A 68,508-nucleotide genomic window follows, 5' to 3' on the forward strand; every position below is an offset into this window, starting at 1 on the left:
TGACACCGCAAGGCCCAAGAGACCATGTCATAAGCCGGGGGTAGCTTGATGAGTTTTAGGTGTTTTGGTTCAAGATTCAACTTGCAAGTAGCTCTGTACAGGTGCAGAAACCCTATGCATTTTTTGATTAGTATTTGACCTATCAGAATAGCTGTATGGAATTGCTGCCAGGACCCATCCGACCAGTCGCGACCTTCATCTGCGCCATTCTTGACAGACCCGCTTCAATCTCTGCTGTCTGTACCTTGTACGGGAATTTTTGCATATCTATAGCTTCTAAACTGGTTTGCAGACATTCCAGCCAGCTTTAGAGCATTTGGTTTGGCCTTGGGTCACATTGGTTCTGATTTGCAGTGAGATTGCTTGGTACAGTTGAAATTTGGGCTTTTGGGTCACATTTGCTCACATTGTAGACACATTGCGTGGTATAACTGCATTTTGGGGTTTGTCCTAGTGGCAGAACTTTGTATAAATGGATGCTCAAGTATGTGTGGGACCTGGGTGTGTGGAGTTGTATATGTGAGAGCATATGTTTATACTATGGTCTACACCCACTGTTGGGTGCTGATGACGTCAATGGGGATGTCATAGTAGCTAGTCCCTGCTACAGATGATGACTGAAGCTCAGAGGAGCACACAACCTAAGGAGTGCAAGGACAGAGGAAGACGCATTCTTGTCCTCACCATAGAGCATTCAGGGCAGCGGGTTGCTGCATGTTTTGTGATCTCTGTGGTAGCGGACTGTAAGGAGTGTTTGGCTCAGTTTTGGAATTATACTCGGAGATACTTTGGATTGTTCTTCTCTCTTATGAACAAATAAAAGTTCGAAGTTTGATTAAAGCATTCCCTCGTGTGCTGTTAAGTTTCGTCCGTTGCATAAACCATACCCATTTCTATTTTCCCTGCGTGGAGAAGCTAGCCACGAGTCTAGGTTTTTCCAACAGGTTGGTACCATGATTCAGCAAGATTAGTTGGCCCAGGTGGATAGTCAACTGATTAACTGACCTACTTGCAACAGTCTGGTTGCAAAGTTCAAGTGATCCTTTTAACAAATGAGGATCAGGCATTTCTGTATTTTTTAAAACCTGGTGTACTTTGCTGTAAACATTCTGCTTGTCATGCATATGCCAAATATTAGTCTGGAGATATAACTAGCCTCTATATCGATCCCTGTAACCATAGACTTTCTGCATCTTTTCATCACATACTTTCAGCATACTTCAAGCATCATTTGAAGGTATCATTTTTCGTGGGCCCTTGATTTTGAAAGAAATCGTAAGCATTAGGTATAAAAGGGATCTCGTCACTTGCTACCAACCGCCTGTTTTGTCTTACCTTTTTGCTCCTGATCATGTCTCTTTGTCATGTGTCCTTTTCTACCTTTCAGCATAAAATACCGGTGTTCTGTCCAGCATTAACAGATGGCTCCCTTGGTGATATGCTATATTTTCACTCGTTCCGGAACCCAGGGCTTGTGATTGACATTATCCAAGGTAAGCAATTCCCTTCTTTTTGCAATCTTCTAAGTTTACATGTGTGGCCAGACTTCCAGAAGGATCCCTGCTTTTGGAGCTATACAGCGCCATTGCATGTAGAGCATTTATGAAGACATTGTTTTTTTCCTTTTTCCATATGGGAACTGATGTTTGTTTCTCATAGTCATTTACATTGCATGTTCTAATATGCACAGTGCTAAGAAACCCTGATACATGCAGCATTAGCCAAGAAATGCTAGATCATATTAGTGATTATTGTGCATGGCTTGCTATGTAAAGAGACCATTTTATTTTCAGATGTAAGAGCTATGAATGGGGAGGCTGTCCATGCTGCTCCACGGAAGACCGGCATATTAGTTCTTGGAGGTGGGCTGCCAAAGCACCACATTTGCAATGCCAACATGATGCGAAATGGTGCTGATTTTGCTGTGTTCGTGAACACTGCCCAAGAGTTTGATGGAAGCGACTCGGGGGCTCAACCTGATGAAGCTGTTTCATGGGGGAAAATTCGGGGGAGTGCAACCCCTGTCAAGGTTCAAATACGGCTATGCATATTTTTTATTTTCTGGATCTAGATTGTATCTTTTAATTCTTGCATATTTTTTATTTTCTGGATCTAGATTGTATCTTTTAATTCTTGATGTCTGTCGAAAACATGAGTAATCGGGTGTCATTTGTTGTCATTTCAGGTGCATTGTGACGCAACAATTGCCTTCCCTTTATTAGTGGCTCAGACTTTTGCACCGCGGGTGAAGCAATACAAGACTATATCATAATAAGTTCTACTTTGAGATTCTCCACTCATCTATGTCTCTTTTCAATTCTTTCTTTGCATTTTACATTGTTTTTTAAAAGTACTCGATTTAGTACAGAAGCAATTACACAAGGAATCTCAAAGTTATACTTGAGGCGACTTCATCTGGCATCCATTATTATCATTGACTATCCAATTGATGGCTAAGTGCGTTTGATAGCCCTCTTTCATGGATGGAGATTATACTTTGTTTTTGCACAGCAATCAATGGCAGCGTGTGCGAGCATCCTCCATGAATTTGGATGGATTGACATGTACATAGAAGACACTCTCCTAGAGATAATATCATATTGTCAAATATAAAACAAGAATATGCACTAATTGATCACCTTTACTTGTCATGTAAAGAAAGAAAGTGTTCTGAACTGTTGATTTTCTGTAAGAAAATAATACGTCTGTGCTCAACAGATAATAGGATCTCGTACGCAAGAGAAAAAACAAGATAGTATGGAGAATCAAAAATTTAATTACTGTAGAACTGATACAATAGATGGCGTTGCCTCCCAATCGTGCGCTCTTGTGAAAGAAGCTTCGATAGCGTGCTAGAAACAGTAGAAGACGGAGGTTGGATGCTAAGGAATCAGGGTTGCTGTAGCCAGTGATGAAACAGGCTTCACGGACTTGCTCTTATATAGTCACCAGTCGTAGTCGGTTAGGCTCAATTGGGTGATCGATCCAGTCCGTTCAAAACGGTCGAGTGGGAGTCGGTCTTGAAATAAGCCACTAATCATACGATAGAACGAGTGCGCAAAACAGAGCAACTAATTTACGGCTGTCGTTCGGTCTAGAGTCATCCGGGATCATCTGAGGCTTCAAACGAGTCCTGCAACTCGAGTGGTCTGCCTCAGGAAATACTCCGTCTACCCTCAGTACGGTCAGTCAAGGGATGCTTTCTCGCACTTGCATGTAGCCTAGTTGGCGGTGTGTCAACTCTATCTGAAGCCGTTTAGCCATCAGGTCACACATGGTCTCCATCTGGTGTCCAAACGAGGACTTACTGAATAATCGAGCTACTCAAATGCCTTCTTCTCATATGGGGGGCTTACAAGGAGAGTAAGCTAGTTCTTGCGCAGTTACACGAGAGTGGAGCATTGATATCTAACATTTTCATCCCTCTTTAAGAAAGGGATAGATTTCAAAATTATCCCAAGAACATAAGTGGAATTACTTCATTTCAATGGTGCAAGGAATGACACAATATTAAAAAATTGGTAATAAGTAATTCGTCCTAATTGTTGCAACCTGAAGAATTACATATTAGTTTTGGATGAAATAATATTGTATGTTGAGTGGCTTTAGTCTATCAAAGCATATCTAAGGCTAACAGCTTATTATTTGGATCCAATTGTGGCAAGGACTTAAGGGAGTGCTATCTAATGATGTCTTAAAGTAGCTTGAAAATTTGATAATACTGCCTTTTGATTGCATGGTATAATGTGTAACTCCATATGAAGCATTTGTTTGATTCTTAGCTCATTCAAATGGTATAATAGGCATCTTCATTGTCTCTGGCTATCTAGTGTCACCCTCCATTGGGCTTTTATTGGTCCTAAGTACCATGATGATATAATGTGGCTATGTAGAGTAAGGCAAATTAGTAGGACTAGAGACTTCTTTCCCATGTGAGAGGGAGTCCATGTCATGGCCATGTACTTGTAAAAGATATTTATTGATCAAATGGTTTATGTAATGTGTGGAGGCCTTTATAGGCCTTGGGTTATTGAGTTTGTATTGACAAAGCAACTTATTTGATAATGAATAACCCAAAGCTTTAAACAAGGTGATGATTTCAAAACGCCAACATTGAGACATTCCCTCTTTTGTGAAGAGCATGCATGCTATCGGATGGTCCTAAGGTGAGAACCATCCAAAATCACATTGTGTGGCCCAAAGTGCTTGCTTTTAATTTGTGTTTTCAATGTCATGCCATAAGGCATCTATCATATCATAGGTGATCGAGTAAACTTGGTCTAAATGTGACATGAAATTTAAGTAATGGTAAACTCAAGGTGGTCTATTCTATCAAGGATGGTTACAAAATTACACTTGGTGGTATTTTGGGCTTTATTGGTGCCCTAAATATAGCACTTTCTTTTTGTGTTTGGATGGGGGAGGAAAGGGTATTTCTCATGAATGTTTTCTTTTGTGAATGTGTGTTTTGCATTGATAGGGGTTCCGTTTTGGGGAGAGGTGAGAGAATGAGAGAGAGAGAGAGAGGTCGGGGCGGGGGGGGGGGGGGGGGGGGGGGGGGGATGTGTGTTGGTGGTAGTCCTTGAATTGAGGGTGGGGGGGAATAAGCATTGTGCTTAACCCCTCTTTGATTTTGGATCAGGATTGGGGTAGGTAGACATTGTGTATCGTCTTTCTAGAGTCTTGGCTCAATGGGGGAAATCTAGGATTTTAGGTGAGATGGATGAGTGAGGGAAAAAGTAAGGGCTTGGAGGCGCGAGACTAACACAAGCACTATTTGAGAGCAACTCTTATATGGTTAACACAAGCTCTATTTTCGCTAGAAGGAATAGATGAAAAGGATAGCAATATGCCTTGGCACCCTATGGGCCCAAGAGCCTTTTAATGTAAAGAAAGGGAGAGTGCTAAAAGGAAAAGGGTTGGCCCTTCCTTTCAAAGGTGACATGTATAAAAGGCCAAATGGTTGACTTTGATCTTCATTGTTGTACGCACAAGTTTGGATTACAAGCTCCCTCTTCTCTCCTAAGAGTGTCTTTGGCTGTTATCTTGTCTTCTTCATAGTGCCCTTGTGTTTGCCACTCTCTTCATTCTCCCCTTCCCTTCTCCTTCTCCCTCCCGTCTCCCCTCTCTTCTTCCCTCTCCCCCTTTCCCTCTTTCTCTCGTGGAAACACATTGCGAGAATCCAGAAGCCGTGTGAGTGACACATGCGGACGGCTCGTGCCTTGCATTGCTCTCATAAGGAGTAGCTTGGAGTGGAGGCTCCATTGGCATCTCTTCAACATCCCCACGACATGTGAGTCACCATTGAGACCACATTTTTTATGCCGCTGCTGGGGAATGGAGGTATGCTTTTGCATTGCACTTGCCTTCTTTCGTAATCTACCCATTGCACAAGGCTTCAAACTTCACTTGGAGCTTTGTTAGTGGAGTTGTAGGAGAGGAAAGAGTGAACAAGTATGAGTTTGAATGGAAAAGTAAGAAAAACTCTCATTTTCTGTTGGAGAGTCTCTTTGATCATTTGAAGCTTGTTTTTTATGTTTTTTAGTGTTTTGAGTTGGTAGGAAGATAGTTTAAAAAATTGATAAGGAGTGTATGATGTCAAAACTCACAAAAAACAACCAAGAATGAGGAATCATGCTGAATTTCAAAGTTGGTTTGTGTGGTAACACTCACCCCTCAGGAAATCTTGCATTTTGGCATTCAAAAGTTATTTTTCTTTCAAGTTTTTTTCATTGAGTAGGTAGACTAGGTAGTATAGCATCCCCCTAGCACAGAAAAACTTAAATAGAAACTCAAAATCCTTCAAAACTAGTCGGCAACATAGCGCTTTTATATCCCCATGGGTCGGTAGCTTAGTGCTATCCCATCGACCATTGCCATAGTTGTATCTCGTTGGTCAAACTTCGTTGACCCATCGCCATAACGCTATCCCCTTGATCTAAATTCTGACCACGATCTAACCCGTCGCCCTAATTAAATGCATGTGAGAGTTAATAATCCCGTCGGTCTGACAGCCATTGACTTGTGGCCATAGCATCTATCCCCACGACCATCACTATAACATTATCCCTCCGATCGATGGCTTAAGTTATCCCCACGTCCGTCGCCATATTCGTATCCTACCGATCCATAAATTTCGCAGATCTTCCGGCATGGTAAGCTCATCCCCGCGATTGTTGCCGTCTTGCTATCCCCACGCCCATCACTATAATTATTCCGTCGACCAACACATTAGGCATTATCCCTCCGACTGTTGTCATAAGCTCATCCCTACATCCACAGGGATACCACCTACGTCCTATCCTGTCAAACACATGGCACTACCTATCCCATCGACCGGCGCATTACATCCTATCCCACTGCCCATTGCTTTATTGGTGTCTCACCGACCGATGTGATAACCTATCCCTATGATCATCACCATAGAGCTATCCCTATGACCGTGGGGGTATCTATGTGTGGTAGTCTAGAATAAATTATAGAACTACAGTTCAGCTTGAGTGTGCCTAGTTAGAGGTCTCATCCATGCACTTGTGGTTCGGAAGAATTTTGTCCAAGGATCCCACGCGTGGAGACTATGCTTCGAGCTGTGCTCAACCCACCTTTCGCCCTAGCTGGGGATCAGTCCGCTCCGAAATCTCAATTCCTAGCTCCCACTCTCTCATAGGACCTCGACAGGAGGATCCATCTAGCTTCGACGAGGCGGAGAGCTTGGACGAGGTAATGCAAGACCCCTTGGGTCCAAGGGCTTCCGAAACCCCCTTCACTAGTGTGGCCTCTCCCAACTCTCCTGCACCTTCTGTAGCGTCCAGGTTAAGAGGTACATTCTCCAACATGTTCGGACATTTAGGTCGAATAGAGTCGACAAACATGGAGAATCCCTTTGCCCGTATGTCTATGGGAAAGGAAGGTCAGCAACATCCAGCTCCCGAAATGCCGCAGACATGGGCTGAAACCACCTTTGTGGACCCAAGACCCTCCATCTTCACAAGGTACCCTCAATGGGAATGCATGGATGATGAAGATACATGGATGAGGGACTTTCGAGGGCAAGACCCCAGCTGAAGGGATGCGAGAGGCTTTCAAGGAAGGGCATCTTATGAACCCCCAACCGTCCATGTGCCACCAACTTTCGTCAACTATGTGGCTCCACGGGTTCCACCCTATCGCCCATTGCATGGAACCACCGTGCCCATGCCCCATGACCCAACCCCTCTTGGAGTATGACCGTTTCCATCCGTACCTGTTGCTCCAATGAATGTAGGCCTTGGCACATTCCTTCCAATGCTGGCACCAGCAACTACATGGATGCCACCACCATGGCCATGCTTAAGGCCACCCCTATGTCTCATTAGGTCCACAACGTCACCACCTCCATCAACTGCCCAAACAGTGTTAACTGATGAGGCAATGCACATCTTGGTGAATGCTCTAGGAAAGGGGGCCACACCACCTCCACCCGCCCCAATGTTTCTCGCAGGGATCACGAATCCCTCAAGGAGCCGACCCATAGCCATCTCCATGTTAATGACCAAATTCCTTGGGGAAGGAGACCTAGTCTTCCACGTGGAGCGATTTGAGCAAATATGTGAAGCCTTTGGAGCTCCCAGGGATCTAGAAATGGCTAATGCGTTTGGTCTCAACTTGGATGGCGAAGTAGGCCAATGGTAAAGGGATCTCACGCCGGAAGAAAAACTCAACTGGGAGACGTTGAGAAAAGTCTTCGTTGTGGGGTTCACCCCTAGTGGGCATAAATGGAGCCCAATTAACTAGTTGTATGAGGTAAAACAAAACGACAAGGAATCCCTTCGGGATTACATAGCCAAAATCAAGCACCTCAATTCCTGTTGCGAACCATACGACCGGATGAGCGACAAACGATTGTTGCACCACTTTCTCATCATATTGGCAGACCCAAAGCTGCACGACCAGCTGATGGTTATGAATCCTACCTCCTTCTATCTATGCAGCAAGGTGTCTACCCATATAAGTGACAATATGATGGACAAGGCTAATTCGGATAAAACCCCGATTCCATAAAAAATAGCACCATTAGTCAGGTCTTCCGGTGTGGAAACGATCAAGAAGGAGACCAATGAGACCAAGGGTGTGGATATGAGTGAGCTGGCCTCCAATTTGTTGAATCAGCTAGGCTAACAATGGAGGTCAAGAACCTCCAAGGAGGCGCCAAGCAACCCCCAGTTGTTTCCATGGAGAGACAACATCTGGTGTGGGGTATGCAACGGCAACCATCCCTCCAATGAGTGTCCTCGCCTGAGGGCAAGGCCGGCATTCTATTGCGCACACTGTCATAGATATGGGAACCACGATACCTCCCAATGCCGATTTTCGAGGTCCTTGCCCCAACCCATGTATCAAACGGGACCCCTATTAGCCCTGACGGCTCTGCCTAATCCTCTAAATGCACAAGGTGGCCCTTTGGCTAGTTCAAGCCACCAACAGGCTCCATTACTGCCACCCATATAAGGCCCTCAACCTCCACTACCTTGTATAGCTCTAGTCAATCAAGTATTGGTAGAGGAAGTGCCCAATGACTGGGAGGAGATGGATCCAGATCACGGACCCCTCGACTAGTACCCCTACGAGAAAGTGGCACCCTAAGTCACTACCTCCTTCAAGAGGATTAGCAAGTCCCCGTGTTCCAGACCGCTCCTATGAACTCAAGGGCTAGAGACCTAAACTCTGCTACCTGAAGGCCCTCGATCCAATGCTAACCTGCCAGGGCCCTCACCGGGCACGTGAATGCCCCTACAGAGGCTCCGGTGTCATGCTTCCAAGTGTCAGGGGCCGCATTTCTTGAAGGACTGCCCCTATAGGGGTGGTTGTATGAGCATCTCCTGGGCTGACATCTTAGTCTAAGGGCCTTTGTGATTTTAAGTGTAGGGTGGGGAAAGGGAGGAGATCTTTTGTGTCGGGGCAGTCTCAGTGAGCCATCTTTTCTATCCTTGGTTTCTAGCACTCTTTTCTGCCAATTTGTGTTCTTTTTCGCTATTTGATCTCCGATAGGCCATTTGAATGTAAATTCAACTTGTTTTTTTTTGGGAGCAAAAGAGATTAAATTAAAGAAATAATTAGAAATTACAAGAATGAGCTTGAGTCAATATCAATGGTCAATAAGAATTCTTGCGGCCATGCGCTGAGATTCGTGCTATCTACTGAAGTAAAAGAGAACATCTAGACACTGTTGTTAACAAGGATTGTAAATCCCGAGGCAATGGGATCTTCAAAAAATCAAATCGTTCCGGCACTTCCATAATCCTTGCAACATCGTCACACTCACCAAATGCCAAATAAGTAACTGAATATCAATCATCCTACCTTTGTCATCAAGCATAACCGTCTTCCACCCCACATTGACATGAATATTGGCTTTCGCAAGCCAAAATAGGAACCACTCGCCAAAATCCTCTAGCTGTGAAGTAAGCCTAGAATAAATGAAAGTGACTCTTAAGCTCCACTTTACAAAATGGGCATAAGGGTGAGATGTCCCTTCTCCATTTGACAAGCTTGTCCTTAGTTGGTAACTTACAAACCAAAACCCTCCAAAGGAAAAAATTAAGGCAGGCTAAAGGAGTAGTTGACCAAATTCTCTGCAGTCGATGCCCCCAGACCCATCGTGAATTGTGGGGAGTGAGACGCAGCAACCACTCTAGTAGTGTGTGGAATGTCGATCACTTTATGCAAGGGGAAATCCTTACGGGATAGTCTTGAAAGTTCTTTCCCAAATGCATTGACCCATCCTCTTAAATCAACAACCCAATGCAACACCGGATTGGTAGGCCAGTCATCCATAATTCTTCCCAGGGTGGAAGAAACGAACTTGATCTCAGCGGGTGATGAACGAACTTGATCTCAGCGGGTGATGAATGAAAATGCAACGCTATCTTGGGAATTGACATGAAATGAGTTGTCTTGTGATCCTAGATCAAGCTCTACGTGGTAAAACCTTTATTCGGAGTGATGGCATTACAATATGGCCAGTGATTGACCCAGACATGGAGGCCTAAAGACCTGTCCCCAGAGCATCAAAAATTCTTCAACCAGAAAGCATCACACACAAAACTACGCCAAATTTGTAAGAGTTGTTGCAAGATGCCAGCGTGAGGGACATGAACTTGGAAAGGGGAGGGTAAAACGTCCTGCCAACGCACCCTTGAAAACCAAGAACACGAGCTTGTTGGAGCCAAAAGGGAGAGGTGATGCCCAAGGTTGCATGGAGTGCAGCATGGAGACCAAGCGAGCACACAAAAGTCCGAAACCTCCGTGGGCCGTAGGCGTGTGTGCATACCTATACCTATACTTATTATTAAGATAAGATTATCCTTCCACTTGTCACAAAGAGCTGTTACGTTAGATTTGGGGTCCTATAAAACCCAGGGGTTTTGAAAGCTCTTCCGCTTCTTCTTCTTCTTCTTCTTCTTCTTCCACATACACACACACACACAGAGGCAGAGGAAAGAGGAAAGAGATGCCGGGAGGTGGACGAAGAAGAAAGTATGGAGTGGCGTGTCGGGATTGTCGTCTCGCCTTCTCAGTCAAGCACGATGGCCAAGACCTTGAGAGCCTGCTGTTCTTGGATGTCGCCAACCCCGACTGTAATACGTGCAGCACCTTGTGTAGACGACGGCAGCAGCAGCAGCCCTCCCTCACAGCCAACGACTGCCTCCCAAGTTTGGATGAAGACAATGCTGCTGCTCAGTGGTCGCTCTGTGAGCCGTTATGGCGTCGATTTCCCGAGGACTTGCTCGGTCTTGTGCTCTGTCGATTGCCCCTTCGTTCTCTTGTCCGCGCTCGCACCCTGAACAAGGCCTGCAGGGCGAAACTACTCTCGGATCCTTCCTTCCTGCACGTCTTCAAGACTCTCCCCATCTCCCAACGCCTTTGGCTCATCGTGCACCACGACTCGCCTTCGCCTTCTTCGGATGGCTTGTTTGCATTCGATCCTTGTGAAAATTGTTGGTCTCGGATCCCTTATGATTCTCTGCAACGTTGTACCACCTACAAAGGCCTTTCCCTCTCGGCGGCATCCGGGGGGCTTCTCTGTTTGATGGACAGATATTATGCCAATTTCATTGATGGCGTGGTGATAGGCAACCCTCTAACAAGGCAGTGGACAACTTTGCCTCCGGCTCCAATTCAACCCTGCGGCTTGCACCCTTCTCTCATCGCCATGACTGCGGATCCCGTTGCTGGAACCTACACAGTGGTTGTCTTGGCAGATACGCCGGAAGTTTTCGATAACGAAGGGACCTGGTATACATGCTTTGTTCCTTTGGTTTACCGTTCCACTTCTTGTTCGTGGGAGATAAGGAGCCGGCTACTCTGCCGATCTTTTTACTGTGGCAGTAGAAGTGTTGTCTGCAGCACCACGCTCTACGCTCTCAACGAGTCGCGGACGTCCCTCCTGGAGTACAACTTGGAGGCTGGTTCTTATTCGGAAACACGAATTCAGAAGCTAGATGACTGTGAAGAGTGTCGCTCCAACGTTGGAAGGCTTCCACTCATTGCCAAATGTCAGGATCGGATGTTCATGATCGCAAGGCTCCAGAGGCGAAGAGGCTTTCCGTGCATGAAGGAAAAAGTGGTATGTGGAAGGCTGCCCATAACTGTTCACAATGTGGTGGGAATTTGGGAGCTGTGCTGCAGATGCAGATGGGAGCTTGTGAGCTACACGCCTGTGGGTTTGATGGAGAAGGTGGTCATCCACTCCGACGGTACAGACTTCCTGGTTGCAAGTGATGGTGCTCGCATCCTCTGGCTGCTGCTATCAGGCAGTCCCAGCATGTTGGCATACGACATAGTGTCCATGGAATGGAGGCTGCAAGCCGGCTGTCCAGGTGAGCATATCTTCACCAGCAATGGAAGGCAGGCTATCTTTGCCCCTTTGGTCTGGACCTCCTCCATTCTGCCTCAGGGATAGCAGATTGGGTTGCATGGACAGCAATCTTTCATCCCATCGAACCAGAGGTCATTCCAGGTGATAGCAGATTGGGTTGCATAGCATTCTTTCATCCCATCTCCCCCATCGAACCAGAGCCTCCATTCTGTTTCAGGGATAGCAGTGGAAGGCAGGCTAGCATTCTCACATCCTTTCTCCCCCATCGAAACAGAGGTCATTCCAGGTGAGCATACTTCTCCAGCAATGGAAGGCAGGCTCTCTTTGCCCCCTTGGTCTGGAGCTCCTCCATTCTGTTTCAGTGTAGCAGATTAAGTTGCATGGACAGCATTCTCTCAGTCCTTTTTACCCAATCGAACCCCAAACGAATGAGAACAAGTTGAAAATGAAACATACATTTGAGAATCCCAATACGCTACATTTGAATTCACAACAAAAAGAAAATGACAGGATCTTGTTCGCAAAGTAGCAAACTGACCCAGATTTTAACCAGAACTCATTTCAGGAAAAAGAAAATGACAGGGTCTTGTTCGCAAAGTAGCAAACTGATCCAGATTTTATCCACAGCAAAAAGAAAATGACATTTGAATTCACAGCAAAAAGAAAATGACAGGATCTTGTTCGCAAAGTAGCAAACTGATCCAGATTTTATCCAGAACTCATTTCAGGAGGGTACCAAACTGATCAAGAGCAACATAAACGTCATGCAATGATACAGCCACAAGGAGACGGTGTACAAACAATTGATTTGTATAGCTACTATCCAATCTTAGCAAAGTAAATGCACACCCCATAGTCTGTCCTCAAAGGGTGCACCCTAGAAAGTAAAACAACTGTTGGTGGATTTCTACGAGAAAGGTTCATCAAGAGACCCTAAGCATGGCCCCCCCACAGTAATGTTAGAGAAATGTTACTTGATGTCAATTAAAAACTAGGTGATCAAAGTTGCTTCTAGTAATTGCAAGCATGAACCTCACCCTAATTGCCAAAAATTGGCAAAGAGCAAGATATGCCCAAACTATGAATACTCTTTTAACGACATCCTCATCTATAGGTAACACACACACAAGCAATTCAAGGGTTTGACGAATTGCCCTAATAGTGGAAAATGTAGTGGTAGCTTATAGTGCATGGTGAGGCTTAAAAGATAAGGACATGATAAGGAAGAAATACCATGTGGTTTAAGGGTGTTCTAATCGTGGAAATCCACGGGAGAGGCATGATAATGTCTTCAGCCATATGACAAAGCAGAAAATGCAAGGGAAATTTTGTGACATGCGTTTGGTGTGGGGATGGCATTGATAGCGTGAAAATTTTAAGCTATAGGTTATTGACAATTCAATGTCCTTGTTGGCCACTACTTACCTCTTGATGACTGGAAATCATGTTCTTGTGGGGATGGTGTCCTCGAGAGATTTGCTTATCTAGTACATTTGACTTGGAGTTGATGGCTATAGTCAGGTAATGACATGTTTGAAAAATCACTAGCACTTGGCACTGATGTAAGTGCATCAAGAGTGCTACAAATTTATGTATCGAAGGCACATGAATGCATGCCTTTAATCCATTAGGCTAACTGATAGGAAGAAATTGGAGATTCACGTGCCAAGAAAAATGGGGCTACATTTGACTGATTCAAACATTGTTTCGCCGACATAATAGGTTTCGGCATTCTAATGGCACATAGTTAGAATTGGGGAGGAGTTTCAATTGGAACTCACATTACCTTTCATCGGAGGTTCACATTGCAAATGTTCACACGATACCTTTACATATTGGCATGGTAACAAGCATGATGACATTGTGGTGCTACATGAGGCTATTGCATGCATCTATATGATGGTCATGTTTACATGTGTGGTGGAAAATTCTTACATGGTGGTAGGCAAGCGCTAGTGTTACTTTAATCACATTGCAATCCTACACATGATGACACTGTGGTGCTGCATGAGGCTATTGCATGCATCTATATGATGGTCATGTTTACATGTGTGGTGGAAAATTCTTACATGGTGATAGGCAAGCGCTAGTGTTACATTAATCACATTGCAATCCTATACGTGTGGTGGAAAATTCTTACATGTGGTGGTAGGCAAGCGCTGGTGTTATATTAATCACATTGCAATCCTATACGTGTGGTGGAAAATTCTTACATGGTAGTAGGCAAGCGCTCGTGTTACATTAATCACATTGCAATCCTACACAAGGCCATTACATGTGCAAGTACAAAATGGTAGTGTATGCTTCTACATTAGATGCACCTATGCCATCTAAGATGCTACCACCTTTAGGGGTCACATTGCTCATATGTTGTTGCCGATGTTTACGCTTGTTGCTTTTTCTTGTTTCCTTCACATGCTTGTAGCATTGTTTCACTTGTCTTGCATGCATAAAATGGGGTAGAATATAGAGATGAGTGGCTCTGTGGATTGAGGTTGTGTATTTTTCAGGTGGCATGGTGGCATCACTCTATGGAAGTTCTTTGTTCAAATACCCACTTGGGTTGCATAATACCCAAATATAATGCCATGTAGGTGAATAGTCTATCAATGAATGCCACTATAAGATCCTTTGCTCCATATTTAGTGCTTCATATTTAGTCTTTCAGCAATGCATCATTGTAGGTGAAGCTATGCTCTCCGCTCATGGATCACAACTGGGGTTCTAGTCAAAAAGATTTCTCCTCCAAACGTTGATGTTGATGAGTAGCCTCTTGAAATGCAACCCCTCAAATTTTAAACTTTACGTTAAGAGAGAAACGATGCAACATTCGAAATAATATGGGTAAGACACTAAGCTTTGTAGTGCTCATATGCATAGTGGTATGGCTCCTTTGTAGGATCTCTTCTAAGATGTGCATCTAGTTCAGAGACAATTCTGGCTTGGGAAGAGGTGCATACCAGAATTCATCAGAATCTTTTTCATCCTCTTCCCTTTCATAGGGTTTGAATAGCTTCAAGGATGTGGTCGGGACGGTTGCGTTGGATTCCGCGGCGGCAAATAGATGTTATTGGTACGCCAGTCGTGTATGAGCCCGAACATTCATAAAATAAGAAGGGTCTGCCTAGGATAGCCTCATATCCCGACTGCCCGATGAAGTCCATGACTACGAACTTGATGGGGTACACGTATCCAAATACTTTAATGTTAATGCTAGTAAGGACTCCCAAGGGTTCTGCAGTTTGGCCATCGGCCAACTTCACTACCAGATGGGTTTGCTCGAGTGCAGGTTTTCCCCACTTTACCCAGCATTCCTTGGTACAGACACTCACTCCCGCTCCCCCATCCAAGATGGCATCAACCTTTTGGAGTTGATAGGTTATGGGGATAGCAGTGTTCGTGTCATCACCCTTGAAGTATTGACCTAGCTTATTGATGGGAACCTTGGGTACGTTTTGCCCCTTGTCCAACGATAATTGGTTGGCCTTAGGGCTGGCAGGGCCTGGGGGTAGGAATGGTATGTTCATCCAGTTGGATAGGTCTCACCAAAGGATGGGATTCCCTCTCAGCAGTAGGGAGGCGATCGGCATTTTTACCTCGGTTGATAGGAAGGCAGCCAACCGTAAAGGTCTCCTTCTTCCTGATGACTCTCCTCCCACTGATAGCAGGTCCTCAAAACCATAAAAATCTCCTTCTTCCTGCAAGTTTTGCAATACTGGGTCCTCCTGGAACATTTTTTGCATCAGATCTGGAGCATCTGACTCATTGAAGCTGAAACGTTCCTCTTCTTCCACCTTTTCCAGCACTTTGAGTGCCTTTTCCCCTCGGTGGCTAGTCAGGTGGGCTGGATGGATGGTATCCAACCCTTTGCTCGCCTTGAGTCTATGCTTGAATTTTTCCTAGCAGTCTCGTACCAAGTTCTGAGCCTCTATTACGTATTGCTTCTCTAAGACCATAGGTCAAGATAGGTTTCCTTTTAGGAGGGCGGAGGTGCTAGGCCTTGGGCTTGCATTGGCTTGTTTACATCTGAGCTCGGAGGTACCTCTGGATCACCCTAGGTGGAAGCACGTTCAGAGGTAGAGGAAGTGGCGAGGGTGGTTGTCTCCTCATCGGAATTGTCTTGGATGAGCACCTGGTCAAACCCATCACCTACCCTTATGGCCTTCTTCGATCGGGTTTGCAGATGTTGAGGGACCTCAAGGCCTTGCGATAAGGGCCCTTTATCTTTCCTTGCCTGTTTCCTGATTCCCTTACCTATTGCTTTGGCTTGCATCCTTGTGATGACTTTTAAGGGTGCTGCGGCCACTAGGCCTTATTTGATACTAAGCAAGTTAAGGCTAGTGCTCTTAGGTGGGGTGACTGGGGTTGTCTGTCTTCTCAAGGGACAGTCCTTGAACAGATGCTCGATTTTGCACCCCACACACAAGGGCGTAGGACTGGTCATTCCTTAGTTGGACTTTTCATTTGCCTCAATTTCTACGAGTCCCCACTCTTTCCCTAAAGCCCCACATAGAAAGAGCCCTTGTATAAGTCTATTATCAAAATTCCCTACACAATCAAAAAGCTAATGCAAGTCTATCCATGCATGTTTCATTTCATGTGAGTTTTTCACAAAATTCATGCAAGTTTACAACACTATATGAGCTTCAAACTCACACATCTTCAAATTTTGAGAAACTCACACAAATTCTTGAGAAACTCACAATAAATTCACCTTCCACCAAAAACAAAAATTATGTTGACTCTCATGGATAGAAAGGAGACTATAGCAAACAAGAAAAACAACAAAGGTAGCAATAGGGAAGAAGAACTTACATGTGTAAATCTTGCCAAAGAATAAGATTTGACTTGGTGCGTAAATTGGGGGCTATCATAAAGAACTCCCACCACAAGAGTATCAATTTAGGGCACCCACACGAGGTAGCTTATGAGATTTCAAATTAAACTTCGAGGTAGTAGACATGTCAAACACATTAAGGTTGCTAGTTGTAGTAGAGAATCTACCCTATGTTGTAGGCAGGCTTGGTGAGATGGCTCAACTTAAGACAAATAGCTATCAAAGTAAAGATAACTTGAAATTTGGAACTAGTAATAACAAGAATGCACCTAGCAAAAAGGTCCATGGTAGTAGCAGATTGTATTAAAGATATTTTTGAAAACTACTAATAAGAATGTACCCATCAAAAAACACACTCCATCCTCTGTATGTCAATCAAATCTTGGCTTGCCTTACACCTACAATGGAAGGAATTACAAACTGTAATGAGACCTACATAGCCCATCAATAATATATTGCCACAACGATGAAACAAAATGATAAAATTTGCATCTTTGAATTCATTCATCATTGTGAGGAACCAATCACCTTTGTTCAAAGATATCTCCATCTAGTAGTCTTTGTTGTGGGAACATGGGCCCTTATAATTAGCTTGTCACTTGATGAGGATTGGATGAGGATGTCATTTTGCCTTCCATTCCAAAAGCTTAGGCAAGATCATAGCTAATCATAAATTTGCTAACATAAAAGTGAATGTAATTCAAATTTAGGCAAGATTCATAAATTGTTTAACATAGAAATCAATGTAATTCTCCTTGAGAATGTATATTACAAATCAATCCGAAGCTCCATTGTGGCTTCACATTGATCATCAATAGTACTCCCTCCCTAAGACTCATGATAATCGTGATGAAGAGAGTAAGAAAGCCAATAAAGACATGTAACTTGATTGATCCTTATAACTGAGTTGATTCAATACCTAGCAATCATTAATGAGTAGCTCACCAAATCTCTTAGTAGGTTCCATTTCAATAGGGAGGATGAGAAAAAAGATAATAATGAGAAGGAGGATGATAATGTAGATGGTTAGAACCTCGTCCTCCTAATAAATAACCCTTTCCTTTCATACAATCGGCCTCTACCAACAAACGACAATCCACCCCCTAGACAATGATAAGACATCATATGAAAGCCCAAAGAATCCTAATTACTTACCTCCTACACCACTTCCTTGAGAGGATTAGCAACCTTTATTGGCACACAACAATGGTCGACCCCCTCCTACTACTAATGGTTTACAATTTCATATCCCTCCTTCCATTATTCCCCACATATATTCAATTTCATATCCCTCCTTCCATAATTCCATAATGGTTTACAATTTCATATCCCTCCTTCCATAATTCCCCAAATATATTCAAGTCCTCTGGAGTTTGAAATATGATAATCATGTGAGGACACAACGGAAGCTGAGAGGGAGAGAGGGAGCTTGAGAGACACAAGTTTTTGGTGGGTGCAGAACACCCTAATCTTCTATTTAATCCATATATATATATATATGTGTGTGTGTGTGTTTGAATATTGTACATAAACGGGCCCGGTTAAGGCATAGTGGCCTTTAACCCCCACAACCTCCCACTTAAAGGCCAATGTGCCTTTAAGGGAGAACAACCAATGAGCATACTATCCAATGCCCATCAATACATGACAATACTCAAACTGCTAACTAGGTAGACTCTTTGTCAGCATATCTGTAGGGTTATCATCTGTATGAACCTTAACAAGCTCTATGCGCTTGTCCTCAAGTACCTCGCTGATAAAATGGTACCTGACCTCAATGTGTTTGATCTTTGCATGGAAGACCAGATTTTGTGCGAGCTGAATAGCACTCATGGAATCACTATGCAATGTCGGTACACCTGTATAAATCCCCAAATCTCTCACTAGCTAGTCAAGCCATATAGCCTCCTTGCAACCCTCTGTGTGGCTGCAACATACTCGGCCTCTGTGGTAGACAAAGCAATGCACTTCTGTGCATGAGACATCCACGACACTGCACCACCTGCAAAGGTGAACACATAACCAGAAGTGGATCTCCTGCTATCCACATGCCCTACATAGTCGGAATCTGTGTACCCAAATACACACATCTCTCCTCTGCCAAAGCAACTACACACCTCCTTGGTACCCTTCATGTACCTCATGATGCACTTAACTGCCTCCCAATGCCTCTTTTATGGATTAGCCATATACCAGCTAACAACTCCCACTGTAAATGCAATGTCCAGTCTAGTAGCTATCATAGCATACATAAGACTCCCAACCGTTGACGCATAAGGAACCTTGGCCATCATGGCCCTCTCCTCATCTTATTTGGGACTATCTTCCTGACTCAGTTTCACATATGGGGGTAATGGAGTACTTATTGCCTTCCCCCCCTCCATATTGAAACACTGCAACACTTTTGTAACATACTCCTTCTGTGAAAGCCAAAGGAGTTTCCTACTCCGATCACGCGTGATGTGCATACCAAGAATATGACTTGTAGGTCCCAAATCTTTCATGTCAAAGGCCTCATGCAACTTGGCCTTCAATGCATGAAGCTCATAAGTGTTCTTGCTAGCCAATAACATATCATCCACATAAAGTGCCAGGAGTATCAGGCTATTATCTTGAGTCTTTTTAGTGGAGGCAGTGATCAATCTCACTTCTTCTGAAACCCTGGGACCGAATGAAAGCATCAAACTTGTGATACCATTCTCTAGGCACTTGCTTAAGGCCATAGAGACTCTTTTTCAGCTTGTAAACCAAATGCTCTTTGCCCTTTTCTTCAAAGCCTTTTGGCTGTATCATGTATATTTCCTCATGCAAATCCCCATGCAAGAAAGTTGTCTTGACATCCATCTGCATAAGCTCCATATCCTCTATTGCCACAAGTCCAAGTACACATCTAAGTGTGGTCATCTTCACAACCGGAGAGAATATCTTATCAAAGTCCACACCCTTCGCTTGCTTGAACCCTTTAGCAACCAAACGGGCCTTGCACTTAGGCACATCATCACCTATGACCATCTTGTAGACCCATTTACATGGCAATGCTTTCTTTCCATGTGGCAAAGAAACCAAGTCCCAAGTCTTATTCTTTATGAGTGAACTCATCTCTGATTGCATAGCATACTCCCACTTGCATTGATCCTCGTGCATCATAGCCTCTCTATAGCAAGAAGGCTCCCCGCAATCAGTAAGCATCACATAGTCTACCCCTGGAACAAATCTCTCAGGTAGTCCAGACACTCTAGATGTTCTTCTCAAGGGCATTTCAGCTTGCTATCCTGCCTACATATCAGCCACATTTGGCTCATCATTGCCACTAATAGATGATCCATCATCCGCCCTTGATTGTGTACCTATGGAAGTACCTGGTGGCACCATTTCCTACACATTTGGTGCATGGACAACTTGATGTCTATCAACATATGTAGGTGGATTCACATCCTGGAAAGTGATTCTCCTCATTTCCACATCCCTCATGGGTGTCTTATGCATCTTATTCTCATTGAATACCACATCATGGCTTCGTATGATTTTATTTGCTCCTGGATCCCAAAGATGATAGCCCATCTCTCCACTTTCACCATAACCTAGAAAGATGCATTTCCTAGACTTAGGATCTAGCTTCTTCCGAAGCTCTTTTGGCACATGTGCATATGCCTCACACCCAAATATACGCAAATGAGAGTAAGAAGGCTTCTTGCCACTCCATGCCTCTTCAGGAATACCACCATCCAAACTCCTACTAGGTGATCTATTGATCACATGCACTGCAGTCTTCATTGCCTCAGCCCAAAAACCACCATAAAGACTTGCATTGGAAAGCATACATTGCAACCTTTCGTGAATGATGTGGTTCATCTATTCTGCAACTGGTTTCTACTCTAGAGCACGAGGGGACGTGAGCTCCCTCTTAATCCCATGTGTCACAAAAACGTTGAAAGTCATGAGAGATATACTCTCCACCATTATCAGTCCGTAGGCATTTAAGCATTCTACTTGACTGATTTTCAGCCAAAGCCAACCATTTTTTAAATACTTGGAACACATCACTCTTCCGAGCTATAGCATAAGCCCACACTTTCCTAGTTGCATCATCAATGAATGTCACATAGTATTTAGCCCCGTCTAATGACCATGTAGGCATGGGACCACATACGTCTAAATGCACCAAATCAAGCCTTTCAAGCTCTTTCTTTCCCCTTCTTTTATGGGCTGATTTAGTCTGTTTCCCATAGAGACAGTGCTCACAAAATTAAAAATCAGAAAAACTCAAATGCGGTACATAACCCAAATGGCATAAGAGTTTCATTCCATTCTAGCTCATGTGCCCCAACCTGCAATGCCACAAAGAAGTACTTGGCTTCTCGGTTATTGCAACAACATGATCAGACACCCCTGATACATGTAAGGGATACAAAGTCCCACACTTGGCACCCCTAGCCAAAACCATAGAGCTCTTCAGAATTTTCCAACTCTGAAGGCCAAAAGTGGTATGAAAACTGGCATCATCTAGCTGACTCGTTGAAATAAGACCCTTCATTAAGATAGTAAACCAGGGTACATCCACATTATCATGCTTTAAGCTATCATTTCCACATCTTCACTATCACAAGCTATGTGTAGTTGAGGTTTCTACGTAGACTGATCATAGTATCTCTTGTTAAAACTAATTAACTTAGAATGAGAGGTTGATGTTCATGTTAAATATCTCCCAAGAATCTTTAGGAAACACATTATAGTTGTTTGCATGCTAGATATGGCTTCCCATTGTTTCTACTTCTCATGAAATTTGCATGGTTGAAGTTGGATGCATGCTAGATATGGCTTCCCATTATTTCTACTTCTCATGAAATTTGCATAGTTTCTAGCTAGATGCTTTTCTATCTCCATGAGATTAGAAATCAGTGTTTCCTAATTTCAAGGGTTTAGAGAGTTATTTGAGGTGTACCAATGAGAGTGCTCCTTTGTGTGGGTCAATTCTGTCTTAAGGTGGAGGGTCTTGCCAGGCATGCGAGATCCCCTCTTGGCTGTTCCTCTTACACCGAGGACCACTCAAGCCATCCTCCCCTCCCCTCATTCCCTTAACCAATGCTTGACCCTCCTCCCATGTGCACCTACCCCCAAATCTCATTCGAGGATCTATGGGCACTTTTGGGTGAATGTCTTCTCCTCTAGTTTGTTGTATGTCTACCCCGTCTTTCTCTACTTAGTCCCATTGTTCTCTCTCTCCACTTTTTAAATTATGGGCTACAAAACTGCTTAGAGATGCCCCTCTTGCTCTTCTACCTCTTTCTCTACCTCCTCCTGCTGCTATGTGCCCCCTCTTTATCTACCTCCCCCTACTCTCCCCCCTCTTGCTGTACCCCCGCTTGCTTTCCTCTCTTGCTTTGCTCTATCTTGCTTTGTCCACTCTTTCTCTACCCTATCCTACTACTATCTTTCTCCTCCTATAGCTGCTCTATCCCCTCTTTCTCTGGCCTATCCTACAGCTACTCCTTTCCCTTCTATAGATGTTTTGTCCCCTCTTGCTCTGCCCTCTCCTATAGCTTCTCCTTCTCTCCTACATATGCTCTATTACCCCTTCCTATAGCTACTTTTTCCCTCCTATATCTGCTATGTTATCCCCCTCTACGTTTGGGCTGCAACCTCCATATTGCAACTTTTCCTTATATTGAGTCTTCTCTCTCCCTCTGAGATGTACCCTATCCACTAGCCTTGTATTAGAGGTCCATTCTCACTGTGGTGACCTCTTTTTCTTTATTGCCCTATAGGCATGGTGAGGAACAAACTGACACAAATAGGCAATATTGAGCTCTAAGTCCATTCCAAATTTCCAAAAATGCATTGGATGAGTGGATGCCTTGCATTTATAGTTTCAAATGACTAGATAGTCATAAAAGGTCTACAAAGGGTCCACATAATCTTCCCAAGATAGAAAGGTGATGTTTTTCATGAGTTGAAGGGCTGCATCTTGAAGTTCGAGCTTGGAGAGGAAGGATGTCTTGCCAAGTTGCAACATGTCTACACGGCAAAGGGCAGGTGCCTTCTTTTTCTAGGATACCATCACATTGTAAGTCATTCTTTCTGTGAACCTTCTTTGTCTACCTTCTTTTGCCTCTGAGTGTCAAGAGTCTATTTGAAACTTCATGTTGATTTTGGAAGAGAATGTATTTATGGCATATATATTTTCTTCAAACTTTGAGAATTGGGAACCAGTAGCGTCTTTGATAGGTAAGCTCAATGTCATTTGTGAGCATTTAGATATGATTGACAATGGTAAGTGGTATGTAGGAATATTTTTTGGTCATGGAGGGTGGTATGTTAGAGTCCTTCAACTTTACCTTAAATGGTGAAAACGTAGGCAAGAGTCTAGAGAAGTGCATGAATGGTGCCAATTTTATCCATCATGCAACATTAAACAACGTGCTTGACTAGTGCAGGCTATGTATAAAATTTGAGTTGTGTATTTTGGCATTTGCATAGCTTTCCTTCATGGATTAGAGGAAATAGAAAATAGTGGTGCAATTTATTCTAATGGTTTTATTGTGTGGATTCATGTCTAAAGTTTGCAAATAATATGTGGCATTGGTTTATAATTTATATTTATGGGGTTTGGGTGTATAAAGGGATAAAAGAGCCACCTTCTCTTTTTTCTTTTTTTGTAAAAGGGGCCCTTTTTTTGTGTGCAATAAGAGCACTACGATAGTTTCTAGAAGAAAAGTGAAGTAAAAGAAGCACTTTCACTTCCTTTTCTTCTAGAAATTGTCATAGTGCTTTGATTGCATTATCGAAGGTCAATGAACATTGGAAGTGAGGAAAATATTTAAAGATCAATCAAGATTATAAGAGACGAATTCATAGAAGAAGGCAATGCTATGATCATAAGCAAGCTATGACTTGATTTGCTTTTATAGTCTTTTAATCTAATGTGTTTTTTGGGTCTTTTAATGTATTGGTTGTTGAATTTTTGTCGAAGATATTTTAGGTTGATGACTTATCTCCTCAATGGGCAAATGTTCACATCATGTCTGGTAATATCACTCATTGGTGCAATACATTAGTCAAGCAAGAGGACACGTTGTCATCTTCCACATCAAATTTTCACAAGGCCTACTTAACTATGCAAGTGCATCAAAATATAACAAGATCATTTTGATCCATCACATAATGCATTTGCCTCTAATGTGGCATGGCAATGATGGATTATTTTTTTGGGGGGGCGAGGAAATGATGGAAATAAGTTTGTGCTTAACTATAAAAGAGGAGAGCTTTAGTGCTATTTGTACTAGGAACTTACTTGGGGATTTCAAAGTCCTCTATTTTTTATTTATTGGAGGTAGTAAAGAAGAGATACAAGTAATGAAGACTCTTTGTAATTGCATGGAGAAATTATAATTAAAACATGTAATTTTCATTACATTTCTGTCCTTGCAAAATACCATGTCATAAGTAAATTATCTCATTCATCTATGGTTAGATTTTGAATGTGTTCTTGACAATATAAGGTAATACCTCTTTAAATTGTAGAGATTACATAAAACACCTCGAAGTTTGTTGTGTAAAGAGGTGAACCTTTTATATGCAAGCCTATCTTTTTTCCTTTTGTATCCAAAGTAATTGCAAATTTATGACCACCGCCTAATTTTTAAGGGTCTGTTGCATTGAATTTGAAGATTTGGGTTCTCGTCAAATCTCATAGAGCTACTCATGCTCTTGATTTGAGTTACAGTGCAAAAGTTATGGCTATTTTACTATTCTCTTCATATTCCATGCAATTAAGTTCTATGAATATTATGTATACTATTTTAAATTCAATCAAGGGAAATATTATGAATATTACAAGTCATTAAAATACTCTCAGCCAACTTAAGCCATTCAAATGACCATTACTATTAGCAAACCTAGAAGGAAATTGACCACAACATAGAAGGCCAAGTGTATCAAGATGACATGTAGTGTCCAAAAATACCAAAACCATAACTGGCATGAATTTGTCTATTTGGAGGGTGTCCAAATGGCCAAATTCATTCTGTGTAGGGTTTTGGTGTTTTTGGATACTACATGCCTTCCCAATTAACTTTGCAATCTATGCAATGGTCAAATTCCTTCTAGATTTGCCAAAAACAACCATTAGAGTGGCCAACATTGTCAAAATTCTTCATCTACCCCTTCAAAATCTATATTTCCTCATGAAAATCATGAAATGCACCAATCTTTTACCAGGTGGTTAGGGGAAGAAAAAATTTTCATAAAAAACTACATTGACATAGCCAACCTACAAGGTGCCTCCAAGGGCAAGATAAGCATAAAAAATGACATTTTTACAAGGTTGTGTAGTGGAAGACCAAAGTTGTTGAATTCCCCTTTAAAATCTATATTTCTGTGGGGGTTAAAGGTCACTGTGCCTTTACCCCGGTTATGTACAATACTCAAACACATATATAAATGAATGAAATAGAAGATTAGGGTATTCTGCACCCACCAAAACTTGTGTGGCTCTTTGTTTCTCTCTCTCCCTCTTCCGTTCTTGCTTCCATTGAGAGCACTCTCAACTGGTATCAGAGCCCGGGTGATCTAGCTGAGCGTGCGTGAATGCTTGAAGCTCAGCAGCTATGTGGGAGGAAGGAGAAGCTCTGTGGGAAGCTTTGTGGGTGACTTTACTTGCATTCGAGTGTGTAGAGACCTTGGAGGAACCTTTGGAAAAGTCACTTTGGTTTTGCGAAGTGGTTTCGAGAGCCTGTTAAGTGTTTTCAAAGAAAAAGTCATTTTTTAAAGCTTTTCCCTATTCCGTTCGATGACAGAGACTCCGTATTGACTTGTAGAGGCAACTATTGCTTGCTTTTGATGTCTAGTTCTCTTCAGGAGCTTGGAAACACCTTCATTCTTGAATCTGGGATCATTTCATTGGATTTCGAACTCACTGTGTCAGTTTCTGCGTTTTTCTGCCCAGGTGTTAGAACTCAAGTTTGGAGCAACCATTTGCAGATCTGTTAGTTCCTGTGGACTCAGGAGGTCCTAAAACTTCTATGTTGCTCATCGTTTGCACTCCGGTGGAGTTTACAAACAGCTCTGTTTCCAAAAACGTTTTTCAGTCCGTGTGTTGGACCCAGTGATTGAGACCACGGTTTCTAAAACCGTCTGTCCCATTACCTTTCGGATGCCCAAAAACCCCTACCTGTCAGTTTTTACGCGATTCGATGGAGGATTTTCAAAGTTATAGATCTCTGTGTATTCGATTTCGTCTCTCTGTTATGCATTTTTCATTCTAAGGTTTTGAAACCTTAGATTTATGCCACATGGTAGTGGATAAGTGTTGACTCCCATTTCTCACTCATCGGTTGGGATTTTGGAGTTCCAACAGAAGAGAGATATCTTGTTGAGTGCGATTATGCAATGGCGCCCATGTTTTGAGGCATCTCAAGTTCTATTTTCAGTAGTGGTCATTACTGTGGGACTATGATTTCTTGAGCATACCTTATGCAGATCACTCTGGTTGCAGTTTAAGTAGTGTGCACTCATTCGTGGTGTGCATTGGGTTGTAGTCGATGATTTATAGGCCATTTGGATGCATTGTGGTCCTTATTGGATGCACTGATAGGCCCAAATTGCCTTGTGGGATGCTACTTTTATGGACGCTTTGCACATGGATGCTATTTTATGCTGAGGGACAGCTTTGACACATTGCAGGTGATGCACTGATAGTGCTATGCTCTCTTGGATGAGATATTATTAATGCATATGTCAATGGATGGTGTTTATGCTTGAGTCACTTGGCACTTATTGGCATTTTGGATTGCCATTGCAGTTGGCATTTTCTTTTGGGCCAGATTTGCTCATATGGATGCATAGTATATGCACATGAGTCAGATGCTTTGAGACATGAGTTTTGGTGATATTTCACTCTATTGTGGCATACACATTTGGGTGCACCTGGTATTTGGTGCGATTCTTTCTTGTAGGCACTAGCATTTGGGATTTTTGCTTCATTTGCATCATGGCATCCTCTTCCATGTCTGAAAAGGAGTTTTTTAGCATTAAAAAGTTTGATGGGACAAACTTTTCTTTGTGGAAAGAACAAATAAGAGATGTTCTTATTCAAAAGAAGTAGATTAAACCCTTGGTAGGGATTGAAGTTAAGCCTACAGATATGTTTGAGGATGACTGGAATGAGTTGGATGCATTAGCAAAATCTACTATTAGACTTCATCTTGCAGAGTCAGTTTATTTCACAGTAGTAAATCAACAGACTACGAAAGATTTGTGGAAGAAACTCTGTGCCACTTATGAAAAGGAAACTGCCTCTAATAAAGTTTACCTCATGAAAAGGTTGTTTGAGCTGCAGATGAAGGAAGGGGTCTCCATTGCTTCTCACTTGAATGAATTCAATATTATTTTCTACCAGCTTCAGGCTCAAAAGATGAATTTTGATGCGGAGACTAAGGCAATATTTCTCTAATGTTCATTGCCATCCTCATGGGATACCTTCCGTACAGCTGTCAATAACTCTGCACCTAGTGGAGTACTGAAATTTGATGATGTTGTGGGTAGCTTGCTGGCCGAGGAGATTAGATGGAAGTCTATGGACAGCAACAAGCAGGATGCAGCCTTAAATGTGCAAAGGGGTAGATCACAATTCAGGGGGAAGTCCCAAGAAAGAGGGAAGTCTCGTAGCAAATCCAGGGCATGGAACATTGAGTGTTACCACTGTGGCAAGAAGGGTCATATGAAAAAGGATTGCTACAAGCTGAAAAGAGAGCAAAAGGATAAGAAAAAGAATGCAAATTGGGGTGCAAATCAAAAGGAAGAGAGTCCAAGGGAGGACAAAGGAAAAGTGAAGATCGAGGAGATCAATGCAGTCACACATGATAATGACAATGACGTTCTCTTCATGTCTAGTTTATCTACAGAGTTGCTTATCACTTCAGATGATGCATATTCCTAGGATTGGATTTTGGATTCTGGTGCTTCATTCCATGTTACTCCCCATAGGGAATGGTTCTCCACTTATGACAGTGGAAAGACAGGTTGTGTGCATCTTGGAAATGACTATGCATGTGACATAGTGGGAGTAGGTGACATAAAGTTTTCTTTTGCAAATGGGCCTGCGTTTATTTTGAAACACGTGAGACATGTACCTAAGTTGACCAAGAGTCTTATTTCAGTGGGTCAGCTAGATGATGCTGGTTTTCACACCACTTTTGGCTTTCAGAGTTGGAAAATTTAGAAGGGCTCTATGCTTTTGGCCAGGGGTGCCAAGTGTGGGACTTTGTATCCCTTACATGTATCAGGGGTATTTCATCATGTTGTTGCAATAACCGAGCAGCCAAGCACTTCTTTGTGGCATTGCAGGTTGGGGCACATGAGCGAGAATGGAATGAAACTCTTATGCCGTTTGGGTTATGTACTGCATTTGAGTTTCTCTGATTTTGAATTTTGTGAGCACTGCCTCTATGGGAAGCAGACTAAATCAGCCCATATAAGAAGGGGAAAGAAAGAGTTTGAAAAGCTTGATTTGGTGCATTCAGACGTATGTGGTCCCATGCCTAACGGTCATTAGGCGAGGCTGAATACTATATGACATTCATTGATGATGCAACTAGGAAAGTGTGGGCTTATGCTATAGCTCGAAAGAGTGGTGTGTTCCAGGTATTTCAAAAATGGCTAGCCTTGGTTGAGAATCAGTCAGGTAGAACGTTAAATGCCTATGGACTGACAATGGTGGAGAGTATCTCTCTCATGACTTTCAGCATTTCTGTGATACACATGGGATTAAGAGGGAGCTCACATCCCCTCGTACTCCAGAGCAAAATCCAGTTGCAAAAAAGATGAACCGCACCATTCAAGAAAGGTTGCAATGCATGCTTTCCAATGCGAGTCTTTCTGGTGGTTTTTGGGCTGAGGCAATGAAGACTGCAGTGCATGTGATCAATAGATCACCTAGTAAGAGTTTGGATGGTGGTATTCCTGAAGAGGCATGGAGTGGCAAGAAGCCCTCTTACTCTCATTTGCATATATTTGGGTGTGAGGCATATGCACATGTGCCAAAAGAGCTTCGAAAGAAGCTAGATCCTAAGTCTAGGAAATGCATCTTTCTAGGTTATGGTGAAAGTGGAGAGATGGGCTATCGTCTCTGGGATCCAGAAGCAAAGAAGATTATACGCAGCCATGATGTAGTCTTCAATGAGAAGAAGATGCATAAGGCACCCATGAGGGATGTGGAAATGAGGAGAATCACTTTCCAGGATGTGAATCCACCTGCATATGTTGATAGATAGCAAGCTGTCCATGCACCAAATGTGCAAGAAATGGTACCACCAAGTACTCCCACATGTACACAATCAAGGGTAGATGATGGGTCATCTATTGGTGGAAATGATGAGCCAAATGTGGCTGATATGCAGGTGGGACTGCAAGCTGAAATGCCCTTGAGAAGATCATCTAGAGTGTCTAGACTGCCTGATAGGTTTGTTCCAGGGGTAGACTATGTGATGCTTACTGATTGCGGAGAGCCTTCTTGCTACAGAGAGACTATGATGCGCGAGGATCAACGCAAGTGGGAGTATGCTATGCAATCAGAGATGAGTTCACTTATAGAGAATAAGACTTGGGACTTGGTTTCTTTGCCACATGGAAAGAAAGCATTGCCATGTAAATGGGTCTACAAAATGAAGGTCACAGGTGATGATGTGCCTAGGTACAAGGCCGTTTGGTCGCTAAAGGGTTCAAGCAAGAGAAGGGTGTGGACTTTGACGAGATATTCTCTCCGGTTGTGAAGATGACCACACTTAGATGCATGCTTGGACTAGTGGCATCAGGGGATATGGAGCTTGTGCAGATGGATGTCAAGACAGCTTTCTTGCATGGGGATTTGCATAAGAAAATTTACATGGTGCAAGCAGAAGGCTTTGAAGAAAAGGGCAAAGAGCATTTAGTTTGCAAACTGAAGAAGAGTCTCTATGGTCTTAAGCAAGCACCTAGAGAATGGTATTAGAAGTTTGATGCTTTCATTCGGTCTCAGGGTTTTAGAAGGAGTGAAATTGATCACTGCCTCTACACTAAAAGGGCTAAGGATAATAGCCTAATAATCTTGGCACTATATGTGGATGATATGCTATTGGCTAGCAAGAATACTTATGAGCTAGATGCATTAAAGGCCAAGTTGCATGAGGCCTTTGATATGAAAGATTTGGGACTTGTAGGTCATATTCTTGGTATGTGCATCACGTGTGATCGGAGTAGGAAACTCCTTTGGCTTTCACAAAAAGAGTATGTTACAAAAGTATTGCAGCGTTTCAATATGGAGGGGGGGAAGGCAGTGAGTACTCCATTGCCTCCATATGTGAAACTGAGTCATACAGATAGTCCCAAATCAAATGAGGAAAGGGCCATGATGGCCAAGGTTCCTTATGCATCAGCAGTTGGGAGTCTTATGTATGCTATGATAGCTACTAGACCAGACATTGCATTTGCAGTGGGAGTTGTTAGCCGGTATACGGCTAATCCAAGAAAGAGGCATTGGGAGGCAGTTAAGTGCATCATGAGGTACATGAAGGGTACCAAGGAGATGTGCATCTGCTTTGGTAAAGGAGACATGTGTGTACTTGGGTACACAGATTCAGACTATGCAGGGCATGTGGATAGTAGGAGATCCACTTTTGGTTATGTGTTCATCTTTGTAGGTGGTGCAATGTCGTGGATGTCTCGCGCACAGAATTGCGTTGCTTTGTCTACCACAGAATTGCGTTGCTTTGTCTACCACAGAGGCTGAGTATGTTGTAGCCACAGAGGGTTGCAAGGAGGCTATATGGCTTGATCAGCTAGTGGGAGATTTGGGGATTCATACAGGTGTACCGACATTGCATAGTGATTCCATGAGTGCTATTCAGCTAGCACGGAATCCGGTCTTTCATGCAAAGAACAAACATTGAGGTCAGGTACCATTTCATCAGGGAGGTACTTGAGGACAAGTGCATAGAGCTTGTCAAGGTTCATACAGATGATAACCCTACAGATATGCTGACGAAGAGTCTACCTAGTCACAGCGGTTTGAGTATTGATGGGCATTGGATAGTATGCTCACTGGTTGTTCTCCCTTAAAGGCACATTGTCCTTTAAGTGGGAGGCTATGGGGATTAAAGGTCACTGTGCCTTTCCCCCGGTTATGTACAATACTCAAACACATATATAAATGAATGAAAAAGAAGATTAGGTGTTCTGCACCCACCAAAACTCATGTGGCTCTCTGTTTCTCTCTCTCCCTCTTCCATTCTTGCTTCCGTTGAGAGCACTCTCAATTTCCTCATGAAATTCATCAGATTTTTACAAGGTGATGTAGGGGAAGATCAAAATAGTAAATCAAAACTCACATTTACATAGCAAACGTACATGGTGTCTCCAAAGGCAAGATAAACATGGAAAATGACATTTTTACAAGGTGATGTATTGGAATATCAATATGGTTTGTATTAAATAAATAAATTGAAATAGCCGACCTACAAGGTTCCTCCAAGGGCAAGAACTATAGAAAATATATTGCCTAAGGGGTCTGAGTAGAGGTGCTTTGCAAGGCACACAAGTTGGCATCTTGACCCATTTGCTGCATTTATCAATGTTGAATTTGATGGAATGGCCAAAATTAGAAGATAGTACTTTATCAACTAGTAATCTACATCAAAGTGCCCTAAATTGAATTTTAAAAAGTAGATTCAATATCAGGAACAATTAATTTCATGGAATATGATATAGCTTTTGTGTGTGATATAATATAACAATAGATGCAATGTCGACAATTAAACATAATTTAAAAGCTATAACTTTTGCACAAGGTTTACATACAAAAGATTCACCATTTAGACATATATAAATGAGAAAATTTAGCCATATATAGAAGATCATTATCAGAAATAGATCTTTGTATTTTAAATTGTATTACAAAGATGCTTCATAGTCTGTTGCTCTTCTTTTCTAACTCTAATACCCAAGTTAATCCTTGGAAACATGTTATATTGAATCTTACATCCAACTTAATTTTTTGTGATCTCATGTACAACATATTGGAATGGATCACATAGACTACCCTGGCTCAATAACTTCTCCATGCCTGTTGTGTTTTAATGGATAGATCGCCCTATTTCTTTACAAATGATGGTCCATGCGCATAGAGGAAACAAAAATTACGATTGTCATATATTATGTAATACGCGTAATTTTTGTTTCCCCCTTAAGTTTCACATGTGCTCCAACTCTAAAAGTAACTTATCAGATTTGTAATGCATTGTGCACTTCTAGAATCAAATTCTAAGCATGAACAAGTTGCTTTATAGAAAAAGGTTTTGGTAGTGGCACTACATATTTTTTTTACTTTTCCATGTACATATTTCTTTTACTTTCCCATAATAGAACACTTGAAGCTTTCAAAAACAAATGTGTGAGCTTCATGACTTACATCAGCAACATCACAAGCACCAGACATCTCCTTTGTATTCACCGTGCTATTGAAGTCTTTCGTCACCACTTGCACATGCAAGACTTTGTGTCTCTGATATGAAGAGTCAATATCATCCATTCCAGCATAAACAATCCATCTGTGGACATTCCAAAGCCAAAAATTTCATTGAAAAACTTGGGAACCAACCTTCTAGCTCAGATTCTCTGCTTCAAAGCACCTGTAGTGGGTCAATATGCTTCTTTCCTTGCAAACAAGACTATGGAGCACTTATTGAGCCTCCGACTATAAGTTCACATGATAGTTGTTGGAGATCTCCTCAAATGGTACCATCAAGGTCACAAAGTGTAGAGAGAGTGTGGGAGACCCTGATAGAAGGTAACACATGGATGAAGGGAAATGAGAAGGAGCATGCATGAGTAGGAGGGAGGAGAAGCAAGAGGAGGAGAAAGCATGAGCATGAGGGCAGAGGAGAATGCATGAGCATGAGGAAGGAGTGAGGAGGAGGAGCAGGCAATAGCAATAGGAGGGAAGAGAAGGAGGCATGGAAAGAGGTAGGAGTAGGCATGAGTAGGTTGGAAGAAGGAGGCATGAGGAGGAGAAAGCACGCACAAGGGAAAGAGAGGGGGATGAGGTAGAGGAGCAGGTAGGAGGACGAGGACAAGTATGAGGTGTGTAGGAAGGAGCAGCATGTTGGAAGATGGAGGAGGAAGGATTGAGGGCAAAGGAGGGTGGGAGAGGGAATTCAAATGTTGAATTTTGGAATTTAACTTTGAAAGAGGTGGCCCCCTCCTAGGTGTAAGAGGTGGGCTCAATTGTGGGCCTAGGCAGAGGGTTTACAACTCCTTTAGACCCTACTATGGATCTTTCATTTAATTCATTTCTTAATCCTTTCCTTACAAGGCCCTTTCAAGACCCCATTTATCCCCTAATGTCGAGGCAAATTGTTATCAACGTTGCTATTCTATAAGAGGAAAATCTCCTTCGTTCCTTCTCATTTCTATTATGGCTTCTAACTCTTCTTGTGATTTCTATTTTTCATGTATCCCATGTAGTGCCATGGATGTGTCTCTCAGTGAGGCCCTTATTTTGTTCTTGAGATCAAGGCACACCCTGGTTGCCATCAATCGTGGCCTATGGTCTAGAGGGGTTTTGTCTCTCCCTATTCATGACCATCTATTCAAGCCTATGTCTTCTTATATCAGCATTAACAACATGATGAAGGGGAATTCTTCCTCTTACATTCTTCCTATCCTGAAAATCAAGGTTCTCTTCTTTTTTAAACTAAATTGCCCATCACAGCATCTCCCGCTACACATGATGCCATTACTATCTTAGAGAAGATGCATCTCGAGACATTGTTCTCTCACTTATTAGCATTTTGCAGTGTAGGTCTTGTGCCTATGTACTTTCCTTTAATGTTAACAAGATGTCATGTAGTTTATAATATTGCATTGCAGAGATTAGTAATACATCATTGTAAAGAGAGATCTGTGATTGTAACATTCATCAACAAGCCAGATGCCATACTTGCTTTGCAAGGTTTGTCCTAGATTGGAATGTAGTATCCATATTATCCTCCTTTTGTTGCAGTTAACTACATGTTTATGTGACATGATTATTATAATCACGATGATATGCTTTTATAGACTTGCCAAGAATATTAAACTTACTAGAAGTATGAGCTCTCCCAATGAGACACTATAGTGCCATCAACTGAGCTAGCTATCCATGCAAGGAATATTACAATCTAAAACCTTTCCACTAGCCACCATACCCATATGTATCTTATTTGATGTAATGCATGATCCTTCATTATAGCCATTTGTAACTTCTCACAAAGGTTTTCTCATGGACTAGATTGTTCACAAATTTGAATTTAAGAATGATATTTTTTTGGGTATGTTGATTCAACCATTGTTCCCAATGAGACAAGCACAAACATTACTTCTTCCATCTTATTATTGTTTCCTCCATTGCACATTCACATGTTGCTACCCAATTTACTCCTAACACATCAAACCATGAATCAAAAGAAATTTATAGGCTCATAGCCATGTCCCATGACTTTGTTTCTCCATAACATCAATTGAGAGATGCGGTTCTCCTCTTTAAACTCAGATATTGCAATAATCAAAAGCTCTCTTTCATTTCATTCTCTATTTCCATATCTTGAAAGACATGTCAGTTTCTAGGTGCAACTTGAATCACAAACCACCATTGGTTGTCCACTCGATCAGGTTGAAAGACCACCTACGACAAAAATCCATGATATGTTCATGCAAGCTTTAATGAAGTGGAAGGACAAATAATATCCATATAAGAAAAATGCTTACTTGCTCGTAGTATGTGGGTAGCACGAATGTGTCAGTAAGGTCATCCCAAATTTTTGTTGAGTCAATGGCAAAAAACCCACTTGGATCCTTTCCGGCAGTAGCTTGAGCACCTTGCAGATGACTTTGAACCATTTCACATCAAATATAAATACTTGGAATTTCTAAAATTCACTTGCAAAATATCTTGTATGATTCCAACCTAATCCATTTTGACTACAATGATTTGTATCCCTTGCACTCATTCTACTATCTTGCGAAAAGTTGGCCATGACTCCTCGATCAAATGTGTTGCACTTTACATCAATTTTCTCTACTCTGTAGTGATTACCATATGCCCATATTGCATTGAACGAATGGTACCATAAAGGTAATGGATCATCCTTGTTAATATATATAAAAAGTTTATAAATGAATGTAAATAAAAGCAACATGATTATATACCTTTAGATCACAACCTCTTGCAAATTCCTCCTCCCTATCTTTCACAATCTCCCCTCTTCGAGTGGCATCTTCAAGAGTGTCTTCTTACCAATCAATGGTGCATTTAGCAAGAATTTCCGCTAACTCTGGGGGATACTTCTTACCTCTATTGGCCCTTCGCCATGCTTTTCTATCCTCCTCTCTTTTTGCTCTTTCTTCTTCATATCGTTTGATCCATTTCTCCACAATTGTAACGACAAAAGGTGTTGACTTTGAGTTGCAAGGAGACACTCTTTTTCTTTTGCTTTTCCTTCCCTTGTCCAATCTCTCCTACAACCCGTGGGTCATCGCTATCATCCCAAAGTCAAGGCATGTCTGGCATGAGTTGTACAAGAAAATCTATCATGTAAAACATTGACTCTTGCACCAACCATCCTTCTGCCATGCTTTCCTCTGGTCTAGCTTTTTGTCTTACATACCCTTTCAACACCTTCATAAACCGTTCTAAGAAAAACATCCATCGGCTATGTAAAGTGCCTGCATATGCCACTTCATCGGCCAAGTGAACAAGTAGATGCAATTGGATGTCCATGATACTTGTTGGAAATGCCTTTTCAATCAAACATAGAGCTTCAATGGTGATAATTCTCAATTCTGAAATGGATGACTTCTTGATTTCTTTTGATGATACCATCTTGCATGGTAACCATTGGTAAGCAATGTAACTAACTTTTGCAATTAGAAGGGAAATTAGACATGCATTAGCAAACCCATTGACATACCTCACAAATACACTGAGCTTGCGGCATTTGATGCATCTTTAGTACTGCATCCCCGCAAAGCAATTGGAAGTACATACTATAGTTACAATCATGTGTTAGCAAAATTGGAACAAGAGTTCAAAAATGTTTCCAAATCTACAAGTGCATGGAAATAAGGTTAGCTGTATCATTTTGTGCCAATCATGCGACTTTAGACCACTTAGTTTTCCATTAGAAGTAAAGGCACCCTTTAAGTTATGCATGTACCTGGTTGCGGTTTTCATACCTGCAATAACACTCTTCACCCAGGCCTCCTTTGCTTTTGTCAATACCCATGGTGCCTTTGGTAAAATCACCTTGCCGGCATGGTTTTTTTGGCCAGAAGGGTCTTTGGTTTTTATCAGTTTCAAGTCCTCTTATGCTTTTGGAGTATCTCTATCCCCAATCATATGTTTCCACAAACTTTTTGACACATTTTTGAATATATGCATTGGGTCTGGTAGATATGTATGCCTCCAATAAGGAAGAGAGTAAAATATGGAAAGACGTTGTATGCCAGCTAGAGGTGTTTCAACTTTTGGATCATGCCAAAGTCACTCCCAATCACCAAATCTCATGACTAGAGGAATAGGAGATAGTTCAACCTCCTCAAAAGATGGATCGACTCTATATGGATGGTCCATAGGAAGAAATCGCCTTCGCTTCTCATATACCATCTTTGAAAGATTTTTTGAGTACTGGCTGCACAAACTATCTCTACAAAGGGGACATGCGTTGTATCTGGACACTTGGAGACCTATTAAAATTATGGGACAAAAGAAAATAATATTGATAAGTGAAAGAAGAACACCATCAATCACAAAACAAACAATCACAAATCGATTTTGGTGAGTTGGGAGGACTCTTGACGTTTTGTACCTAAGCAATCATGCAATCCGAGATAATCATGCATGGTCCACATCAGAATGCCTTTTACTTGAAAATGGCATTGACGCAAAGGCTTTGAAATGTCATAGACCTGCATGCCATTTGGCCAATCCATAGCCAATAGGTGGATGCTGCTGTAGCATGTGGTAGAGAATTGGCATGTAGAGCATCAGGTTGCCGATGACCTCTCCGTGTGTTTTGAGATCATCCCTCATTTGATTGCCAAAGTAATCTGCCCAATTCGAGACCTAGGGGTCTACCAGCCACAAACAAGATATTCGGCACGATTGACTGGTGGTGGTCGGTGTGCCTTCCACTGCAGGGCCCTTGCCGAGCGGTCTTTCCACCTCTGGCTTGATAATTTCTATGAAGTGGATGTGCCCTTTGCTTTTCTTGCGGTCGTAGTGGCAGATTTTGCTGCGGGCCTCCATCTTCTTCTTCATTGCATACTTGTCGTTGACGACCGGCAGACCTAGGGTGGCTCGTACCATGTCCTGATTGAGGTGGTAGTAGTGGGGAGTGCCCATTGCGTCTCAAAGGATGCCCACATTTGTATTGGAGTTGTAGGCCTAGAGGAACTCTCCCAAAAGCCTCATGTCCAAGTGGCTGTCCAAGTGGCATGGAAGGCGATATGCCACTATGCCCTGGCATGTAATAATTGCTAGTGCATCTTGCACTGCTGGCTCCTTTAGTGCCACATAAGCTGATGTTGTGTGGTAGTGGAGGGTATAATTATGCCCCTCATAGGCATAGAGAGAGTGAATGGCACATGCATCTAGTTCTTGGAGCTAGGCCTCCCTGAGTGGCAAGTGTGTTTGTGAGCGCACGACTTTGTACTCTCCTTGTGTGGGATCTGAGGTGCGCTTTCTTGATGTCCTTGAGGGGGGCGTGCCTACTGTTGTCAGACCCTCCTGGGTGGCCTGTTGTGTAGACACTTCTTCCTCCGCCTGCAAATCCTCGATTGGAAATTCAGAAGGCATGCGGATTGTGGCCGAGGGCATGCTTTGTGAGTCGAAGGGACTAATGGCCTGTGGAATAGGAATACAAGTTCAAGAAGTTGGCCTTAATTGGGACGTTTTGTTTGAGGAGGAGAAATCCATAAAGAATCCTCGTGGTGGTAGGATATCCTTAAAACTTTAATGAGTACATGTGCTATGTTGATTTGGATCTTTTAATGCATCGTGATCTCTTCAAGCTCAAGTACTTCCTCGCCATGAACTATTTGGGGAATGTTTATTTGTCTCTACTAGACTAGAAGTCATCGTGCATGGTTGGTTAATCACATATGAGTGTATCACCCAGGTAGTAGATGTAGCAATTTGGTGGATGAAGGAACCAGATCACCACAAAAATTAAACCTAGCCCAGATCCACCATCCAACATTGCTATCCATTGACAAAACACTTACACACCTGAACCACAACTTGAATAACACATGACACCCTAATTAATTAGAACTAATTGCCAATAGGCTAGGTAAATCACCATTTCAAGTTGTCTATTGTAGAAATATTCCTACTCCATTGACCCGTCTTAAGCATCAAGTAGAGGCTATTGACGGATTCCCTGAGGACTTCTCTATAATTTTGACTATTGTTCATAAGAACATAGAGCACACTCAAGCTGTATATACTAAACGAGCAAACAAGGGGAGAAAAAGAGTTATGTTCGAAAAAGGTGACCTAGTGATGTTACAAATTGAAAACTGTCGACTTAAGAGTTTTGAGACATATCGTATTGTAAAGTTTGCCCCTAAATCCTATGGTCCCCTTAAAATTTTAGAGCATATCAATGACAATGCCTATCGGTTCCAACACATGAAAACACCCCACCAAACACTTCGCCAATATTTGTGCCACCACAACATCAGATGTGGGCTAACAATGCCATATGCTCCTCCTCATCTTGCTTTGAACCCTGATGATTGAGAAAGTCCTTTGGTTGACCTTTTTGATTGAAATGTGTTGAAAGCGTGCTTGTTACTTGTTGGTTTTGCGACATGTTCCTCTCGAGAAAGGCCTCTTGAGAGACTTTTGACATTTGAAAGTCCGTCCAATTATGAGCTTCATGTTGCATTTGGCCAAGGTGAAGTTTTTAAAAGAACATGCTATTTAGCTTAGGTACTTAAGAGTTTGTTCCCATGCCCTACTAATCTCATTGCATCTTCATTGGTGTCAAAGCACCAACTCGATGTATTGAGAGTCTTCATGCACATTTTCCATTCTCTGTGTTCTACTAGCTTCCAAGATTTTGAGGTAGGGACAAAGGTAGATGTCTAGAAGGTGCAAAGGAGGTGGGCGATTCAAGTTGACCTGAAGGTCATCTCAGTATTGAGGCTTGTGTTGTAGGTTGAGGACCCCTAAAAACACCCAAATGTGGTGGATGGTCCTAATTGCTCAACTTACGCACTGCGGACCAACATCCACCCAAGCCAGAAAATCCAGTAAGCGGACAGTAGAAGAATAGCAAGGACCTCATTTATTGCAAGAGCTTGAAGATGTCTACATGATTTAGGGTGTGACTTACGATTGTCCTAGTGTCAACTTGGCGATGGGTGCTTCCCTTTTTACAGGCCAAATCATTTTTCCTAGTGCTCTGGAACGCGCCTGGGTGCCAGATTGAGTCCAACAATCGAAATTTTCTCTTTTGGCGCCCAAAAGGATTTCAACCAACCGCCAATGGCTATGACGATGGCTATTGCTCCTGCCACGATATCTCGCTTCCTCTGTTGTTTCTTAGAAAATGGAAGGAACGCTTGATGTTTTGGTGCTGATTGATTCTTAGAAAATGGTGTTGTTTTGGTGCTGATTGATTCTTCGAAAATGGAAGGAGCAATTGCTGTTTGCTACAGACGAATTCAAGAGTACTTGCTGCTGTCTCTGGTCACTCTCGAGGAATTTCTGTATTGTTGCTCCCATTTTCTGCTGAGAATCGTAGCTTGTTTCCTTTTGGAATTCTTCACATGATGAGCCATTTGTTGATCCATCAGCTTGCTGTGACATTGCATCATTTAGTTTTTTGACCTTTGGAATTGCGCAGATGATGAACCGCGTGTAGGTCGATCAAATTTCACACAGTGCCGGTAGCATCCGAATGACGCAGAACACGCTTACGGATCTGCGCTCCTTGGAACAGGCAGCTGAAGATGGCAACGATAAATACTTCTTGGGTTTGTGCACGCTATTCGTGGCCACCATCGAAGATGCGAAAGATCGCATCTCTCAGCTGCAGCTTATTTTTTGTAGCCAGCTCTTCCCCGCTCTCCAAGCGAAGCTTTCCGAATGTGACAAAGCAGTCGAGAGGGTGGAGAAGCTGCATGAAGGCGCAAGAGACGAACGGGAGCTGGAAAAAGATGCTCTTATTCGGCAGCTTGAATACCTACGGGCAAAGGAGCAATCTCAAAGAAAACTTCGCGAAGAAGAGCAAGAGAAATTGGGAGCTAGGTTCTATAAGGAAGTAGAAGAGCTGCAAGAAAGCCATAGAAATGAGCTACAGGGGCTTCGTCAGGAGAATGAGAGGCTATTCATGGAGAAGAGCCGCATCCAAGGGAACTTGGAGGAAAGGTCTGTCGAAGCAGAAGAATTGCGGCAGAGCTACGATAAGATTCGCTTGGAAAATGCCGAGATGCAGCACAAGCTCCAGCAGCTCACTCAAGAGATAAGCCTCTTGAAGGCTAGACATGACCCGTCTTCTAACGAAAAGACTGACATTTTCGCGCGAATATCTTCTTCAGATGATTCTCCGAAGCTCGCTCCAAGGAAAGATATCGACAGAGACCTGCGAAGTCAGCTTGAACAGAAGAGCGAAGAAGTGAAACTGGAGTGCTTAAGGAGGCAACTCCTTTCTTCGGAGATGGACAAGGAAAAGAGGGCAGCGCAATTCAAGTTACAGTCTCTGAAGAAGCGGTATCGTGACCTCAAAAAGCAGTACAATGTTCTCTTCCAACGAAATAATCGTGCGGTGCTGCATGATCAACAGGCAGACCTTGTGGCCACTTGCGAGCAGCAGGAGGCATCTGAGCATCTGGCTCGCAGTACCAAAACGCTTGCAAACACAAGTAAGGTTTGTTTCGTTGAGTAATAGTTACATATTGAACGCTATCTGCAAACAGGTTTGTTTTTCTTTGAACCCGGATTTGAACAGTCGAGATTGAAGTGCATCTAACTTGTAATTCAACGAGATATTCTAAATGGACAGATTCGGCCAAGGGAGGCCGAAAGGGAAAATGCAGCTGCTGCAGGAAAGCTGCTAATTGTGCCACCAACCAGTCAACTCTGAATCGTTCGATAAAAGAGGAAGACTTTCCAAGGAATGCAGCAAGTCCGGATCACAATTGCTTGCTGCCAGAGTCAGAAACTCAGATAAGACAAGCAGTCGTAGATGAAGATCCTGCAAAGATCACTTTCAGGGCCGAGACGTCGGGAGAGGTCAAGCTGGAACCTAGCTGCGGTCCAAGTCCGGAGCTTAGCTGCATGCAAAGAGGGTTTCCTTTCCAAAGTCAAAGCAATGCAGATAAACAAAGGTTTTCTGAAGACGATGGCGGTGCCGATGTGGATAGAATTCCTGATTCCCTTCAGGCTCTTACCAACTCTCAAACAAGTCCTTTCCAAGAAGCGCGTGAAGGTAAGTTGCATCTAGGTGAGCCATTGACATTAGCGCTGGATCGTACAAATGCTGTCCAAATGGAAAAAGTTATGGAGGCTGGTTTTCATAACAGCTTGTTGTCAAAAGTGGCGGAAGGTGGCAGAGGTGCTGCATCAGATTATGGGAACAATCAGGAGAAAAACATTCAGGTTTGTTCCAAAAATGGTTACAGGCCTGCCGAGATTTTGAATTCCTCAACAGAACTGCAAGAAGGGAAGAATGAAATGCTGGCTGCAAAGAACGGTTTCCTTTCTGTTCAAAAGAGAGCATCTCCTACCAACCCTGACCTCCCTGCAGTCAAAAGCCTGAGAACAACCTGGAAGAACACTAGGTCTCGAGCTGATGCTGCTGGCTTTGATCCCCACGATGACTTTCTTGACACTCCACGTGAAAACGTCGTGAAATCTCTCGCAGGTCAGACTGTGGGCAAGCATCTGGAGTCTACTACACCCCGTGACAAAACGCCTTTGCCAAGAGACTCTTTCCAAAATGGAAGCACTCACAAATCTCCGGGATCAATTGCAGTTGGAATAGAACAGCCTTTAGGAGTAGAAGTGGGGAGAGAGGGGTCCTCCAGCCAAATTACAACTCAGGGTGATGCAGTTAATGATTGCGAGGGATGTGACCATCAGTATACGTCTGATGTTGTCAATAAAGGAAAGTCTGAGCAAACTTCTCCTGAAAGGTCTGGAGGTGAGTACAATAAGTCTGACCTTGCAAATAAAGCACAGAATGCGCCAAGGCTCCCTCAACCTCCCAGCAGCAAGTGTAATAAACCCAGTGTCGATACCTTTGTGAAGAAAAATCCATCAACTTCTTCTAAGCAGGGTTCCATGTACAAATATGTAGAATCTGTTAGGAAGAAAGATGAGAGGGAAAAGCTGCAGGGAATAGAATGCAATCAATGCAAAAAGTTTTATGATGCCGTTCTCACGAAGGATACTGATGGTGCAACATCAGCAAGATGCGAGCACCACAATGCTGTTTCTCGTCATCGATATCGGTACATTCCTCCTGCCACTCCAGATGGATTTTGGAACATTGGATTTGACTCAGACCTGTAATTGCTGGATCTGATTCGATTACTAATAATTTTGTTGCAAAAGCTCTATATCAGGCAGTAATTCAAAGGTGCCTGTGAAACCATCATTTCTTTGTGTTTCTGGAGGGTTGACTGGCAAGAAAACATGTGCAGGTGCCAGGGCCTTGTGCAAGATTGATAATCTCAGCTTGTGTCAAAGGCTTTTTGGATCTTTGTTCAGGCTCGTTAGCCTTTTCATAACACTCTTTTCCTGTTTATACAGAGCTCAATCTCGTTAGCCTTTTCATAACACTCTTTTCCTGTTTATACAGAGCTCAATCATTGACCCTACAAAAAAAATCTGTTTCTTATTCACCAAGTCCTCATCCCAAGGCTCTCACGAACACTTCAAGACGTGACTTCTCCCTTTTGGCTGAATTGGTTCTTGTACAGCCCATTGTCCATCAGAAGGGATGCACATGAGCTGGCATTGTTTTTCCAATGCTCAATCCAAGCCCACGAAGTTATTTGGTGTAGAGATAGGATTAACAAGAAGCATGTGCAAAAGAGTATAGTGAATACCTGTGCTTCCTATGGTGCTCACAGCCCTACATTGCTCAGCACTCGCTGGATGTTTGCAGCCCTCTCTTTGGCAGGTTTTCATACAACTCGTGGAAGATTTCTCTGAGTACCTTTGCCTTCATTTTTGCCTGTCTATTTCCAGTTTATTGTGGTTTCAAATTTCACATTACTTCTGCACCATCTGAGTGAGGATCGGAGAGAGTTGAGAGATCCTTGGTTGTGTGAGGTTGCTACAATAAGCTTCCTCTATTCTAACAATGCTGTATCATGAAGGTCAGATCTGCAGGCCATTGAAAAAACTAGGTCAAAAGCATGATGTTTTTGTATGTGCAGGAAGAGGGGCTCATAATTCAGGAAGAGGGGCGCATGATTCAGGATTAAGTTTTAAATATGATAGCAGGAACGGTTTTTAACTCAGACCAGGTCACTTTCAAGTGATTGTCGGCATTCGTGGACACTCGTTTTACAAGTGTACAAGTGAGACTAAGGTTCGAAGGTTCAGCTTTATGATGCAGTGCCTCATTTTTCTTTCTTGAAAAATCCCACGGATAAGGCTTTTACAAGTTGCAGGAGGTGGCCAGGAAGGCCAATTCTATACTTTTGACTACAACCTGCAGCAGGTAATCTGCTTCTCTAGTCATGCAGGATAAGAAATTGCTATTCTGGTGTAGTTTGGAGATTTGCTGCTTGCTGGCATGTCCAAGTAGTTGATAGGACAAGGCTTTGGGCCTTGTTGCTGAAGACATTAGCTACTCCTGTGTCTTGTTCTTGCTTCCTCTTCCCAGACCACCACCTCTGACGCTGAGGACAGGGACATGAGGGCGAGTTCTCATCATAACCAGTAGGAGCAAGGAAAGTGGTATATAGTATCACTAGCTGTGTTTCCAAGTATGTGGTTAATGAACTGGGAGTGCCAAACTATGCTACATATAACTTAATAGATAAGGATCCCTCAACCATTGTATGTGGATATCCTATGCAAATGTCATGCCATTGTACTTGTATTCCAGTACATTGCAAATATTAACATCTTTGACAGTGACATCACAGAAGGTGTTATCTTATATCATCTCGTTTGCGGGTATCCCAGCCATCGGTCGGCAGTGCCAATGTGATCATAGTTTGTGGCCATTTAGGTCTAAGGCAACATTGGCCCGTCGTAGATGAAGATAACTGTTTATCTTAGGAGTCCATAACATTCCATCAGATTCAGATCAGTAACAATCATGCATCAGAGTCATAAGTTATCCAGTATGCTCCATGTTCATACTGCACTAAGTTTTTAGGGGAGTTCACTTCAATTTTATGATCTTTGGGGCAAGATGACTAGGTTTCAGAGTCATGTGCAAGGGCCCTTAGGTTGGAAGACATTTATTAGGGAGTCGACTGTTAGGCTTGGATGGACAGTATTGACATGGGTAATAAATCCAAGAAGGTAATTATAAAAGGCATAAGACTGAATATCGTAAATGTGACCTTAGAAAACTTTGAGCTATCTAGAAATTTGGCAGCAAAGAGTGCTTCAGGAAAATTATCACACTAGGTGCATGTGGTTGCTTGATGAGGAGTACTTGATACTTGTCAGGCTTTCAATGTAGGGGATGCCACATGCATCATGTATATGGTGTAGTGGACAAGTTACCTACTGTCCATTATACTCTGGGATAGTGAGATTGTACCTAGTGCATGATAATAAGTCCCACTTTATAGAGTTGCTTGAGGCCATCAAAGTTACCGGTTAAATCAATTGAGTGTAGGCCATTCAAAATGTGACCCTGAGCTGTCCCTGAACTCTAGACATGTCATTGGTTTACAACATACAACAGATGTGGCTCCTTCTTAGCCTTTAGAAGGGCCAACTTGGTCATCGAACCATGTGATATACAGAACAAAGGACTACTATTTTTCTATTTCAACAATTCTAGGCATTCGTTAACTACTTGCTAGAGGAGTGTTTTAGTAGACTTTGGAAGGAGCTTAATGTGATTTTTAATGTGTTATACAAAGAGAAAAACATGTACTTTACTTTCAAAATGGCACTTAAGCCTCTCTCTCTCTCTCTCTCTCTCTCTCTCTCTTGCGTGTGCACGCACATACACGCTGGGCATTGCCTAATGAAAGCTGCCGTCGCCTGATAGATGAACTCCCGCTTGCAACGTCTAAAGAGTGGATCGAGACATTACATTGACGAAGGATGCACAAGGACAACTGGAGATACTAAACGGCTCCCTTTGCCTGATTGTTGAGGTCTGACGGGCTGGAGCGATGCGGGCAGATAAGCGTTTTATTACAGAATGTAATGTGTGCGCGAAAACAAAAAAACGTGTGTGTGTGATTCATTGTTAGCTCTCTTTCTCCACTTTCACGGGGTATGGGCCTCTCTATGAGATCTTGAGGTAACTCCCATCCTTGTGATTATGAATCCCATAGTCTCTTATCCTTGTTGTGATGATGATTCGAGAGCTCAAGAAGAAAAGGAGAGCTCACTTGAGAGGTGAGGTAAACTAAGCTAAACTTCATTCCTTTGTGTGTGTGTGCATACTAGGGCTTGTGTTTGCACTTCCCATGGCTGTTGCTTTTCAATGAGACATGCATTATTTCATTTCTAGATCTTAATCTCCATCATGTAAAGGGTGATGTCCCCTCCATATTAGCTCAAGAAGCTTCCCATTTGGCTTCTTGAGCTCAACTTTTGTATTTCAAAGTCTTTGTAATGCTCCTATGAGCTTATGAGGGATTGAGAGACTTTATGAAGAGAAAGAGAGGATTTGTTAGAAATGAGGTGTTTGTGACATGGTTGTGAGGTTTACAGCTCATTCATCACATGTTGTATACTAACAAGGTGGCAACCACAACCTTCATAGTCTCATCTTGAAAGTTGGGTGGCGAGTTTTCATCAAGTTCCTTCAAAGAGCCTTTGTAGCCCCTAAAGTAGTTTGCTATAGCAACGAAGCTTATGATCTTTTTTGCTCCTAGAACCCCAACATACTAATGGAATAGTGGCAATCCTACTTGAAAGTAAACCAACCAAAAATCAAAAGTTTTGTGTTAGCTCGATGCTCAAAGCTACGAATGGATTACAAACCTATGCAAAGAATATCATGAAGGCACTGATAAAGCCTAGCTGCGTTGTCCACAATGAAAGAAGTATCGTAGAAAATTTCAATCAAAGGGAAAGTGCAACATAACTGAATAGAAGAATAATAATAAAATTAGCAATCAAATGAAGAACTACAAGTCAAGATATGTCATGTCTTGCATCCACAATATGTTAGAAAATTTCATAATTGTAATATTTGACCACACTATCATATTCAGTGTGAACAATAACATCAGTAAGCCATATAGAATCATAATGTTTTGTGTAGATTTAATATCAAAGCCATTTATGGAGAACAACCCCATGAAAAGGAGCATGAAGGCACCTGTAAAACCTAAATGCTCAAAGCTATTTATGGATTTAAACCTATGAAAAGAATAATTATTTTAGCTACCCAATGAAGAAGTAAAATCTAAATTAAATAATTAATTACGGACAATAAATTTGTATTTAATAGAAATCAGCCTAAAGTTATGTCAATTTACTTAAACCTAAAACTAAGGAATAGAAAGTTATCGATGAAACTTAGGACACAAACAAAAAAGAAGGCCTCTCAAAAATGGTAATGGTTGGTGGATATTATTGCCACACTACACTAGAAGTCAATTGTCAAATCTCTAAAATAGAATTATTCTCACTTGTGGAAAGTACATATTAAGAAGGATCGTCCATGGAAATTTGATTTCTGGAAAATCTCACTCTTTAATAGTGCCACTTGATGCATGAAGTTGTAGATATAATTCTCCAAGCCAAAAACTCATAGGAGGATAAGGTAATATGGTTGTGATTTGGGATGATTATGGTCCCACACACCACCTCTTTAGATGTTGTAATAGAATTTTTCATACTTTACTTGAATACTTTGCTTAATTTCTCTTCAAAGCCAAAACTAGCTTTTTTAGTGATACTCTCTTTTTGGAAGTATGATTTGTACCTAGGGACACCTACCACATACTAAGTGTAGGATGAGGCACTCCAAAATGCTTAGAAATAATAAGCTATAAAATTTAGGTAGAAATTTTGAATTATTTATCATAAAAAACATTGCCCTGATGTATGGTAAAATAATCATCAATGAATGTGGAACCATATAATGTAAATAATGTGATTATATTTTAAATTTTGATTTCTATTTTTAAGAAACGTACATTCTATACATCGAAGGCAACATGATTGCACATTTTATACTTCAATGGATTGGAACTCTAACACTAAATAGTAATAGTAATGGATTTTTAAATTCAAAAGCATGAGAACATGGAAACAAAATATTACTCGAGGCACGTGAATTAGAATGCAAGACAATCATGTAGTAACAAACAATATTTCTCCAAGCTAACAAATAAGAAAATATTTAACTTTTACCGAGTCTTGATAGATTGCAAATTTTAGTTTAGGGAGCTTCAAGTCTATGTGTAGGTATCTTTCTTATGTTGACTTAGAGAGAGAGCACACCAAAGAAACATGATCTCGAGTGCTAAGGATGATATCTTAACATCAGAGGGCTGGAGATAGTCAGGAGTAACTTGCAAAAATGCACAAGATGATGTAGCGGAATGAGGTTTTGCAAGATCCATTAAGGCTCCACTTTTTATTAGGGAAGACCATAATAAGAAAGCAACCCATGGTGTCACAATTGCAGGAAAAGGGAAGGCTACAGATGTGGAAAGGAAAAGGCAATGAGTCTATAACTCAAAACTCCATGATTGGTCTATAGGTCACACCCACAAACATTAGCATTGCAAACATTAGTAGTCACTCTATGAGTATTGTGGAAAATGTAGAAACAAATGTTAATGTTATGTCATAGATAGAGGTTGAGAATAATGTAGAGAAAATTTAGGTTATATGAGCTTCTATATAGAACAAATTTCAGATGAAAGAAATTATTTATTTGGCCCTCATACATGTGTATCATGACTTTGTTTTTATATTTAAAGGGTGAATTTCCACACCAAAAAAATGTATATGTATAGCACCTTTCCAAGAGAATAGTCTATAAGAAAATACAACCTATATGTAATACAAATAACAAGATCTTTGTAGACGAGAGAGAGAGAGAGAGAGAGAGAGAGAGAGAGAGAGAGATGAATTTTTAAAGAGAGATTTAACCCCCTTTCTTTGTGAGAGTATCCACACACAATTTCTTGCCTTATCTACATTTCATCTCCATTTCAAAGTGTTAGAGTCAAGATTCACACTTCTTTGAGGGTCTTCATTCAAGTTTGTTGCACTCAATGAGATAGGGAACACTGCTTCAGCATACCTTTAGCTTGGAGAAGACACTTGAATGAGGTTTTTTGAAAGCACATGGAAAGAGGATTAAGATAGAGAAGTGGTCTTAGTGAATGCTATTCTAGGGATTGTTCCAAAGGGTTGGCCTACAAATTCAATTGCTTTGTTTGATTGGAAACCAGTGGAATGTATGTGCCTTTGCTTTGAAGAGGATTAGGGCTAGGCTTGTGTATAGATCATTTATGGCAGATTTGAACCAGTGGGATAAGTTGAATGAAAGTGGGGTTTTAGACAGTCGCCCAAATGGTGACAGCTAAGGTTCCTTGATGTCTGGAGGGTCTTATGGCTGGTAGGGCTAGTTTCTTCCTTTGGAAGGCCATGCATAAGTGGTTACCTTTGAGAGAAAGAATGAAGAGGTTGTCAACTTTGAATATGTTGTGTGCATTGTGTGGAAGGTGTGTGGAAGATATTATGCATGTAATGTGGTTGTGTGCTATTACCAGGAGGGTTTGGTGTGTGGTAGTCGGAAGTATAAAGAATGCAGGTCTTATGAGTAGGTTCTCTCTGAAGACAAACAAGAGGATGGTCATCTTGGCTGATGCAGAACGGGGCAATCCCTATAGAGACACTCATCAATATTCAACAAATGTGACCAAGGAATTGCCAACACTATTGCCCCCGCATACATGATGACAATCCAAGCACATCATTATGAACTTCCGTTAACACACAAAAGGAAAAAGTCTTTTCCCATAAACTACACCGCATATCCCTCAAAGGGAATCTCACACTAAAATGCTAGAAACTCACGTAGCTCCCCCACTGTTGGAACCTAACCAGTGAAGAAAAGTAGACTACACCACTTGCCAACTTCTCAATTTTTGGCTTAATAGCTACAAACTCTAGCCGAGGAGCAGTAGCATGATGAACACTGTTCTCCCACATGTCCCTCTTAATCGGCTCAGCCTCCCATCTCGTAGCGTCTGCACACAATAGGTCCCATGCCTCTTCATTCGACAAAAGAGAAAATCCAGCACTCAACTTTTTATTGCACAGTCTCTGCATACGAACATCCACCTTCCCAAGCACGACTAGCCTAACTTGCTCCACCCTCACATCCTAGATTCCTTGCTATACCACCATCTCCTCCTTCCGCATGCAGCCGGGGACGAGCATTTTTTGAGCGAAATCTTCCGAGCGAAGGAAAAAAAAAGCTTCCAATGATGTTTAAAAATGGCAAAAATAGATCAGAGCAAAGCATAGTTTCACTTAGAAATGTGCATAGTATTATAGCAATGCCTATTTTATACACAAATCTTCACATGAATCTTTCGGAATGGTGAGTAACATAATGGGATGGCTTTTGGAGAAACCCACATGTCGAGTAGACTTCTCTATGAAAATTTCCTTATGATCCTTCTTACAACTTTTACTTAATAGGGGGTGACATTCAAAACCCTATCTCAACCTAGATTCATGAAAGGTTTTCTACAAAGAAACCTCATTGAAGCAAGCCATCAAGATAGTTTTGCTGGGCGAAACCCCTTTGAAGTAGGTCTTCCAAGGTAGTTTCGTTGGCAAAGCTACCATGGACAACACTTTTAAAAGTGGCATAACTTTCACATCCAATGTCCAAATATAGTCATTCAGCCACTCAAATTGATTGAAAAACCCCATTTAAGCACATCTATGGGGTTATATTTTGAAAAATATTGCACATATATTATTAAATATTACATGTATTTTATGAGAGTGATATATAAGCCCAGTAGTTTAAACTTCTTTAGAAACATATCCATAAATATCTTGTTATTTATACTATTAAAGCACAAGAAAGGTCTTGTCATATTGATATAAATGTGTTTAATAATAAGTAATTATATATGTATAATATTATTACATTGAGAGTGATTATGAGGGATGTTCTTAAAGGAATTATTTTTCAACACTTTTTTAAGGTAATAACAAGGGTACAAAGGATGTCTATGAATAAGAAAATTCATGTTATGCTCATGTTATGTAAAATTGAATGAGTGACTATTCTGTATATTTTTATGATAAAGGGATTTCTAGTGAAAATAAAAGTGTAAAAACCATGTTTCCTAAAGAAATACAATTTCTAAATCTCTTGAAAAACACGCTCGGATAAACCTGCTCATAGGTTCTTGCTCATAAAATTGATGCATCCCATGCAGCCTAGCCACGGCCCCCAAAACCAAAATCCTAGCTACCACCTCATATACTACACCTTTGTCGATTAAACTATTATTCATCAGATTACTCACCACACTCACATCATCCCTCCCTTCACACCGCCTCCTCTTACCACTTCATATTGAAGAGCTCACCCTGACACGACTTGTTGAGCATGCACGCACACCTTAGCCTTGCTCAATCTCCGATATAATAAAGAGCTTAACCCCAAGTACATAGGTTAGATAACCATAACTATAATTCTCATAGTAACCATGGTCATATTAGTCCCAACTCCATCTTGAACTTGAAGAATTGATTTTCCAGATCCATGGGGAAGAATGAGGGTAACCGAGTGATGAGGGAATTGGTGGAAGAGGAAGAGTTTGCGGATATAAACTAATTGTTGGATGGCTATGTGGAAGAGGGCAGGAAGCTGTGAGAATTCTGACAGAATTTTGGCAGATTCTGGGGGAAACTACTATGGCGATGACCTAGCGGGATAGGGCTCCTTTATATAGATTTTGCTATCCCCACAGTTGGCAGGGTGGCGTAAGGCGACAGTCGACGGGATACTATTATGGCAACAACCGACGGGGTGACGGTCGGCGAGATCTTCAAATGGCGACGGTTGGCAGGATCTGTGAATGGCGATAGTTGGCGAGATTTGGGAATGGCAATGGTCGGCAGTGGGATAGCACTTTAGCAACAATCAGCAAGATACTGTCTGAGAAGAGTAGGGAAAGAGGGGGGGAAGTGGAAAGAAGTGGGAAGGTGGGAGAAAAGAACGGGTGGGGTGTACAAGAAGTGGGGCAGATTGTGAGGTCAGCATGCAAGATTGCGAAAAAATGCAAAAGGGACATATTGACCCTAATCATCTAGTGCTGACCGTGGATGCGTGTGTGTGTATGTGCAAGGTAGTGACTTGTGGGCGGTGGGTGCATCGGGTGATATGCCTACCATACTGACTCACATAGACTTGGACTCGATGATCATGAGGAATGCTGCGTAGACGGACGTCGTGCTACCGCATAGCGTGTTGAAAGCCATGTAGAGCATGTGTCCAACTTGTGTCTTACCTTGGATCCCAGAGGTACACTGGCATTATGAGACGAGTCCTCGCGAGATGGTCCTTTGTCGCAAGAGAAGCAAGTCCTTATGTGACCACCTTTGATGGTGCAAACACTTGCTCTCGTGAGTTGGATGGCATCATTAGAGATGGTATGACCGCAACTTCCCTTGAGGGTTTGCCTTCAAATTTGGAGGGAGATTCCTGTGTAACACCCCACATTGTAGGGGTCAGTTCTTATGTTGCTCCTTCGCTGCCTTGGGCAATTTTCATGTTGAATTGGATGATTCGTGGAATCGAGCACGTTTGGGATTCTGGGCTTGTTTGCTGCGATCGATTCGTCAGTAGGTTCTTGTGGTTCTGCATCCAAGGTTGACACAAGTTCTTGTGTTGCTACCTTTGGAAACTTTGCGGTTTGTAACTTTAACTTCGGCACCCAGACGACTTGCTTACCTTGATCTTCCAAGAGCTTGGGGGGATGTTGCGGTTGAGGAGGTGGATTGGAGCCTAGAGTCTGAAGTGCAGGATGGCATCGTGTCGTTCTTCTTGGCATGGATGCTTTTAACAGAGACATCTCTAGAGCGGTTAGGGACTCCAGTGTTGCTTGGATTCCTTCTAGTCATCGGTTCCAGTTAAAGTAGCATTGAGCACGGAGAATAGCCTCTTGTACTTGTTGTTCACGGTTTTCCTGAGTGGGGGATGGCAATGGCAACTAAATGGGCAATAGCACCGGGTTGCCACTGCGATTGGCCCTCTTCTCCTTTCGGGGTCGGCGGGCTCTTTTCAGGGGGTTGGTGTTTGGAGGGTTGGAGGTGGATGGAGCTTCATGTCCACCCTCCTGTAGAACTTCTTTCTCTTGGGCCGACGAGGGTGCAATTGAAGGAGCAGGGCTTGGTTCACATAGTGGGATTATCGTAGTTCTACCTATCTTTTTAATTTGCTCCGATTAAGGTAGCCATCCATTTCTATTCCATCAAGGGTGGCTATTCAGCACGCCCCTTGTGGAGTGATCTCAACCACGCGGTAGGGACCCATACCTCAGTACTTGAGCTTGCACTTGGTATTTCGGGCGCTGTAGAGGAGTGCCAAATCTCCCTCTACAAGGTCTTTTTTATTGAGGTTGTGATCGAACCAATTTTTGTGTCGGGCCTTCTCCACCCAGAGGCAGTAGGCTACATGCAACCTTGTCTCTTCTAACCTTTCAAGGTCAACTAACCATTCTGCCAAGGCATTCTCTATGAGCCTTTCTTTGATAGCAAGGTGGAGGTTAGGCACTACATACTCCATCGCATCACTGCCTCCATCCCGAAGGCTAGGCTGAAGGGGATGCAGTGCGTGGCCACCTTGTAGGATGTTCTGTAGACCCATAAGGCTGCAATGAGCTTATGCTCCTAGTCGGTATGACTGTCCTCTACTGTGCAAGTTATGATCTTACAGCACATGTTATTGGAGCTCTCAGCCAAGCCATTCGCTATAGGATAGTATGGTGTTGACTTCCTATGTATGGAACTCACCAGTCAGGATTGCTATCATTTCGTTGAGGAAATGAGTTCCTCAATCGTCATGCTAACTAGCTCTAAGGGACATCCAAACCACGTGATAACATGTTCATATAAGAATTTGGCGATGGATCTCGCATCTACCTTCATGGTTGCTCTCCCTTCTACCCACTTGGTGAAGTAATCTGTGGCCAAGATAACGTATCTGGCCCCGATTCCTTTAGCTACTGGACTTATGGGTCCAATAAAATCGATGCCCCATTTCTGAAAGGGCTGATCAGTTAAGATTTCAGCTAAGGGCATCATGTCCACCTTATAGGGGATTTGCACACGCTCATAAGGGTCGCACCGCTTGGTGAATTCGGTTGCGTCTCCAAAGAGAGTCGACCACCAAAGGCCAACCTGGACCACCTTACGTGCTGTAACATTAGCGGCGATGGTGCAATGCCGTGCAATTCCAAAGTGGTTGGGCTTCCTTGAGCACCTCAATGTATTCGTGCTTGCACACACATCTTTGCATAATACCATCCTTGCCCATGCGGTATAGTTGGCCTACAATTAGCTGATACAGTGCTGCATCCTTAATGAGTTTGCAGGCTCTATCATTCTTAAGAGCTTGGCCCAGGGGTAGACCATTGGCCAGGTAGTGACCGATCTTGGCGGCCCATTCATGTATGATGTAGATGAAGAAGAGGGAAGCATCAGGGAGGTCATCTTCAACTCCTATCGGGGCTTCGCTGTTTGGGATTCTTGATAGGTGGTTGGCTAGGACATGGGTCTTCCCTTACGACAGTGACTATGAAGTCGAACTCCAAGAGGATTAGCATCCACCTGGTGATGCATCCTGTCATGCATGGCTTGTTGACCAAGTATAACAATGCTCGAAGAAGACAAACTTGTTGGCAACAAATTTGATCTTTGGGGATATTTGTAGCTTGATTCAACGAAAAATGGATATGAAAGAAAATATTCAATTAATACATGTATAATGGTCTTTGAACAAATCTAGCATCATTTGTCATTTTGCATTACTTCCTTTTCCATGCACTACCTTGCAATGAGATCATAAAAAATGTTAGAGATGTTTGCCCTTCATAATCCATAGTATCAACTTGCTAGCATGCCATTTTTCCTTTTGTTTTTTCCTAAGATTTTAGCACTCATTTTGACTTTATTGAGAAGTCTAATTTGGTAACATGGATGGCCAAAGGAGGCAAACCATGACTGTTGATTCTATCAAAAACTTCCTATTTCCCACCATGGCCACTAGGGTATACAATCTCCAACTTGCACTTGCCTTGATGTCTAGCGTGTGAACTGGTGAGGTGTTTGGATGATTACTTGAGTGCATGCACCCGAGCTCAAGCGCTAAGCTGACTACTCTTGTTCAATTCCCTCAGGAAGACTGCTACTAGGGTCAGTGTAGGCCACAAGTGTTGTGCCCCTCATAGATGGGTATGTGTGTGGGTGTAGGCCACAGGTGTTGTGCTCCTCATAGATGGGTATGTGTGTGGGTGTGTGAGATGGTTATTTGTGCATGTGTGTGAGTTGGAAAGAAAAAAAAAAGAAGCAAAAGAAACCCTATTCAACGCTCTTTATCCCGCCTTTGAGTTTGATCTTTCTAGTAGTTTAGGTGCTAGCCCTATTGAGTGGTCCTTAAGTGTAACATAAACCCCTTGTGTGCACTTTGATTTCAATTTGGTGTAGCCATCAGGGGTGCCTCAATTGTTTTTTTAAATGAATCCTTGAATTGTAAATGCTAGTCAATAGGCCAATTCGTTTGTTTGGTTGTGCATTTAGTCACCTTCATTTAGGGCTTTATGAGGCAAAGTTCTACACTACCAAATGAAAGCAACTGCTTAATGGAAAGTTCATACTAAACATATGGTTGTAGAAATGAACAAGAAAATGCATGTAAAGAGGAAAATAAAACAATCACTCAAGACAAATGCAATGAGAAACAAATATTCTTTGTACTAATTCTACACAAAGGAAGTACTACTGATCCGCTGGCTGAACTCAATACACCCACTAATCATAATAGAAAATGGAGGACCATTCCTCTCTCTCATCCACTCCCTTTTATACAACTCCATCTAACAGGGTAGGGTAGGTACCACCCACCAGCATTTACATTCAAATTCGACTACACCTAATAAACGAGGTGAGCCCCTTTGACACAAAGCAATGAGACACAAATTGTTCATAACCCCTGCATTGCAATGGTAGATTTGTCTATTTTAAAGGAGAGTGAGATGAGAAGCTTACTAGAAAAGGGTATGAACCAAATCCCTTATTAAATAAATGTCTATAAAAAATATCTTGAAATCCCAATCAAGGCGAGATTGAGAGATACATTGGACATGAAAAACGAGGAACCAAACACCTAGACAAACCAATTTGAATAGAATTAGACATTTTACTAATTGCTTTTCTCACTATATCTACGAATAAATTCGGTTGCATCTCTACATTCTTACGTAGAAAAATGATGCGTAACATGCTTGATCAAGACTAGATAGCCCAAATTTCATTTTAGTCATTGAATAAGATGTTATGAATAGACTAACTATGGGAATTATGAGCTTTCCCCTAGGTACAGATAGTTTTGATTACTTCTCAACATATCCTATGGCAACTCCCAAAGCTCACAAAAGATCTTTAGATGGATGACTAATGCACCCTCATTCATTTACTCAAAAATTATCGAGATAACTACTCTACCACTCAATATTGTTCTCCTTCTAATGCAGCTCCATCATCTATAAGGGAAGCAATCTTTAGGGAGTATGGCATTGATGTAAACCCATTCTAGGTGACCAATTCAATAAATAGTATTTCTATTAATTTGCCACCTAAATTCCACTCTATATTTATAGTAGACATTGGAAAATTATATGAATACATACCAATTGGAAGTAGAACTTGGCTTTGCAATGGTACTTAGAAAAGCTTTTAATTTTGCCTTTCAGTTCATGGAATACATTGCTATTATATCTTATTATGGAGAAAGATTGATCCAAAGAATGATTTCTATTTTGACTTGAATCTGCTCATTGCCCCTAAGTATTTATGTGTGCCCATTGAACGAGGTGAACCCCTTTGACACAAAGGCACAAGACAAAGGGCTATTTAAAAATATCCATGTATAATTAGCACACTTGACATTTAAACAAGCTTTTGGGACTAGCATGAAACCTTTTTTGGTTTAACTTATATTCCTTTGGTTTGATTTATTACAAAGCTTCAAGAAATTCAAGCTCTAAAGACATTGGAAATCTTTAGATCTTCCTTTAGATATAAGGATGATGTAATTTTGATTAATGCCTCTGATGCTATTATTTTTCTACATAACTCCCAACCCTATGCTATGGCAACCCTTGCTAGCTCTACCCCCTCTAATTCCTTTAAATAAGAATAAGAATATGAATTTTGCCAATTTTTGGATGGGACTATAGTGGGCACAAAGTCCTCTTTTCTAAGCATAATTTTTACAATCTCAAACTTGGCTAATGATTTCTTTACCACTACTAGATCCTATAGGATTGGCACAATATTATATAAATTTTGCCACTATATTCATGTTGATCCCTACTAGGATTGGCATACTAGAATATAAAGTTACCATTCACTAGCAATTGCACACTGGAATATTAAACCAAGATCATCGATATGCAAATCATACTATCTCATGCTATACCTATTATATGCATTTGTAGCACAACGTTTGATGCGTTGTTGGAGATAACTTCATGCATGAGGATGTTTGAGAAAAAAAGATTCAGATAGTGACATAGATGAGAATTATCCTAAAATTCCATTTGGTAATGATTAATTATACAATACCTTGAGATCATGACACATCATTATACATTGGAATGTTGTTAAATAAGCTTTGTGAAAAAATATCATGCACATAAAAATAAAATTGACACGCAAAAAGGAATATTCTCTTATACAAAAGTGTTGGCAGCTTGCCTCATTATGTGATGAGCTCCCAACAATGAGCTACCCCCACTTTCAAAAGTACTGAGGTGGTATGTCAAATGTATGACTTTGAAAACCGATGATAAACCTAAGGGGATGACTCCGTTGGGAACTAATCGGTGCAAGTGCATATATAGACTTTACAAAGTGTGCTTGTAGTTGGCAAATGTGCTTAGGTGGTAGTGCTAAGGTGGCAGTGTGCCACATGTTAGGTTATTGAGGTGGCTACCACATGGTAGTATGCTCTTATAGGCAACTTAGTTGGGCACCTATCTATGGAAGTCATAGAGATAAGATGCCCCAATTAATTCATAATGTTGGATTTTGTGGCGTTCAATATTTAAACTAACCAAGACGATCAGCTAGCCTAACACTATTGTCAAGTCAAATGAAAAATAATGCACAAATTCAAGCATACATTATTGAAAATGATGATGTGGCTTTTGTGTACACATGCAAGTGTGTCCTAATGTAGGTGCATGCCTTGCATGCATTGTCTGATGAGGGGCATATAGGTGCATATGTAGAGTCTACAATGTGTGCTTATGGAGCACACTATGTTTGAAGTACAAATTAGGTAGCAGATGTGGTTACTAAGGTGGTAGTGCGCCACATGTTAGGTTATCGAGGTGGCTATCACATGGTAGTATGATGTGCAACGATTCTTGGAATATTGATGTGGACTTTTTGATGTGGTAGGATGCCACTCTACACTTGTGGATAAGGATACCACATGTCAAGATAAGATAATGTGGTTGAATTCCCATGTTAATGTTATGAGGCCTGCCACATGTCGCCTATGTCGTAGTGACCTTATCTTTTCTACTAGAGTTGGATGCATAGTTATATACACAGGAGAAGAGGCTTGATAAGATAATATTAATGCTTAGAAGGATGACTTGGTGCCTTGATAAAGGAAGTGCTTGGCACTCATAATGGAGAATGGAGCAATTGGAGCAATAATGCCATGTTGAAGAAGGTATAGAGAGTGAGAGAGAGGAGTGCACAAGAAATGACTAATTGTTCACTACATTGAAATGAAAGAGAATGAGAATATATATATGTTCATCCCTTAGGTTTATGAGAAAAGGGATGAGATTCTCATGGTCGACTCTTCTACAATCAAAATGACATCATCAAAAGAGATCCTTAGGTAGGAACAATTGACTCCAATTTGAGATAAGCACCCAATGCTGTAACACACTTGGTTTGAGTTTGTAGAACCTACCCTTTGGTATTTTTTTGGATTCACGCTACATCTACAAGTTCCCCACACATGTAGCCTCCTCCAAATTTTCAATAAGCGGATTAGGCTTATAGCAAATGGAAGAACCCATGGTTTGTAAGGTCTATTAGAAAAAATGATTAAATGAGAGAAAGAACTTGTAAAACATGAAAACAGCGCAATCATGTGGGATTCTTAAGTGGCAACACCAATTACCTCTATCATAAGAAAATAGGTGACTCAATTGAATTTGATTGTTGGCAGACCAGTTCCCGATTCCTCCCTCTACTTTGGATGGTAACACCTTGCCAAGATAAAGCTATATTGATTAGAAGAGATCAAAAAGTTCCAAGAAATTGCACTTATTTATCATGACTTTGCCCATACAAAATGAGGCTGCTTATGGTGGGATAGCAATGTTTAAGGCTACTTCAATATGCAATTGTATAGAAGATGGTTTTTTGGTTAAGTGGACACATAGTAGTGTGTTTTGTGAAAACAATTGCCATGAATACACATTGAACAAATCCTCTTTTTAAATCTTGCTTTGAAAAATAGTTAAACCTTGCATGCCATCATTTTTTGGAAGTCCACAAACACCTTGTTAAAAAGGATTTGAATGCACTTGAATAGTTTATCCCTTATTTGCTTGCAAGGACCTCCTCCTACCTTTGACCTCCTTCCTTTGAAGGATAAGTGATGCAATTTGTTTCATAACAAATTTCATATTTCTGTGGGTAGTCAAATATTTGTAATGTACAGGGACTTTTTATGTGTGATTCTTTCGGTTTGGTTCCTTAAAGACTTGCTCCTATTTATAGTGAAGTTGTTTGCAAAACTTTGGTATGTCATGTAACAAAGAAATGATAAGCATATATTGTAGTGAAAGAAATATGTCACTTTAGGGGTACATATACCCAATCATAGCAATTGAGTGTAGAGCCAAGCATGTTGAAGAAGAGTAGGCTATGGCTTAATAAGTTCATGTGACCAATTTGGGATGCTAGGGTAGGCATGCTATTTTTGCTACGAGTCACCCATAGGTTATATATGCTAGATCGTGGTGTTTTACTAGTATGCCATTATGAATTATAAGCCAAAGTATCCAGTCTCCTTGCCGATGGGGAAATTTATGAGTTTTAGCACCAAAACACCATTGGTATACTCTATAATGGGAGGCTATTCACCTTTTAGTGCATCAGGGAAGGTGGCAAATGTTTGGCATGATGGATTCATTCCTTAACAAACGTGCACTCACAATCTTGAGTTGTATTAAAAATCATAAACCTGTGAGATTTTTCATATAGAAGGAATCAAGTCATTTTTAAAAGGTGTCCTTGTAACCATAAAACAATTACTTTTGTATCTTTCTTTTGCAAACCTACACAACCATTGGTCAAGGGGAAAATATTCGTATATCTTGAAGCTTTGGCTTCTCATAAATCAAAGGAATTAAATCCCAAAATTGCATCATCAAAGGAGATCCTTATGTAGCAACAATCAACTCCTTAGATAGTAACAATTGACTCCATTTGAGAAAAGCAATCAATGCCATGATGTGTATCTCTTGGTTTGAGTATGTAGAATGTACCCTTTGGTCTTTTGACCCCTACATTTGTAAGTGCCAAATAGAATCATGGATCCCTGTACCTCTGCAACAAGACGACTCTACCTATAAGGCATGTGATAGACACATATATAATCTCCATCAAAATTTCAAGAAGGGGATTAGGCTTATAGCAAATGGAAGAGCCCATGATTTGCAAGTAGAGACAATCATCATGAAATAGGAAGATAAGGCATTCATGTTGGAATTCCTCATGATCAATTACCTTTGTCATAAGAAAATAGTTGACTCCATTAACAGTGATGAGTGGACCAGAAGAAAACACTAGTGGTTACCCCATTTTGCATCACTTTGGGCTCTAGGAATTCGTAATACTTTGCCAAGATAGAGGCCATATTCTCAAGTGAGTTCTAGAAATTAGAAATTGCACCTAGATAAGAGTGGATTTCCACTAGGCCACAATGGTCTTAAAGCTTAGCTATTTTCATCTATGAGCACTTTGCAGAGATGAATTTCCTTTCCATTAGGCTATAGATTGTGATATAGGAAGAGCATGTTCTATAGTTAGACCATGCTTCTTGAGGTCTTAACGATTCAAGAGACACATAAAGCAATTTAGGATAGTGAGATAGAGCATTCTTATGCAAAGACTTACAAAAGGTAAAGAAAAAGTTGTCTTATAATAGATGGCCCTAGACATGGCGAATTAGGACTCTTTAAGGCTCGATAAAAACCACCCTTAGATTCCATGATTTTGTCAATACAAAAGGAGGCCACTTATGGTAGCGTAGCCACCTTTAAGGATCAATTACGCAAAGGGATAGGAGATGTGATGGCCAAGTAAAAGAGTTTTCCCATGAACTAAGTAGACATAGCTGCCATGAACAAACATTGAACAAGTCCTCTTGATTCATGGGGCTAGTTCGAATTATTGCTCTATAATGGGCCTTACAGGTGCGACACTTGGGTTTGGTTGTGCAAATGACTTTCTTTGTGATTGTATGTGCCTTGTTCCTATCGATAGTATATACCGAAGGCATATGCAAAACTTTGGTACGTTACGAAACGAAAGGAATGATACGTTAGGGGAAATAACTTCGGCAAGCTAGGGTAGGTGGGGCTACTTTTACTGTGAACCATATGTAGGTGGTGGTGTTTTTGGTTTGTGAATTGTGGGCCGAACCCCTCATATCTCTCCCTCCCTCAATCAACTTGCAAGCAGTGTGGAGCGTTCTATTTAGAGCCATGACTCATAAGGAAAGTACACTCCCAGGGTACAGAAGGGGTCTTTCCCTTATGCGTACCTGCTGGGAGCTAAAGGGCGACAAAGAGGAAGGCGGCAGAGAGACCAAGAGAGACGAAGAGGGTTGTGGCAGATTCAGGTGTGCAGTAGAGTGCAGTGTGCACTGTGGAGGCTGAGTGGAGGCTGATAAGGTTGAGGTTGGCCAATTGGAAAGGGGGCCTCGGATAATCAAAAGGATAGATTTAACAGAGTGCCAATGTATGTTCATTTCTGCAGTCCATTGGACTTTTGGGCACACAGGCAGCTCCAGAATCCCACTCATTCATTCATATCTGCAGAGAAACCTTGTCTACTACATACTGCCTGAAGCCTGTAGCTAGCTACATGTGAGCAAGCTACTAGTCGTAGGCTACTAGCAAGGGGCAGCACCGTATCTGGCTGCATTAATAAACAAAAAGCAGATACTCTCACTGCTTGCAGCTCACTCTCTCTGCCACTGCTCTCGTACTGAACGATTCACAAATTTTCCTCACTTTGACAGTGTACTTGGACGCTTTTCCTTGCCCTCTACTCGGTACTGCTCTTTGCCAGTCATCATCCATTTCCCATTGCCACTCTCATGTAATACATATACCTCAATCCTTCCGCATTCATTGCATTTCATCTTTTCTGCACATTCTGCCCCCTCCTTTTCACCCAGGAGAGCTATCCGTCACATTCCGCTTCCTGCAGTTTGTTTTGGATACTTACGTCCAGTCATTGCCTTGCCTCTTCTCGACCAACCCCTTCCACCGCTATCCTCGTGGACGCACCCGCTTCGAGTTCACTTGGGTAAGATGGGCCTTGTTATCTTTTTCGCCGCTTGAGAGGTTGTGGACGGTGTTTCTGTGCCTTAGCCCGACAGCTCAAAAAGCCCCTTGCTTCGAAATATCGTCTTGTATCGATATCCCCCCATTGCGTGAGAGTCTCGGCCAACGTAGTATGAGTTGAGCTTGCGAATCAAAGTCTCCACAACAGATTATCTCGAAGGAGCTAGTTTCCTAAGACTGGAAACTGGAAGCTCTTAATGTCTCTCTGAGTTAAAATACATTTTGCCTCTATCAGGATGACGACCCGCTTTTGCATTTGGGTTGCAAGTCTTTAAAGCTAACTGTAGTTGTAGAGGGCAATCGTAGAGGCCCCTTGATCTTGCGCTGACAAAAGATTGGGTTGTTTAAATTTCAATCGATACCCTGTAGATGGCAAAACCAAAAGCGAACCTTCCTGCAATTTCTGCCATCGAGGAGGATTCTGCAAGCAATACAGGGGATGCTCCTCCACCGAAGAAGAAGCGAGGTAGGCCTCGAAAGGTCGTTCAGCAAGCGTCGATAGCGGAGGAGCAAGATGCTACAGACGCAAAGAAGCCGAACACCTCTGGGCATGCTGGAAGCCAACAGAAGGAATCAGACAAAAACGAAGGCGATGGAAATTCAGATGATGAACCTGTCAAGCCCAAACCGAAGCCTGTGATAAAGCGAGAGGGAAGTAGACGCAAGAGCGAGCCTCGACGTGCTGCTGAATCATCTCTTGTGGGTAGATGACTTTGAGATAGACAATGCGTAGAATCGGAATATCTCCACTACGTTTTTGCATTGCTGCAGCAAACCAGGTCTTCCCGAAGAAGTAGTTTCTCTGCCCAGATTTCCGGCACGTCTGGGATACTCATCCTTGATTTTTGGTTGACCTTTACAACGGCACCAACAGGCCGGCTGCTGAAATCTCCGGCTAATTAAGTTATTCTTTGAATATATTCACGCAATCCTATGTAAGTAGAACTTGGAAGGCTAAGAGGGATGAAGCACAAATCTCCATCCACTTCTCTGTCTCTCAAGTAATTTCAGCGATTTGAGCTGACTTGAATACCATTTCTGGATTCTTAACATCTCAGATCTTGTGGCATTGGTTCGCTTAGACATGTTCATTCTTGAATCTATTCTAGACTCGGCCTTGCTGCTTGCAGCCCATGATCAGATAGAGTAAATTAGTGGGTTAACATCGTGGGGTTCCTTTATATGAACGAGACAATGCGGCTCCGAATCAGCGCATGTAAGTGAACTCGACAAATTCCACGAAGAGGAGAGATGATTGGGTTTTGCTAGAAGGATAGCATTTGCGATTCTGATTTCCTTTGGCTACTGAACTAAGTACACAGATGCCTGCAATTATTCCATATGCCTCGGAATACAAGAATGCCTCTGGCAATGATCATTTATTCTGAGGAATCGAAGTCTTCAGAGCTGTGTGCTCCGTTTGCGCTCTGTTAAGAAGTGTTCTATGGACTAAGGAGCCATTACCACGTTTAGCATTCCTTCGAAAGTACGTAGTTTAACATTACTATTAACGGTCGTCTATATTTGAGATGGTTGTTTCTATGTGACAACTCATGGTTGGTGCATTGTCCCAATCAGGTCGGATAGGGGTTTCGATTGTGTCAACGAGACATATTTGATGTTGCACGAATTGGAATGGTTGGTTTTGTTATTTTAGCCTCTAGTAACAAATGTAAGATACTACATGAATACTATTTTACTTTTTGAGTATATACACTACTCATGTTTTCTTGTTACATGGTACATGGTGGGATTGTTAAGTGAATGATTGGAATTCTATTATGAATTGAGAGCCATGTGCTTGTTGAGATGGCTTAAAAGGTACATGTTTTTTATATAGAATATTCACGTGTAGGATTATGCGTTTAGTGTCTTTATAATTATGTCAGATTGGTTCTTATCTTTCTACATGTGAAATGTAGTATAGCAATGACATTGAGGTTGTTAGTCTTTTGCATTTCTTTTTCTATGCTACATGGAAGCTCCTTGATTTTGAGATTTTTAAAGATAGTGTTATTGCCTTGAGCTTAGAGAGATTAACGTGTTGATGATCACAATGTTTATTATTCTTGCAATGTCAAATTCTAGACTAGGTACTAGTAGGTTATTGATAATTTATTTTGTGGCTACTTGTATTGGGAAATGTGTGAGAGTGGTCGTCTCTCTTTTGAAGCTAGGTAAAAGGATGTCCAATGATTCTTGATGTGTCATTTATAGAGGTGTTTTGTTTGTTGACATTTGTAATAGTGTACTTTTATATCCTAAATGTTAATTTACTTGTATTTTCTTTTTTCCTTGTCTTAAAATGTCCCATTTCCTCCATTCACCAAGCCATTAGCATTCTCTTTTTACGATACGGATTTGCCTTGGCACATAGCTTTGCAAAATAACAAAGTGCAACATAAGACTAGGAGGTCGCATCCTATCTATACCAACTTTGTCATTTCTTTACGAACATGTTTAGGATGTTGATGTACAACAAATAATCTTGGTGCATGACTTTGTTGAAGTTGGTAATGGAATATATGTTCTATTGAGATCATAATTGATTTGATCGTTGGAAAACCTAGCTATAATATTAATAATTTTGCTTTCTTCTGAGACCTCTTATTTATTGCGTTGATCATGCTTTGATCTTATTGTTTCCATTTGGTAGTATTTACCTTCACGAAAGGTCCCTATGTATCCATTTTGTTGTTGAAAAATGTATCTGTGTAAACTACTTGAATTGAATATGTAATCTAATATCTTGAACCCTTGACTTGAAATACTCCACATTGGTTTTAAAGTCAAATTTTGGCTTTTGTTAAAAGAGAATGCATCAACCAAGGAGTTTGCTGAAGTGTGAGGGGGATTTCAAGCATGCTATCAAAATTCACTATGTAAATTGTCATCATTTGGCCCCTTTGGTGCCGTTTTGGTGTCGATTACATATTTGTAAAAAGTTGGTTGATACTAAAACATATTTAGATAATAATGTAGGCAGGTTCAAACTAGGGATTCCATTGGTAGCTGATTAATGATGATGCACTACATGATCGTTTTTTATAGCCAATTTCTCTCACTAGGGGAGTCTGGTATTGAAAATTTCATGTTGAAATTGAAGCTAGCAGCCTTAGTTGTGGTAATGAGTCAAGCTGTAATGGTTTTCTATAGGCTTTTCCAACTACGAAAGCTAGGTACCCACTCAAAATTTTGATATGAAAAAAACAAGACAAAATTAACATTCATCTGATTACGAAAAAGTAGCTACCATGGAGTGACCTATACTTTTTAGAGCAAGAAACTTATCCTTTGATGGCATCCAAAAAAATAGCAATGTCATCAGCAAGGCTACTTTGAATTCTTGTAGCAATAAGTTTGATTGATGGCTCTACATAGCAATTGGACGCATCTTGGCTTGTTTTGTTAGTACCTACTCAATTCTTGCAAGATTAAGAAGCATATAAAATGGTTATGCAATTTATCATTATTGAACTCATTGATAACATATCTTTGAAACATTCACAAAAAACAATACATGCTTTACTCTTCTAATATGGTGAACAGAGTGAAAGAGCAAAATGGTTCAAGGTATCAAGTTAATTCTATATTTTAATGAGTGATGTCCCATTACTTTTTTGAATGTGCTAATTAGTTTGGCATAAGTTTCAATTGAGTTGCTTGAGCCATTGCAACAACATGAGACCTGTCATTTTCCCAAATTACAATGTTGATGCAAATCAATTCAAGCCCCTTGAGACTACATACATATTCTATGATCAAGTCCTCCCAAGAAGTTGACTCAATTATAATTCAAAATTACACTAAAATCTGTGTCAAATGCTCCTTTTGAGGATATTCATATATTGGTTTTCTCCCAATGTCTTTACTTTGAGTTGATGGAGAAACTTCATATTTCTAGACAAAGTCAATAGTGAAATAGTCGTTAAATCAAGATTATCTAATAATCATATACATAGTATGTCAGGTTTTCCATAGCACCATTAGGATCAGCCTCAGATGCCTCATCTTTAAATGATACCTTCTGTACACATGATTTCTAATTGAAGAGTGTTCTTATTTAGGCATGTTAATGTTAAAACCATAAAGTGATCAAATTAGACATGTTATCGTCTACCTAGAATATCTACCCCATAGATATAACCACACAAATACAAATAAAGCGGTAAAAGATAGTGATAAAGCTTTAAAGCACATAGAACAGAAATACAAAGAATTAGTACAACATAATGTGAAGCAATGGAAATGTTACCTGAACTTACGATTGTTCAAAAAAGTTGTATTTATAACTATGTAATGTAAAAAAAAAAACTTATTGCCATTGGTCTCTTGCAAAAGTTATTCAAGCCCTGGAAAATGATTTTGCCTTTTTGTAAATCAATTGGTATGCTCTATGCATCACAAAGAGACTATCTAGTACTTCTCGATCAAAAGAAGGCAATTAAAGAAAACACACACGATCATTCCTTGCTTGTGATTTGCATTTTAGCCCACCACATTATTAGCTTGAATAGCTTTGAGTTGCGAATTTGGCCTTAATATACCCCCCCCCCCAACCTTCTTGCCCTCTCCCCCTCTTATGCATTTCATTTAAGTGTGAAACATCATCTTGATAGATGAAATGTGTTTATGGCGACTATGGCTACTCTCCACTTGGTTTGTGAAACTTTGTAATATTCAAAAGACGATCTTTTTCACATTTCAGTATCTCCTTGCAGCAACGTATCTATGCTCCCACTTGTGTTGTGGCTGCTAGCTTATGCTCTTCTAGTCTTAATCTACAAGTACCTAACATCTTGAAATACCCTATCATCTTCAATGTTTCTTCCTAGAGACTTTATACTACGAGCGAGGCATCAACCCTTTTTGACGCCTCCTTAGGTCTCCACCATGGGCATTGGAAGGATCTTTTGCTTCAACATTCCCCCTATTCGAACCCTAATCCTTACAAGTGAGCTTAAGTCTAACCTTTTCAACCCTTTACTTGCATTGGATGCACATACTACGTCACGGGCAATTGAAGCTGCTGACCTACTGCCTTGAGCTAAAGCTTGGGGTGGGGGATTGGAGTTTTCTTTCAGCTCTTCTCTCCACTGTAGAGCAAGTTGTAATATTTCTATTGTTGCTCTAGTTGGTGTTTGTTTATTATAATGTATCAACTCTTGAAATTTATCAGCACTGCCTTGCAAGGGCAATGCTCTATTGAGAATTTTGCAAAAAAGTGTCCTCCCAATAGTTTTTGGACACCTCATGCCTTGGTTAACTACTTTCCATTCTACTCTCTCTCTCTCTCTCTCTCTCTCTCTCTCTCTCTCTCTCTCTCTCTCTCGGGTAGAGAAAGAAAGGAAGAGGGCAATGGGACAAGCGGGTTTCAGGCCCAAACACTCCACTGTGGATCATCTAGTTACTCTCCGAGTGTTGATGGAGGACAGCCGCCTTAAGGGGAAGGCACTCTTTTGTTGCTTCATTGATTTTAAGAAGGCATTCGATACGGTGCCTAGGGATGTGCTATGGGAGAGAATGGAATGCATAGAAGTGCCTCAGGAAATAAGGTTTGCTGTCTTTAGACTTTATGAGAAAGTAAAATGTCAATTAAAATGTAAGGATGGGATGTCACAAGAATTTTATAGCAATATGGGGGTCAAACAAGGATGCCCACTCTCACCCACCTTGTTTGGTTTATGCATTAATAGACTTGAGGAACTGATGCACACAGAAGCAGGTAAAACAGGGTTGTCCAGTCTCTACCTAGCAGATTTTGAGATTCACTTGCTTCTTTATGCGGATGATGTGGTTGTTTTCACTAATAGTGAGGGTAAGATGCAACAAATGATGGATATCCTCAGCATGTTCTGTTCGGAAAGTGGGCTGGCTGTGAATGTTTCCAAAACTAAACTCATGATAGTCAAGACTATACAGCCAAGTAATCCCCCTTCAATCTCATATATGGGTCAACTTGTTGATACAGTGCACTCATTCAAATACTTAGGCATTGAAATTCCAACCAATAACAAATGGAGCAACTGTGTGCAACGGAGAATTGATGCAGGATGGGGAAAGTATTATCAATTTGAAAATGACTGCAGCAATACCAACACAAGAAGGTGGCAAGTACGAAACATGATTTTTGGGGCATATGTGGTACAAACAGTGCTCTATGGGGTAGAGGTGTGGGGGGGGAGTATACCATCATCAAAATGGAATGATGTAGAAAAAATGCAGAAATCTTTCATTAGAAGACACCTTGGCATCAAGGCTACCACACCCTACTCTCTCCTACTCCTAGAGACAGGATGCATACCCATAGAGTTGCATGCCTTGAAGAGAGTACTCAGATACATCACAAAGGTCAAGCACATGAATAATGAAAGGCTGCCAAAGAGGGCATGGGTAGAAAGTCAAAAGTCCCAAAAGACGAATAAGAGTAAGATTTTGGCATCTGGATGGGCACTAGATTTAAAAAAATGGTTCCAAAAATGGCAGGTAGAGAGGTACTTGGACTACTCTCCAGAGGAGGTAGATGAGGATGCCTTTCATCATGACCTGCTGAATGCACTACACAGGAAATGGCAAACAGCTGAAAACAGAGAGAAGTTTGAGTACTACCGTACATTTATCAACCCCGAATATTGGGCTACTTATACAAGAAGAGAAACAGCCACGCAGAAGTACATTTGCACACCTATGGCAATAC

The 68,508-nt window shown here is 41.5% G+C and overlaps 4 protein-coding genes across 4 annotated transcripts in view; all 4 read left to right on the plus strand.

Annotated features, from left to right (window-relative positions):
• Positions 1 to 2,640, plus strand: part of DHS (deoxyhypusine synthase) — a 12,371-nt gene extending 9,731 nt beyond the window's left edge. Inside the window, exons 5-7 of the mRNA XM_087374513.1 lie at positions 1,388 to 1,493; positions 1,794 to 2,029; positions 2,186 to 2,640. Of these exons, the coding sequence (XP_087230639.1) occupies positions 1,388 to 1,493; positions 1,794 to 2,029; positions 2,186 to 2,272 (429 nt within the window). The 3' untranslated portion in view covers positions 2,273 to 2,640. The remainder of the gene's footprint in view (positions 1 to 1,387; positions 1,494 to 1,793; positions 2,030 to 2,185) is intronic.
• Positions 2,641 to 10,489: 7,849 nt separating this feature from the next.
• On the plus strand, positions 10,490 to 11,941 carry LOC147901475 (F-box/kelch-repeat protein At3g61590-like). The gene has a single exon (XM_087375141.1). It carries the CDS (start codon positions 10,490 to 10,492, stop codon positions 11,939 to 11,941), a length of 1,452 nt encoding a protein of 483 aa, XP_087231267.1.
• Positions 11,942 to 39,359: 27,418 nt separating this feature from the next.
• On the plus strand, positions 39,360 to 42,526 carry LOC147901476 (protein gamma response 1). The gene is made up of 3 exons (XM_087375011.1): positions 39,360 to 39,440; positions 39,617 to 40,634; positions 40,775 to 42,526. The coding sequence occupies exons 2-3, from the start codon at positions 39,671 to 39,673 to the stop codon at positions 42,283 to 42,285; spliced, it is 2,475 nt and encodes an 824-aa protein (XP_087231137.1). The 5' UTR covers positions 39,360 to 39,440; positions 39,617 to 39,670; the 3' UTR covers positions 42,286 to 42,526.
• An 18,963-nt stretch (positions 42,527 to 61,489) lies between these two features.
• Positions 61,490 to 62,764, plus strand: LOC147901477 (uncharacterized). Its single transcript, XM_087375313.1, has 2 exons — positions 61,490 to 61,773; positions 62,181 to 62,764. The coding sequence occupies exon 2, from the start codon at positions 62,181 to 62,183 to the stop codon at positions 62,520 to 62,522; it is 342 nt and encodes a 113-aa protein (XP_087231439.1). The 5' UTR covers positions 61,490 to 61,773; the 3' UTR covers positions 62,523 to 62,764.
• The last annotated feature ends 5,744 nt before the right edge of the window (positions 62,765 to 68,508 follow it).

The sequence above is a fragment of the Dipteris shenzhenensis genome, chromosome 5, assembly GCF_047967505.1.
Source record: "Dipteris shenzhenensis isolate YYH24624 ecotype China chromosome 5, Dip_SZ_1.0, whole genome shotgun sequence".
NCBI lineage: Eukaryota > Viridiplantae > Streptophyta > Polypodiopsida > Gleicheniales > Dipteridaceae > Dipteris > Dipteris shenzhenensis.

Excerpts from the sequence above, each read along its gene's own strand:
- LOC147901475 (XM_087375141.1), top strand. The coding sequence starts at position 10,490 with ATGCCGGGAGGTGGACGAAGAAGAAAGTATGGAGTGGCGTGTCGGGAT.
- LOC147901476 (XM_087375011.1), top strand. The coding sequence starts at position 39,671 with ATGACGCAGAACACGCTTACGGATCTGCGCTCCTTGGAACAGGCAGCT. Across the intron at positions 40,635-40,774 it reads CAAAACGCTTGCAAACACAA|ATTCGGCCAAGGGAGGCCGA; the intron begins GTAAGGTTTGTT and ends CTAAATGGACAG.
- LOC147901477 (XM_087375313.1), top strand. The coding sequence starts at position 62,181 with ATGGCAAAACCAAAAGCGAACCTTCCTGCAATTTCTGCCATCGAGGAG.